Source organism: Cyprinodon tularosa, unplaced genomic scaffold (genome assembly GCF_016077235.1).
Source record: "Cyprinodon tularosa strain WSP-4 unplaced genomic scaffold, ASM1607723v1 ctg35, whole genome shotgun sequence".
Lineage (NCBI taxonomy): Eukaryota > Metazoa > Chordata > Actinopteri > Cyprinodontiformes > Cyprinodontidae > Cyprinodon > Cyprinodon tularosa.
Genome location: NW_024039063.1, coordinates 1,771,456 through 1,843,544, shown reverse-complemented (window position 1 = coordinate 1,843,544; position 72,089 = coordinate 1,771,456). Strand labels below are relative to the sequence as shown.

General features: G+C 36.5%; 3 protein-coding genes across 7 annotated transcripts in view; 1 reads left to right on the top strand and 2 right to left on the bottom strand.

Annotated features, from left to right (window-relative positions):
• Positions 1-13,471, top strand: part of LOC119789897 (transmembrane protein 125) — a 22,674-nt gene extending 9,203 nt beyond the window's left edge. Inside the window, exons 2-4 of one of the 3 annotated variants that reach the window (XM_038295089.1) lie at positions 3,216-3,293; positions 4,226-4,409; positions 8,872-13,471. In XM_038295089.1, coding sequence (XP_038151017.1) covers positions 9,258-9,956 — 699 coding nt within the window. In that variant the 5' untranslated portion in view covers positions 3,216-3,293; positions 4,226-4,409; positions 8,872-9,257 and the 3' untranslated portion in view covers positions 9,957-13,471. Of the gene's footprint in view, positions 1-3,215; positions 3,294-4,128; positions 4,410-8,871 lie in introns of those variants that run through there. The other 2 variants (XM_038295092.1, XM_038295091.1) reach the window with 2 other exon arrangements.
• Positions 13,472-21,922: 8,451 nt separating this feature from the next.
• Positions 21,923-60,890, bottom strand: ap1m3 (adaptor related protein complex 1 subunit mu 3). The gene is made up of 12 exons (XM_038295087.1): positions 60,696-60,890; positions 51,820-51,976; positions 51,130-51,197; positions 50,637-50,767; positions 36,014-36,161; positions 34,809-34,935; positions 31,189-31,331; positions 30,162-30,233; positions 28,940-29,098; positions 27,441-27,566; positions 26,486-26,561; positions 21,923-23,372 (listed from the first exon to the last, which is right to left on the bottom strand). The coding sequence occupies exons 1-12, from the start codon at positions 60,735-60,737 to the stop codon at positions 23,350-23,352; spliced, it is 1,272 nt and encodes a 423-aa protein (XP_038151015.1). The 5' UTR covers positions 60,738-60,890; the 3' UTR covers positions 21,923-23,349.
• Positions 60,891-70,028: 9,138 nt separating this feature from the next.
• Positions 70,029-72,089, bottom strand: part of cunh1orf210 (chromosome unknown C1orf210 homolog) — a 26,836-nt gene continuing 24,775 nt past the window's right edge. For all 3 annotated transcript variants that reach the window (XM_038295016.1, XM_038295019.1, XM_038295018.1), the window contains one exon: positions 70,029-71,706. In XM_038295016.1, the coding sequence (XP_038150944.1) occupies positions 71,507-71,706 (200 nt within the window). In that variant the 3' untranslated portion in view covers positions 70,029-71,506. The remainder of the gene's footprint in view (positions 71,707-72,089) is intronic.

The following is a 72,089-nucleotide window of genomic DNA, read 5'->3' as shown; positions in this document are numbered from 1 at the left end:
GGAAGACGTACAATCGCTTTTTGTCCAATTTTAATGCTTATTCTTTTTATCTCTTCATTTTTTTTTCCTACTAGCTTTTAGGTCATGTGACTGAATGCCACGATTATGTAAAATCATTACACACTGGACAGATTATGAACACTTTTTAAAATCCAGCTGCATTGTATTTACTATTTTTATAAAGTTTTATGATGACAAGTATTATGATTTTTTTTCATTATCTATTAAATGGAAAAAAAAAGTTCAACCTTCAAAGTTACATTTATACAATGATCATTTTTATCCTTTTTTTTCACACCTAAAAAACAAGAAGATCTATTAAAGGCAAGAAGTGTAGTACCCTGGTTATTAAATCTGCACACCCTTCAGCTAGTACTCTTCTGAACTAAATTTTGATTACATTTCAGCATTTAGTCCTCTGTCTTGAGGATACAGTGAACCATTTTGGCTTTACTGACTGTATCTTAGCAAACGCTTCCAAATCTATCAGTGTGAGGATCTATATCTCACAGTCATCTTTAATTGATTTCACAGATTTTGTGTCAGATGTAGTTCTAAATTCTGCCTTGTTGAGAGCAATCTTCTGAGGCCTCTCTTGGTTTAGCCATTCAGATTGGACTTAAATGCTGAAAGATCAAATCAACCATCATGTTAAAACTGCTAGAACACACTTGAAAGGTTATGGGTTAAAAAAAACCACTCAGACATGGAACTAGTCATAATTTTATTTAACTTGACAGAGGCACCAGTACCATGTAAAGAAAAACAATCCCAAATCATAATGTTGTCTCTACCTTTAATCACTTTGAGACACATTTGTCTTTTGGAATTATGGTCACAGTTTCCTGTTTTGTTCCATCTGTACAGCCCCTTTTTTTATACATGAATTTTTCATACAATTATACAACTATACTGACTCACAATTAGTGGGTAAGTTAATTTAACTGTTGTATGTATCCTTTTTTAAATCACAATATCCTACATTTATCTGCCTATTTACATACAAGAAGTGGATACACACAAGCTCAAATGGCTTCAATTATTTTATCTGGTTCTACAACAACTTCCCTGGATTCAGAACTGTGGGAAAAGCAAGGAAGCTGAGAATACCAATAAGCAGTGGTGAAACTAATCATAACGTGAAAGTTAGGGATTCCATTAGAACAACAGCAAAACAATAAGCTACAATTGCCAGGATATCAAGAAAAACCCACAAATGTAAGATCAATTAACTAAAAGCAATGACAAAAAACATTCAGAACCAAGATATTTGGAATTTAAAAAATCTTGACTATCTATGACCACACTATCTATGACCACAACTGTAAATGCAACATTTAGATTGGAGTTAAAAAAGCTTATGATGTCAAGTAAGCAGCCACTGAAATCAAAATTGATCACTGGTTTTATGGGGATATATATGCTACACAGGCAAAGGGAAAGTCGTTCAAATTAAAAGGAATTACTTAACAGCCTAAAAACTGTGTATAAGATGTATCTGGACATTGCAACATAAAAATGTTCCAGAAGACCGGGACAGTCCACCAGTCATTGCCTGGTGAAGGGAAAAGTGAAGGTTCTGGTTGGTTGCCTCAGTCTCATTACATGAATATGATGTACTTTAGCCACTTTACGAAGATCTCAAATTTACTATTCATGTAATACAGCATGAGAATTTACAGGAACTGCAGGGTTTCTTGACAAGAGGAACGGCAGCAATAGCATGTGAGAAAATAAAACTCAAAACCACTGCATGACACAATTCACAATACATGTCAAGGCACTTTACAATTCAACCATATCATACAGTCAAATTGATTCAGATTTTTCTATCTTGGGAAAACCAGCTGATTGTATCGACTCATTGACTCGAAGGCAATCCATCACACCAAGCATGCTTGTAGCGACAGTGGAAAGGAAAAACTCCCTTTTAACAGGAATAAACCACCAGCAAAATCAGCTCTTCTGAAGGTTTCTTGGGGGTTCAAGGAGAAAGAAGCAGATATACAGATAGAAGCAGAGATACAAAAGGCAACTGTCAACCAGCTCCACAGGTTGCCCCATCCAGGAAACACACAGCCAGGCAGACAAGCGTTGAGTAGCTCCCATGTCAGAGGATGAAGAGAGCACATCCACTCAGTCACTGTCAGAGAAACAAGAATACACTGAAAAACAGGACGATCTCCTACATCTATAAACAAAGGTGTTGAAGGCAGCTGCACAGCTGATATTTCTCTCCAGGATGGTGTCACAGCCACACAGGAACAGACTAGATGAAGCTACTATGAGAAAAAGCAGAGAGAGCATAGCATTAGAGATTGAACTATCAAATCTGCACATTGGGAGAATAGAGATAGAATGAAACAGAATGATGAAAAGGAGTCCCTATGTCCTCCAGCAGTCTAAGTCTATAGCAGCATAGCTACAGAGATAGCTCAGGATAACCTGATCAACTCTGACTATAAGCTTTATCAAAAAAGTTTTTAAGCCTACCCTTAAAAGTAGACAGGGTGTGTTTCCACGGACTAAAACTGGTAGTTCGTTCCAGAGGAGAGGAGCCTGATAACTAAAAGATTTGCCTCCCATTCTGCTTTTAGAAATTGATAGGAAAAAATAGTGCTACATGCTGACCCACCATGTACCCCAGATTTAAGAATTTGATGATTTAAACATTAGATAAAGTTCATTTTGGTAGGTTATTCTGCCATTCTAAATTTTAACAAAGTAAATTCTTTTTTTTCTTTTTTTAATAAAATAATTCACTCTTTAAACTGTTGCTTTAGCTAAATAATGCTAATATGAACAACATTCTCCTAGGGCAGTTACATTTCATTCACAGTTAGTTCTCTCCAACTTATGTAGTTTCTTGCCATTGTTTGTCAGCGTACCTGTTTTGGGGTCTAGAATCTCATGCAATCAGGTTTTGATTTTTTTCTTTGCTCTCAGCAGTTAAATTTTTTTAATAGAAGCATAATACATGGTAAATGTCAAATGTTAGACACTCCCTCATGCTAATCAGAGAACCAGGGTTTTATTCATAACCTTAAGATCTGAAATGATTTACACTCAGTTACTGAAGCGTGAAGTGTTTTCTGTAGGGTGTGTACACATTTTATACCCACTTTAGAATAGATGTTAGGGAGCCCCAGAGGCAAAGTCACAGAGCAGAATAGGCTTTTTCAGTGAACTTATTTCTGTCTTTTTGTCTCTCTTAGGTTTTCCTTTGTGATTACTGGCAGGGAGAGAGAACTAACACTGACTCGGCCATTGGCTCTTCACTGTTTCTGGACAGAGTGAGGCTCCTTAAGCTTTTTTCCTGTCCATTGTGTTTGGAAGTAAAAAAAGAAAAGAAAAATCAAGCTTGTCTCCATAAAGACCTATTCAGAATCACCTTTCTTGGCCAGCGGCAATAGAATCATCCAAGAAGTGCAGTATCCCTCGCTCCAAGCTATTCCTTTATCCTCAGTCCCTTCTTTTCAAAACGCTTTACACCTATACATCCCCCTCAGCCTCTTTCCACTTTCCAGTCTTTTCTCCTATTTGAAGTCCCACATGACAGCCCAGAAACATCCGTTACCCTCCCTGCTCTCCTCTCTCTCCAGCCCCTGCGGTGCTTGGCACCAGTGCCCATCACATAGACAGATGGAGCCAACCCTGACCCCTCTCCTCGCCCATGGGGAAGCCAAGAGATTCAACGCCTGACTTGATGAGAGGGGTGGGGGTTGGACTGAGTGTAAGACTGTGCGTGAAGAAAAGTAACAGGAAGAGCAGAAGGAGAGCATCATATTGTCACCACGGCAACACATCACACCAAATCCTGTGGACTCCCTGTTAGACGTAGCCAAGGTTCTTAGATGAAATCACGCATAGCTGGAAAAACGGATTGGAAAGGACCTGATGTTTTCCCCTCAGCAACTTTTAACTTTTGGTGTTTAAATAATCTTGCATTAGTTTTTTCTCTATACAAGGTGTCATCAAAACACTCGATCAGTAGACTGAACATTAAACCAATCCTGGATTAAATTAAGCACTACATTTGGAAGCCAATTTAAAAATTGAGTGAAGAGGTGAGACAGTATGGTTTTTCAAGAGTTAATATCACCCAAGGAAACAAGAAGAAAGACATCTTATGGGCTTTCACACAACAATTGGAAATTAACTCCGCAGCAGCATCTGTTTAATTTTCCTGATGTCTGATTTTTTTTCTTGTTTCTTTTTCCATCAGTTTTGTTTTGCTGTTTTTCAACTTTCTCTGCTGATTATCGGGACCCTGATTACCATATAAAACCAGGCAACCAATTTTAAAAGAACTACGCATCACCAATAAAATGAGTCACTAATAGCCTGTGAAATGAATCCAGCTGGTCAACATAACAGAGGGGGGAATACAGGCATCCCAAAGCTCCCAGGTAATTGGAGTGCAGTATACAATGTTTTACTTTGAGGCACAGCTCCTCTGATGACCTTGCAGGCTGAAAACATTGAGCCAGCAGTTGCAGCAAAAAGAATGGTGGTTCTCTGTGACCAGGGTTTATAGTTGCAGTGTCTTTCTGGACTTTTCATCTTCACTATGTAAATTTGTCTCACTACAATGTCTAGCTTATTTTCATTTCATTTTACACTGCTGGTCTGAGCATCTGAACACACTTATTATTCCTTTCAGCGACATATAGATATTTAGAGACATATATAGATATACATATAACAGTGTCATATTTCTAAATTAAATAAGCTTTCATAATTATCTCGTGCAGGTTTGTACTCGTTTTAGAAGGTACTTTACAAAGTGAAACAAATTGACATTATCAGCAATTTGGGATAGTGTGTGATGCTAAATGAAATTGACCTTAAACCAAGAACTTCAATTGCCAGCAGTGTGACAATTTTACAACTTCCAAGCTTATGAAACAACATGGTTATCAAGTGCATGTTAGATCTTAGTGCATGTTAGATCTTAGGTGACGTGGGAAAAACATAAATTAAATTTGAGCAGAGGAAATTGAGCATAAACCCAAAAGCTTCCCAAAAGCTTTTAGATGATGAACAAAACACTGAACTCAAGCATCAATGCATAACATATAAGAGGGTAGTGATATATAAGTCCACAGCTCTAAAATGTTTAAATGGTGGTTTGTTAAGTGGAAGGAAGAAAATCAAGAGAAATGTTGTCTGAGATCAAGTTAAACAGATGTTGTAACTTTTACTCTCTTTCTGGCTAACATTACTTTATGTAGACAAATGCATTGCAATTGGTATCTGCTGTCTCTTCTGTGGTAAAATATATTTTATTCTCATTTGGTTATTTCTTTCTTTGTGCTCTTGAAGCCTGAATTCTACAGATTTTATGTAAGGCTGTCTCAGTGTTATCCAACTATTGTCTCAAGGTAAAGCAGGTTTCAAAAAGACTCTTTGAAGGTTTAGGAGAAAATTCTTCTCTTTACTTTCATAAAACTCAAAGTTGAAGTGCTCACTGTATCTCTTTTGTATTTCCAGTAAGTGGCCACACAGCCTTTCAACATATATTCTTTAGAAACCTTTTGTCTGCAAGGAAAACAGCTTATTTTTCTTTTTCAACTATTAGTAGACCTCTCTGGTCCAAACATGATGGTGTTTCTCTGTCTTAGAGAGGTAGCTTATGCAGTAGCTTAAAAAAGTATTTGAAAGAGTTTTAATCTTATTTGAAAACCCCTTAAAAGGTATTGTGTAATCAGTTAATTGAGATTTTTTTTTACATTTAAAATGTAATGTACCCTTCTTTAAAAAAAAAATTTGAATTACATTTTAGATTTTTTTTCTTTAGTCTTTTCCTTGCCCTGTTTTAAGCTTTTAACTAATCCTCGAGCAGATGTTTCACATAGTTGTGTGCCCAATTCCGAAACTAGAATGAGGTAAACAATGAACATCTAAGGACTGTAGAATTGCTCACATGAGCATAAGCACAGTGATGTTTTGAAATCTTAGTCCAAAGTTTATGAACAATTTTTCTTCATAGCTTTCTGTTTTTAAAAGGAGGCCCATAAACAGTAAAACCATGAGTCACTGCTTTGTTTGTACTGTTATTTATGACAACAATCTGATAAAACTGATATGAAAGAGTTTAGAGGTCACATAATGGATAAACCTAGAGAGGCAGACACAGCTCAATGGTCGAGCCTCTGTGTGTGTTTGAGGAGAAGAGACTGTGGCAAACACCGCAAGTAAGATATAGTTGTGTCATTAAGGCTTCGATTTTATCTTTGTTATGGTCTTTGTTGCATGCCGATGCTTCTGGTTCAATCTTTGGGTGGGTTCCTTATTTTATGTTCCTCTGGGCTGTTAAAAGAAATAAAAACAATATTTCTAAAAGAAAAGGGTAGCATGGATAAAGGCCTTAGTAAAAGTTAGCTTCAGTATAAAAGATTGTTCTCAGCTTCATACTTTGGATGGATCAACCCTTCAGACAGCATAACACACATTCACTCACAGTGTTTTTAATACAAAGTGAGGACCTGGCATTTACTCCAAGCCTAACCATGGCACTTACTGTACCATAAACCTAACCATCACTGGTGTCACTACACGATCCGTCCCGCCGGATCCTTTCTGCACATGGGCGAACAGAATTCCTTCTGGGTAGGCAATGCTTAGTTTTTCTTACTTTTTTATTCTTTTGTCTTTTTCTGCATATTCTAAAAACGAAAAAAGTGATACACTTAAATAGCCTTTCGAACTTTACTGTGACTGCTCTGAGCATGTCAGATGATGATGTCACGTAATACAATGGAGAGAATATAAAACGTATCCATTTCTTCCAGAAAAGTCTTCAATGTTTTCTATACAAGTAGTTTAACATTCTTTAATGTTTTAAGTATATAAAGAAGTTATTTCAGTACCATTATTATGTACGTTTTTGGCGATCCAGATCTTATTATTCTGTTTGCGCATGCGCAGGACGGATCGTGCTTCCAGGATGGATCGGATAGTGACAATTGGTACATTCCTCACCCTAACCTTACCCCTGAATTACACTCCTAAACCAAAGACTACAGTAGTAAAAGGGACTTGCCTTATATTTAAGTCCTCACTTTACCTGTAAAATACGCCAAATATATCCCCTCCTTGCTGCAAGTACAAGTACACACCCTTGCACACCCATACAACTCAATTATGGTGCTATTTCTGTGGCCTTACCTGTCACTGACACTGAGCTGAAACCTGTCGGGATTAATTAGCGGCTCACAAACACACACAAACAGGCCTTACTCTACCAGTGTATCTTTATTTGTGTCTTTGACAAACACGGCACAGTTACGCCATTAAAGTGATAAAAAGCACACAAAATGTTCATATGGCCACCTTTTACTATTCATTTATAAATTATGGTGTTGAAAAGAAACACATGCAGTATATGTGTGTGTGTGTTTTTCAGCCTAATTATTCATCAGACAGAATGCAGAGAGCTTCCAGGACAGCTTGTTGCCAATAAACACCTCCCACCCCCCTGCTCTGCTGTAATTACCTCACTCTTCATTTCACACCTTGGTTATGCACCCTATATCTCCTCGTGTCAGGGTGCTAGTGCTCTGTGTCAGCATAATGCAACACCTGTCAACTCCAACGTTTAGATACCTTGTTTTTTAAGACTTTTTTAAAAATATTTTAATAATGAAAAAGAAATCCGGAATAAATGTTTGTGGTTCCGATATAGGTAAACAAACAAAGCGCTAATCATAAAACTGAATGCAATATCATGTTTTGTTTACTTAGACTGTCATAGTTTGTTGTTTACCGGAGCGATATTTGTGTTTGGGAGATCAACGTCTGGTGAGGACAAGCTGTAACTCCTGTCAGCTTATGTTGGCATGCACAGGCCCATACTGTGCACTGCTGACTTTGATGGAAATAGAGCTGCTGACAGTTTTTTAAAGGCAAGCTGTTGACTGCCATAACCTTGTAGATGTTTAGTATCTGTGTGTAGTATATGTGTTAACATGATTTTTAAGAGGCTAGGAAATGTTATAAATAGCATTGCTGATGCAGAAATGCTGAGAGTCAGGGAAATGTGCCATCCATAACGATGATAATCTACATTATACATAAAACATAATAGCATCTTGCATGGGTGTTTGAAAGGAATTGTAAAAACATAAATGGAAAAAAAGTACTTTGTGTGTTTGCTCCTGAAGGTTGTTTCTGTCTTTACACCCAAATTGTTTATTCTATAGAAAGCTGATCCTTCTTTTTAGCAAGCCACTGTGGTGGCAGCTCATTACCATAGTGATAATGAAAAATAGAAAAGGTTGCTGGAGTCAGCAGGTTTTTTTTTTTCCACAGCAGGATGTTTTAGCGTACAGAAAAACAGCATCAGTTTGCGTAAAATAAGAGGTGGAACTCAACTAAATTGTGGCTAAAAACTTGCAACTTGATGCTAAAAAGAAAAAATACAGTTTCAGATGTTTTAAAATCTGTTTTATAAATGTGTTAGATTAAAAAATACACAATTTGAACTCTATATTTTTTTAAATCAGGTTGAAATTCTTTCCTTTATTCAACATAAAAGGTTAGATTCTTTATCTTGTGCTGAACAGACAACTTTACTAAGTGTTGTTTATTCAGTGAGTCTTTAATCATTTAGATCTAAACAGATTTAAGTTTTTGTGCACATTTAGGCAGTTTAGCCAAGTCTGTGTGGGTTTTTGTGGGGAAGAAATATCGAGGAGTACGAGATCTATTTCTGTGCAGTGATTTATTGTCTGGTTAGGAACAGAATAAATGTACCCAGTCAGTCATTGCAGTGTGCTTTCCACCGATCTAAGAATCAGTGGCAGAGAGGGCACCCATGAGAAAATACACCCCACACACCACTGAATATATGTCTGTCTTATCTTCCAGGTGACTGCCGCCGTGGAGGAACAAGCTAAAAATTCTGCTGCTGCTGCTTGGATTCTTTGCTTTGAATATTGATGCAGTAAAGGACAATTTGTATCCACTGGCAGTGAGCTTGAAAGATTTTCATTCACACAAAGGCAACAGACCTAAGCTGACTTTCTGGGACCTTCCTGTACACACTGGTGCACACCAGGCTTAGTCAAGTCTCATCAACTTCTGTCACATTTTAGATTTCCATTTAGAATTAGTTAGAGTGTTTTACGTTAAAAGTCTGCAATCTTCTTTTATCCTTTTCATCAAGAAATCCAGTATGGGCCAAGGTTATTGGTGGATTCCGCTTTTTTTTTAAGGGGCTCATCAATACTAATCAGGCTGGGACTAGCAGCAGGATGTCAGAGTTGGACAGCTTTCCACCTTTGAATGAAGACAGAGGCCCAGATCTAGGCCTGAATGGTCCAGCGGACCCAGTCCAAATTCAGCACAGCATCCTTGAGGAGCAGGTAGAGCTGTGGTGGTTCAGAGATCCCAGAAAGTCAGTACTTTGCTACTGCGTCGCTGTGCTGCTAATCCTGGGCTGCGGACTCGGAGGCGTCACCCTTCTTTCCACCACCACCAGTGTATCGAGTGAATGGAGGCTTGGTACTGGCACAGCCATGTGCCTTCTGGCTCTGGGGGTTCTTCTCAAACAACTACTCAGCTCAGCTGTACAGGACATGAACTGCGTTCGGAGCCGACGACAGATAGACATGTTAAAGAGTGGCGGCTTGTCGGACATTTTGGTTGTGTTAATCACAGGACTTTCACTGCTAATTTGTGGAGGAGTTCTTCTAAATTTGGCCCTGGTTTACGATATGCCAAAGCCAGGACAAGCCCTGAACGACATGTACATCTCTGGAGTGGTTTTGCTAGCAGGAGGAGGAGCGGCCGTGGTGGGCGTAGGAATATACACCGCGGTGGCTGTCCTACTTGAGAGGACAAGGCATGGACGAAGACTTGTAGACCGAGTTCTGAATGTGTTTACTGTGTCAGGACACATGGACCGCCATGCTCGCAGAGAGACTGCCTCAAGCTTGGCCAACCTAATATGAGACCCAACTGCAATAAAGCTGTGTGAACAGATTCCTCTCTCACCTTAATTAGAGCAAAATGTAACTTCAAAAGATTTTCCTGATGAAAAGAAAAGATGGACACCTCACCTGATTAAAATATGCATGACGGAAAATGAATGCATTTGTAACAAAGACATGATGGGTGTGTGATATGATCAGACACAGAGCAAAGGTAAAGTGAAGCACAACAAATGACAATGATAAGAAATAAAATATACACAATGTATATATATATATATATATATACACACACACTATAAAAAGACATTTTTATCTCCAAATCTTCCTTATACCAGTCGACCAAGAAGACTAACATTTTTTTTTCTTCAAAGTCAAAGCTACATAAAATAATATGCCTACCTATAAACAAGTTGAGAAAGCCCAGCTGACAATTTAGTGGCTTTGTAAGTGTCACAATATTTGAGTTAAAATGGGCACATCTGGTTGTATTTTAAGACAACATCTTCAACCTTGGACACTTGGGTATATTTTCAAAATGCTTGAAAGTTCAACATATATCTCTTTAAATAATTATATGCAAATATAATCAACATTAGAATGTACAATCACCATTCAGTTTGTGAAGTAAAATTTAATATTGCATTTTTGGTCATATTGATAAGAAGACAAGCTCAACTATGATGTATGGTTTACTTGAGCACTTCAGGAAGTAGATAGTGTCATTAGGAATGAATATTATCAGCCAAATGTCCAAAGAATGGACATAATTTGGTCTTTTAAAAGTATAATGATCGGTATCATAGCTCTAAAGTCATTATAAAGTTACTTATGGACCGACAAGTCAATATTTGGAGTGCCTATCTCAAAGCCTTGATCTCAACTCCATGGAAACTTCAGAGAGAACTGAAAACGTTTATTTAGGGTTATAAATTATTGTGTGGATGTGTGGGTGCAAGTTGTCAAAAAACAAAAATGATTTGGTTACCTAAGCACTGTCAGGAATAATGGGCCAAAATTCAAGCAAACTATCATGAGAAGCTGGTAGGCAAAAACTTAGACCCAAGTTATTTATTATTAAATAGAGTTCTGCCAAATATTAAGGAAATGTATGTTCACTGCTGAATCAAAGATAAAAAAAAAGAAAAAAAAAAGTACTTAAAATGAGAATTAGCAAAATAAAATAACTTTACTGATCTTACCCAACTAGAAAATATTGGGATACTTAATGCCAGAGAGTGATAAATAAATATGTATTATTTTATTTAAAAAATGGATACCTAACTGGTTAGAACTGTGTATGCATAAATTTGTGTAATAATGTAAAAAAAAAAGACCAAAATTGTATGAAAGCTGGCATAGAATTGTTAATTTATATAGAATTTCTGCCAAAAATTGAACAATTGATGAGAGGCTATTTTTGTTGAAAATTACATTAACTTAAAGTATTAATGGAATGATGAATATCAGTTTAAGTGAATCTGAATGTTCAGAGAAAACATACGTACATCTTTATCAGTTTAACACTGGAAGCAGCGGTTACTTTGTTGTTTAGTGGTTAAACACTTCTTAGTTAATGTCTTAAAATAAAATCTTGTTCTTTAAAGAGTTCATATTAATTTAAAAGTGGTAAATTATACAAATGAGAAAATACAGTATGAAAATATTTATTAATTTAAGTAATCTTTAGATTTTTTTTCCCAAGCTCTCCATATTAACAGCTATGAATCTATTCAGCTAGTGTAGGATTTTATAAACACCAGAACTTAATTGTTGCCAACTTTATTTTTTTCCTTGGTTTCTAAAAGTAATTTATTACACACTTTTTATTGGGAAACTAGCCATTAAAAGACTGCAGAATGCGTGGAGATTTTTTTATTTATTTATTTCGGCATTATTTGATTTGCTTAGAACAGTTATATATGTTTTCGATATCCCTACTCTTTCAGATTCTGATGTATCACCTAAAATGATCACTATAAATGTGACATGTGAGAAAATAGATGAACAAATATTGTTTACATCATTTCCTACATGGTGTTGGGTCCTTTTCATCTTTCAAATATATTTTAGCATCAAAGGTTGATTAAAGTTACAGAGTCACATAATTGGAGCTTGAGAAAAGAATTATATGAGATTGTTTTTTAAATGCAATACAAAGAAAAGCATTGCTGTTTGTACTGTGTCTACTATATTTTAATATAGGTGCAGTACTCATTGAGATGGTAATATTTTTTATCAATGCAACTCTTGGCATTCCAAAAATTTTAAGCCATCTTTTGGGAGGGATTGGAAGAACTAACTGTGTCCTAGCGGTTAATTTAAGGTGAAGTTAAAACATTATGAGGTAGTCCTCCCTTTGTATATCGTCCCAGTAAGTGTATTGTATGAGTACCACTGACAATAAAACAGGCTCTCAAATGAATGCAATCAACCCCACATTTGACTATTGCTGAAGGTCTCTTCCTTTCAAAAGTCTTACTGTGGAGACTGGCCAAAGAGACTCTCCCTCCTGTCTAAGTACATAACAGTTTAGTTGAATATTTTTTCTTTTTATTGTGTATCAACATCCCAACAACTTTGAAAGGATTTAGTTGCTTGGATAATAAAGTCACAGTGGAAATGGAACATTGAAAGTTCCCAAATAATATTATGTGGTTGTTAAAATTAAACAGAATTAAAAACATGTTAATGACCTGTGTGCTCCTTAACAGAAGATCTGTCTAGTCGAATTTTAGAACTTATAATGAGGCTATACACTGCCTCATGCAGAGGAGCTCAAATACCTAGGGGTATCTTTCATGTGTAAGGTGAGAACGATGGATACATGGATATAAAACCTTATCTACAGTTCTACAGGAATTGCTCCAGTCTGCTGAGATAATGAGGGAGGGTTGCCAAAAAGCAGTTACTTTAATAAATATAAAGCCTTTACTATTTGCAAAATTATTCATTTACTTTTCTATCAAACAATGCAAATTCTTCAATGATTATATTAATTCTTGTTATGATTCGCAAAACTTATTTCTTGTATATCACTACCTCATAACTTGACTTTGAAAAAAAATTTTAAGTTACATATGTTGATGTGACATTTGCTTTTTCAACAGCTTGGATTAAACTGGATATTCATCTTTGAAGTAATCATAACAGAAAATAAAGCCTAAATTAAACTAAATGCTTGTGTTAAGTTTTACCACCCAGAACTGAAATGGAAATGGACACAAATGTATATGATGTATTGGATAATTACTAAATTTTTCAACTGAAAGGTAGACACTGCTGCTTTGTTATAGTTATTCTGACCTGTTATTTTCGGGCATACACACAAGCACTCATCATGTTGCCTCAAGACAAAAAAGGGTAAGACAGTTACCCATTGTTGGTGAGATGAGGGATGCCGACTGAAAGCACAATGCACAAGTCAATGCTCTTTAGGGGCTGGTATAGGCTAGTACCACTTTCTTTCTCTGGACACAGAAAGAACAAAATCGTTCTCTGATGTTGTATATTTACAATAAAGGGCTCTGTTATAATTGTTTGTATAAGAACTGTGTTTTTGACCTGTGTTTACTGTAGAGTGAAAACTCCAGAAAAGGCAGTCAGTATTTGTATATTTTAAAGATAGCCCTTTGAGATGCGTTGTCTCATTTACAAGGGGGTACTTGCAGAACACATTGCTTCCCCAATACCAGCCTGCTTGTATATCAGAATACACTTTTTCATATACATTAATAACTACTACTGTATGTAGTACATACATACAGTATAGTAAACATGTATTCACTGTGCTTCATAAAACAAAGCAAAGACATGTAAATACAAGGTAAGAGATCATAAATTATCTGGGGAGTAAGATGAGAATAAATGACTCAAATAGAGAAAATAAGAAATTAAAAGCACGACCTGGGTGACTGACAATATGAAATGAGGCGATAGAACTGGGTTTTTCCAATCTAATGAAGCTGTAAACTGAAAAGCACAACTATTTTGTTCCTAATTTCTGGAGATGGAGAGAAATAGATGAGTGGTAATCCTTATGCAACAATGAGAGCTGATTGGAATTACATGTAGACTCTTTTTAACCCTTTCATGCATAGTGGTCACTACAGTGGACAGTTATTAAATGGTTGTTTTCTCTTAAATGAGCATGTTTTAATGTCACATTTGCACATATGTTACTACAGTGGACGCTAATGTATCATCCTGCCACTTGTCAAACTGCCACCTACTCGTCAGCCTTTGCAAGTGACTTTTTTTTTTCCCACAAAAAAACAAAATGGCCGACAGAGGAGCAAATGGGTTGTGAGGGAGAGGAATATCTGCTCATTCCTTCTATTCTAGGCGATCCTTGCAGGTAAAAAAAATATGGGGACATCAAGTATCAAGTATAAATTCCAAGAATTGATTCTGTGTTATTAAAAATTTGTAAGTAATGTGTCCACTAAGTTGGACATTATGCAACTCCCTAAAGAAAGCATATTTTTTTTTTAAATTGATGAAAATGTTTTTTTCATTCATAAAGAGTAATAAAAACACTTGGTAAAAAAATCATAACATATACTATCATAATTCATGCATGAAAGGGTTAAGTAGTTAGGCAAATTTATAAGCTGGCATAAACCAGATGGATATTGTGTAGAATTAAAATTAAACTGCACATATCCATCTCGAAAGCCTTGCAAAAGGGACATTCAGTACAATTCTTCAAGCTGATTTGGCTAATCTGGTGGCACGTACCTCCCATGTCAAGCATTTAGCCAATCACAGCAGCGGTGCCAGTTGTGCCGAATCATATTCTTGATTTGTTTCACAACTAGCAGAGTTAACTGATAAATCAAACTCCTACCAAATATGGTGTGGAGGAACACACAAACATCTTTCCTATCCACAAACGCAAAAATTGTGTCCTTTTGCTCCTTTTTCTTCTAAAAAGGAAATAGAGGGTATTCCAGCTAAAACAGCCATTTTTGTTTGGCTTCATTTTTCCACCTCAGGATGACGCGTTGACATTATACGTGTCATTACATTTCACTGGTCTGAAACATTTCTGTATTGGGGCTAGTTTGTGAATGTGGAAATCTTGCAACAATTCATCTTGTTGCAAGCAAATTTAAATAGACAAATCTGAAAGTAAATAACCAATGAAATTTCCTTTTGGCCGTATGAGTCAACTGATACAATGACTAAGAAAATAGCGAATCCTGTATTGAGACATCAGAAAAAAACTGACAAAGACTAATAAGAAAAACATTGAGGGGATTAGAATTTGTTTCAGGAGCACTGCAATAAATAACATCAAAATAATAAGATAAATTGTCTCTAGTAAATATATTTTCATACAATCTGGATTTATATCATTTAAATTAATCATTTTCTTTTAATGCTGTTAAATCTAAAAGATAATTACACCAACTGTTTGTATTCTTGTTAATAAAAGCTTATCTATAGATAACTATATTTGAACTAACTCATAAATTGTTGGCATTTAGTACTAAGTCTGCTGAATGTCCAAATTAGAGTAAATTACAGTGTCATCTGTATATAAATACATTTTACAGTAAGAATAGATATGTTAGAGGTAATTTAAGAAGAATGAAAATAGTATTGGACCAAGGGATGAACCTTGCAGTATCCCTTTTTCATAATTTCAACATCTAACTGGTTGACCTGAGAGAAAACACATTTACGAAGATAATAATAAAAAAAAAAGCTGTCAAAAAAAGGAGCAATTACATGTAGTTTTTCTAAAACTATTTAATGGTCGACCATGTCAAATGCTTTCGCAAGGGGGCTGAATACGTTCAAAAGGCACCGTAGGATTTGGTCATTTCAGCCATTTTAGCTCTCTGTTGGTGTTACATTCCATGCAGGGTTTTTTTCCCTCTCATGATGGCTCCTCCTTCCTTCTCTTCCATCTTCCCTCATCTGAGACATTCACCAAGTGCTGGTGTGTTCTTGGAGCTTGGATGTTTCATCTTCAACGTTGGCTCTGATGCTCACTGGGCCTCTGCCTCTTTCTTTTCTTCTATTTATTTTTATGTATAGTCTGTGGATAAGGTATTTGGGGTGGAATCCACCATACATGGTGAGCAGCTTTCATGTTTTAACAGTAATGGCCTGAATTTCCTCCAATGGCCAATTTATTACCCCAGTAGGGTATCGGATTACTGGCAAGGCATAGTTATTGGACCTTATTCTTGGCACTTAACTCACTATTGAGTAATTCCCTTATTTGTCGCAGGTATTTGGCTGTTGCTGTTTTCCTTGTAGCCTCTTCATGGTTGCCTGTGGTATTCCAAGGTACTTGTAGCTCTGTTTTGCATCTGCTATTCTCCATTATGGGAGTGCAATACCCTCTGTGTGGATAACCTTTCTTTTTGTCCCCATTTGGCCACATTTATCCAGGCCATATTCTATAAATCCTAGTGGAGTGGATCAGCAAGTCATTGTCTCACACGCTCTTAGCATACAGCTTTATGTCATCCATTTGCAGGAGATGGCTGATAGTGGCCAAAAGCGCTATTTAAGTACAGACCATTTACATTTGATGGAGATTTTCACGACTGACTTGGAATAGCCCTCAAGGGTGGTTTTCCAGAGCTCCATGAAGTTCGCAATGAAGGCTTTTAGAGGGCTGTTGACCTTGTATGGCTTCAGGCATTCCAGGATTTATATGTCTGACACTGAGTTGTAGGCTCTCTTGAAATCTCTTGAAAAATGCACAGGTTTGTTTGTGTGGTTTTGCAGTCTTGGAAAACTGTTCTGTCAACCTGCATTTGGTGTTTGGCTCCTCTGGTGTTTTTACCAATGCTTTTACGCACTACTGACTTGTTGATCCATATGCCCGGTTATCTTAGATGGTCTGATTCCTGATATGAAATGGCATGTTGTGGAGAAATAAGTTGTAGGCTAGCAGTTGGGTTATTGTTAGGTGTGTAGGAGAAGTCAGCATTTTCAGCCTGTAGGTATGGATCATGTCTAGGCCGTTTGCTGTCCACTTTTTCATAACTTAGATAGTCTCAGTTAAATGTCTGCCACTGTAATATTGACTGGACCTTCTACAGGGTGATCAGTGTGGTCTGTTCTTACATGTTTTATCCACTGTCAATCGTTGTTATTTGATACTTCTTTCTCCCAATCACTTTCCAGTACTGTTCCTTCACCAGACATGATGGGTTGGCTTGTGTGTTATTACCCTGTCACTTCGAGTACACCTTAGCTGCTTCAGTGGAGAACAGCCTGTTTATGCGCCTGGTTTCCATCTCTTTTTTATACCTATTCAGTCGAGCAGCCATGGCTGGGGAAGGCAAGTCTTTCTTTGGAAGTTTCCAGGGCCTCGTGGTCCTTATAGAGTTCTGAGTTGGCTTAATTTTATCCATGTTGCCTTGATTTTGGCTTTGAACCTCCTCCTCCATGGTGGACAATGTCCACTGTGGACGCTCTATTGTTATCTTGGCCAGGTATCTAAAGGACAGCTAATGCTATACTATATTAGGTCATAGGTTTCTGTGATCGTCACAGTGGTGATGTAACTTTTTGCTCTGTTAACATCATCCAGGAATCCAGCAGCTCTTAATTAAGACATGATCTTGTCTCTTAGGTCAGTGGTTCTCCATATTGATTCTTGCATAATTGGGGCAGGTCAGAAATACTGTTTTGGATAAGTTTAAAGCGGGATTTAGTTACCGGTACAAAAAAAATTTTAAGCTTTTAACATCCCAAAGAGCACTGTGCAAGTGATAATACTGTAACAAGAGTATTGCAAATCACAAAGACCCAACCATCTCTCTAAACTTTCAGCTAAAACTTGAAGAACACTGGTCAGAGATGTGGCCAATAGGCCCATGATCATTCTGGATGAAATGCAGAGATCTACAGCTGAGTTGGGAGACTCTGTCCATAGGACAACTATCAGTCGTAAAGTGCACAAATCTAGCCTTTATAAAAGAAAGCCATTTCTTAAAGATATCCATAAAAAGTCTTGTTTAAAGTTTGCCAGAAGCCACCTCAGAGACACATATACATACACACACACATTTTATATATATATATATATATATATATATATATATATATATATATATATATATATATATATATATATATATACAGGTGCTGGTCATAAAATTAGAATATCCTGAAAAAGTAGATTGATTTCAGTAATTCCATTTAAAAAGTGAAACTTGTATATTATATTCATACATTACATACAAACTCATATATTTCAGATGTTTATTTTGTTTAATTTTGATGATTACAAATGACAACAAATGAAAATCTCAAATTCATCATATCAGAAAATTAGAATATTACTGAAGACCAATAAAAACAAAGGATTTATAGAAATGTTGGCCAACTGAAAAGTATGAACATGAAAAGTATGAGCATGTACAGCACTCAGCATTTAGTTGGGCCTCCTTTGGCCTGTATTACTGCAGCAATGCGGCGTGGCATGGAGTCGATCAGTCTGTGGCACTGCTCAGGTGTTATGATAGCCCAGGTTGCTCTAATAGTGGCTTTTAGCTCTTCTGAATTGTTGGGTCTGGTGTATTGCATCTTCTTCTTCACAATACCCCATAGATTTTCTATGGGGTTAAGGTCAGGAGAGTTTGCTGGCCAATTAAGAACAGGGATACCATGGTCCTTCAACCAGGTACTGGTAGCTTTGGCACTGTGTGCAGGTGCCAAGTCCTGTTGGAAAATGAAATCTGCATCTCCAAAAAGTTGGTCAGCTGCAGGAAGCATGAAGTGCTCTAAAACTTCCTGGTATGTGGCTGCGTTGACCCTGGACCTCAGAAAACACAATGGACCAACACCAGCAGATGACATGGCACCCCAAACCATCACTGACTGTGGAAACTTTACACTGGACTTCAAGCAACGTGGATGAAGTGCCTCTCTTCTTTTCCTCCAGACTCTGGGACTTTGATTTCCAAAGGAAATGCAAAATTTACTTTCATCAGAGAACATGACTTTGGACCACTCACCAGCAGTCCAGTCCTGTTTCTCTTTAGCCCAGGCAAGACGCTTCTGACGCTGTCTGTGGTTCAAGAGTGGCTTGACACAAGGAATGCGACAGCAGAAACCCATGTCTTTCATACGTCTGTGTGTGGTGGTTCTTGAAGCACTCACTCCAGCTGCAGTCCACTCTTTGTGAATCTCCCCCACATTTTTGAATGGGTTTTGTTTCACAATCCTCTCCAGGGTGCGGTTATCTCTCTTGCTTGTACACTTTTTTCGACCACATCTTTTCCTTCCCTTCGCCTCTCTATTAATGTGCTTGGACACTGAGCTCTGTGAACAGCCAGCCTCTTTAGCGATGACCTTTTGTGTCTTGCCCTCCTTGTGCAAGGTGTCGATGGTCGTCTTTTGGACAACTGTCAAGTCAGCAGTCTTCCCCATGATTGTGTAGCCTATAGAACTAGACTGAAAGACCATTTAAAGGCTTTTGCAGGTGGTTTGAGTTAATTAGCTGATTAGAGTGTGGCACCAGGGGCCATCAATTTTGAACCTTTTCACAATATTCTAATTTTCTGATATGATGAATTTGAGATTTTCATTTGTTGTCATTTGTAATCATCAAAATTAAACAAAATAAACATCTGAAATATATGAGTTTGTATGTAATGTATGAATATAATATACAAGTTTCACTTTTTAAATGGAATTACTGAAATCAATCTACTTTTTCATGATATTCTAATTTTATGACCAGCACCTGTATATATAAGCTATTGAGCACAGTGTGACAGAATTGCAGTGTCTAATGTGAAGGTCAGCTGCCTCTTATTTAAATCAGCTGTGTTAAAACAATATACTTCTTTTACTGGTACTGCAGTAGTCAGACATGCAGTGTGCGCTTATACAGAAGAAGGCAACATAAGGAGACAGACAATAGCATAAGAGTAAGAGGTGTGCTGTCTGCACAGTCTCCAACACCCCACTTACAAACCAATTTATATCTGTGACTGTCTCAGTTAGCAACTCAGACAGCCTTGTGCTATTAATATACTGACGATCAAATGCGCAAAGGTACATTCCATCTGCTTTAAATGCTTAGAGGAGGTTTCTAAAAGCATGCAGAACAACTGTTGAAAACATTATGACCTAATTCAATTTATTATTTGAAGCACAGTACATAGAAACTTAGGATGCACTGAAGAAATTTGCACATTTCACATTTCTTACTTTACTGTTATATTAACCACATTTTAGTTCCATTTCACTTGGCAATACTCAAGTCCGGTTATTAACTCTGCTAAAATGTCTCAAAAACCAGCACATCCATCCCAGATCTAAAGTAATGTAGAATGAATTAGAAATTAATTAACTGATAGCCAATTCTAAGGTCAACAGATGCCCTGCACCTTCCTCTAATTCATAGAACTAAGAATTGTTCTCACCTGTCAGGGATTCCTGACTTTCATGTTGCTCATTTAAACTTCCGCATATAGATCTTGCAAAAAGCCATTGAACTTAAACATAATAGCTTGTCCACATGAGGATGGTCAAAAAAGAACATTAAAATTATTATGCCACTTATGTTCAAACTCTCAGGTTTGGTGAGACAAATCAGAGTGGCTGATAAAGCTTCATGAAGGAAGTTTGTTAAAGGCGGGGCCTTAGGAAGCAAGTATGTTCAGATCATGCTTTCTCTAGATAATTTTTTACAGATTCCTTGCCTGTAATAAAAATCAATAAAAATATCTAAAGTATTTTGTAACTGCTGCATGTTTTGCTTAACATAATCCATACGCATTGATGCAAATATTATTGGACTTCTGTTATACCATTAAAACTCAGGATGTACTGTTTATCCTTTTTCTTAATACAATGTATGTGATTGATGAGTAGACATGCTTCAAATATTAACACTTGAAGACAGTAAATTCACTATTTAATCCTGAAAATGAATGCACTAAAACCTACTCCACGGTGAGGTAAAAGACTCATCTGCAGTTTTGCTCAAAATGACCAGTTGTTGAAATTTGAGAAAAGCATTTTTCACAAAGAGTGAAGTAGTGTTGTACAGCTATTTTTCTTTAATAAAAGAAATGATCAGAAAACAGTGTTGTGTATTTAGTTATATTATTTGTTATATTGAAGTTAGTTTAACCTTTTAAGCATAGAGAGGTGAGACAAAATAAAAATATCTAGTTGTTCAAATCTGATAATCATGCCCCAAAATACCTCTCTTGAGAAGAGGAGCTTGTATTAAATGTTGACCTAGGGAAGTAAAAACCAATGCATGCCACACTTAACCAATTTGTCAAAATCTGTGAAAGAAACCCAGAATAATTTCCTTCCACTTTCCAGGCTACCTTGACTTTGTAACAGTCTGTTATAAAAATTTGCACCAAAATTAATTTGTGGCTGCAGTATGTCACTACATTGTGTCTTTCAGTCACAAGCATAAGGTAGATTTGCTCTTTGCATTTATTTAATGTTGTCATCTCTCCCAAAACCCAACTCAGAGACTGAGATATCATTTTTTTTTTCATTCAGCAAAAACAAAGTCATTAAGCAAGAATGCAAATGGGCACATTTCCCCAAAATCTCACTTTTTTAATATTTGTAGAGAAGTTTGTCCACCAGTGGCAGCCGCGGCTTTCAATCGTGATAATTAAATTCAAACATCATGTATTGGATAAACAAATATTGAAATGCACATTAATACAACTGGTGAAAATAGCTGTTCTGAAGAACTCTGAAATAAACTCCAGAAACTACGGCAAGAGTTCAGCACAAGATGACTGCTCTGACTGAATGATCCTTAATCTCTTGTTACTCTTGTTATGTATGCCAATCAGCAGTTTAATGACTACATTTATGAAGTTTGGCAATTCATATTTTACCATTAATTTACCAAAATTTATAGTTGAGGTTTAGCTTCCCTAGTATTCAATGAGAAATCACAGATGGAATGCATGCAATTGTTAACACAATTAAAAGTTCGTCCAGTAAAAATTAAGACATTTTCCAAAACAGGTTACAAAAAATGTTTATTTCAAATATATCCCTTTGTTTCCTATGGACAAGCAGTCGATAAATAAATTTGACACAATAGCAAAAAATCCCCACCTATTTTTGTGCAGATGACTAATACAGGCCTTTATAAAACACATCCTAAAAACTACTATTTTGAACAATTCATCTGATATAATGTGATTCAAAATAACACGGCGAGTCATGAGTTGATAGAATGATCTCAAAAAATGACAATTTATAAAATCAAAACTTTGCAAAGAAAAGTTGTTGTTTTTTATATCTCTGCTGTGACACTGTTAAAACTTCATTAATCCTATTTGTTCTTTGATTCTTGAATCCAAAGTGGACTGAAACTTGCAGTATAAACAAGATATAACATTAAGAATTTTTTCCCCCTATGCTTCTTCCTGGAGAGTCCCAAAGCCGTAAAGCTGATTTAAACAACAGGGACACAGTTACAACCCCAGTAAGTCTTCGGTTTTATCTTACAGTCAATGCCTCTGACAATATTGTGCCTTATTAATCATTGAACTGGTGGCTGGTGTTGGGTTCATTGCACAGAGGATTATGTTCACAGTGCCTTTTGTGATGGCAGTCATTTCCAGGGACCTAAACTTGTATTGCGGTTCAGGTAGAATACATATATACAAGATAAAATTGTATCAGAGCAAAGTTTTATGGTGATACAAGTGTTAATGACAAATATAAAGGGAGATGAGGGTCATGGCAGTGTAAGTCAACCAATTTAAAGCTGTGTTTATGATCCTACATAAAAGAACACATTATTTTCTCCACTAAAGAATTAAGACTAAGAATAAGATTGTTTCCAATTTTATCACATCACCAATCTTCATTATTCGTGTCCCGTTTGGAAATAAAAACGTGTCTTAGAACTGAGCTACTCTTGCACCATGTAATCACGTAAATTACATGCTACAAACAAGAGAAAATAAATCACATTGCAGTTTGATTATATAATAAAGATGATATCTTGTGCAACACTTAAAGCTCTTTTATATTTTTACTGAAGCTATGCCCTTAATCAAGTTAGCGGAATGGGACGTTAAAAATCCTGTTAATTTGTGAAATATTTATGAAATGAATTAAACTTAAATGTAGGGCACTGGGAGCAAAAGTCTGACTTTACAATTTATTATTATTGTGATGAAAATGTTTCAGTAAAGTCTTGAACAACCAGTAGATGAATTCTAGGTCAAAGGTGAAACAACACTTCTTCCATCTTTGAGTTGCAGATGACCTGACTTCTAGTTTCCATTTACAGTGGAGAAAATGTTCAGACGTCCTCCTGTTCTTGCCCTCAGCTGTCATCTGCTGACTCCAAACTGGAGAAATGGAGACAGACAAGATGGAGACAGGCAGAAGGAGAAACTACATATTCGTCTAGCAGCAGCTGCTGTGCCCTTTAGTTCGTCCGGAGCTGGTAATCTGCCAAGAAAGGTAACAGTGGAGTATTAACGGTGTTCCTTCAGCACCCCTGAAAGTCGCATTACTTCCATCAGAAGTGCCATTAAATCCACAAACAAGATTTGCACCACTTCAAGGAGCAGGTGCACCTCAATAAATCATCTGATAAATTCTAAATGAAGCGTTGTGAAGGTTGTCTCCCAGATAAAATTTAAATATCACTTTGAGTCACATTTATGATTAAACATCAGATCTTCTATACCTCAAGTAAATCATATTTTCTGCCTCAGCACTGCAGTGAATAAATTCACTCATCGAATTTTCAATAAGACAAATGAGCTTAGCTTTTGTTTTCAGGGGGATAAAGCTCAACTTCATTTGACAAATCTATTAGGTTTATTTCAGCATCATCCACAATATACATTGCCCCCCCCCACCATATAAAAGGAACCACAGGTAAATGTGAAAAAAATCAAAATGAAATCACAGATTTAGTTTCAATGTGACAAAGTTGACACTATGAACTACTGTTTGCTGCACATAAGTGATTCCAAATCAAGAATCAAATCCATTGCATTCAAAACATACACAACAAAATGAGAAGCTTCCAGGTATAAATAGTAATCAAACACAATTGGAAGCACACAAATTTTTGCTTTGCTGCAGCTTCTTGGCAGAGGAGAAAAAAAAAATAGAAACAACAATATTATTTCTATATTTTAAAACCGTTTTTACACCAAGAAAGAAGCAATCAAACCACTGGCATAGCTTCTGTCGACTGTTACTGTCACATGCGCAAAGAAACTGCACACATCCAAGTTATTTTTAAATCACTACTGAAACACATTAAAGCATTTCCAAAACCTAAAAAAAAACATCCATTAATAGTAGCTCAGTTTTACATATCGGGCCGATATTAATGGCAAAATATTGTGCATCCCTTGTTTCCCACAACAATGTCTCTTAAAGTAAATGTCTGGTACAAGAGTATTGCATTACACTTCCCTGGAATATATTTTAAAATTTACACTTCTAAAATTATGCATAGTTTATTTAAGTATCACTGCCAACAGATGCTCCAATAAAACTGGCTTTATTTATCACCGGTTTTATGTACAAGCAGTGTTGTTCGAATTCTCATAATCTCTTCCGTTAGCACATTTATTGACATTAACTGTGATGAAAAAGCAGTGTGATGCAACAATCGCAGCAGGATCAAACAAAAATCGTCCGACAATATTAAAAGACAATATTGACAAATTGAATCAGACATTAAGTTCAGGGGTTCAGCAGTAAATATTGACTATATATATATTGAAATACATTGATGTAATTATGCCTCATGACAGCTGAGCTGTTGTCATTTCTGTTCTATAGTTTTTACTGTTGTTTTGTCTGTGATTGGGTTTTTGAATCACAAAGCTAAATAAAGATTTAAAAATGTAAATTAAGGTAACTCCTACTCCCTATAGTGCTAGGCCAGAGACATATAGTACATTCAAGCATGGTTGTACTTAGATTTTAAGGAAATGCATCTACAGCATGGATGCAATGTAGGTTCTTTGCAAAGACCTCCAGTCTACAAAAAGCCTGAACACTATATAAAGTTTCCTGGGACTTAACCTGAACCTACTTCTGCAGGAGAGTGTGCTGTATTATTTACTAACCTTCGCTGTGGTATAAGAAATGTAATTAATTTAATTTTCCAGGTACCCTCTAAAAAATATTTATTCTAAAATTGACCTGTAATTTACTCTAGAAAATAATTAACAAATTCTTAAAGCATCAACATTAATACCTACCATTAATGTATAATTGTGCTCCATACTGGCTTATTGCTGTAGAGTACAAGTGAATGTCTGCTCAGACTTTAATAAGTCAGCACCTTCAGTCTACAGCATCAGGGCATTATTTAATCAGCATGAAAGTAGTGGTGAGTGAAATTAGATCTTGTCCCTCTCCCTCTCTGTGCTGTTGAAACAACAGAGATAGGTGATAGCATTGTCTTCAGTCACCATAACTCCCATCACTTTTCCTGCTTTTTTCTTTACTCTCGTCCTCCTTTTTGCCCCATTCTACTTGTTCTTCTACCTCCTTGCTGAAGTTGCAGCAGGAAGAGAGAGGGGCAAAGGCGTTTGCAAAGCCACCCTGGGAGCCCTTTGGCATCATTCAACCTCTTCAGTTCCTGACACACAGCTGACAAAGCTAGGTAATGAATATGACTGATGCAATGGAGATGGTTTTTATCCCTCTGGATAGCAGGTTTGAAATTTAAGTATTTCTGGCTGCTTTCCAGCATGAGATTTGTCCTCCATCTTCATATTATTTCTGTTTGTGCCCTTTGTGAACCCAGTGGGGTGGGACAGAGGATTATGCTGAAGAATATTACTTTATTGTGGCCCTAATCCTATCCTATGAACTGCTTTGTAATATTCTCAAAAATCCAACATGTTTGGAGAAAAGATTTGATGACATGTTAAATGTACTGTCAGGTTTCTGGACACATAGGTCTCAGAGCTGACAGATGTTAGATTATCTTGTCCTGGGTTCATTCCTCAAGTTTGAGAGATGACAGTTTATTTAAGGGGTTGGTCTTATTAGATCCCTTTTCGGGTATAAGCCTTGTTCAGAAAAACAAAAGTGGAGAATTTCATGTCTAACAGAGGACAGTTTGTAACATTTCCTGCCTTTTTTTAAAGCTCTTAACTTTTCTAAGCCCTGGATGGCTTGGCCTGTCAGAGCACAGTAGAGCAAGAACCAGGTAACAGATATGATGGAAGTTATCCAGCTCAGTCAACTCTGAGGTCTTGCTTTGAATATTAATGCTGGGGCAAATTCTTATTCTAATGTTTAATTGCTTTTGAATTCTTCCTTACAAAATTCAATTTATTGATAGATTCACACAAGCAGATTTCTATGTCAATCTTGGATTCACTAAAACAGGTATGGACTGATGGAAGCAAAAATGGATACATGTGGAACAATTTGACGAGGGTTGGATATACTACTGGGAATTCACATGTCATTCCTCTATATAAAAAATAAATAAATAAAAAATGTACTCATGAATCCAGGTCAATCAAAGTGTGTGTGTTTGTTTTTCATGGCATGTTTACTTGTGTTTATTCCCTTACCTCCACTTTGTGTGATGTAGCGCACCCATGGCAAAGCCTGGTAACCACTCTTCTCTATGATCTTTAGGTAGCGCACCTAGGGAACAAAGGCATGTTAGTTATAATTATTTCACTGATCTACACACATGCAAATGCATTGTTTGTTAGAAATAGTCTGGATTTAAGTCTCATTTACCTGTAGTGTGGAGTCATTTTTTTTTCTAATGAAGTAAGAATATTAAATTATATACCAGAATTCTTAAAAGTAAGATTTAAGAATAAAGAATAACTTTGGCATAGAAGAATAAATAAATCAGTGTGTTCATTCTTTATTCCCAGTAACAGACTCAATGCTTTCTTAGTTACAGTTATTTAAAGGTATAGTGGAGGATTTTCCCAAATTTTTGAAAAGACCTGAGAGCATGCATGAGCCCGTTTCTCCTTATGCATGCTCTATTTAAAAGTTGCTGTTTGCATCGCTCTTACAAACTTACTTTCCAAAAGATTTAAAAATGTTCCACTATGTCAAACTCAACACCGGTAAGTGAAAATTTATACAAGTAGGACAGCCTTGTGTAAACAAATCCCTAGATTGATTGGCAATTAGGAGGACCACTTATTTTGATGATCCACCCAGAAAAAGAACATCCTCCACTATAACTTTAAACTGTTGCAGCAGCAACCACTACCTCCCAGACACTATAAAGAGAGATGAACTGTTTTACCATAGAGAATGGTTACTACTTCTGCCACAAGCCCATTCATCTGGTCTCTTATCTCAGCATATAATAACTTCTGAAAATTTTGTCAGCTGATGTTTCTTGTGGTGACCAGGTATAGCCTTCCTCATCTCAGGGCAACAAAAGAAAAAATTGTACTTTTTGACTTTTTGACTCTGTGTAGGTTGCAGTTCTATATGTCAGTTGAGGCGAATGGGTTCCTTAAGTAGAAATCGAGTGTTATTGAAGAGCTCTACCTGAATCCCAGAGACGGTGAAATAAGGGATCTCAAAATCGACAGTGATCGGTCTCTTTGCTTCCAACTCATCGGCCTCTACACTTGGCAGCCCAAAGTGTGCCCGCATCACGTACTCTTTCCCACCCTACAAACAGAAAAAAGAAAGGGCCACTGATTAATTATTAAAATTAAGAACAAGCCCTAGAGTTACCACAACAAATAATTAAAAAAAATGTATTAAAGGTAACAACAGACAACTCCCTCAGTCATAACAAGGGAAATTATTTTATAGAACTTAAGAGTCTAGCAAATAAAGCTCTGAAAGAGACACAAACAAAAAAAAGGTTAATCATTGTTCAGAACACAGACTTTATCATTTTGTACTTTGGTTTTATTACCAGGATATCAGTTATTGCCACTTCTGACTTTGAAGCCTTTCAAAAATCAAGTACTTCTCTATGTACTTTTTAATATTCACCCCACGTACAGAAGGAAAAATGACTTTAAATCTGGCGGGACAATAGTACAGCCATGCAGTTTTCCAAGTGTCACAGCAGACTGATAAATAGTTAGATGATAGGTCTGCTGATTTTCTAAAAAGCTTCTGCTTTAACCCAAGCGATGAAGAATAAAGTCACCTATGATTAATGAAAAAGGTATTCAAACTATGCATGCATGTATTCAGAAATAGGTCTTTGTTTTTTGTAAAATAGCATTGCAAAGCAGGATTTAACAGGATTTTAATATTTACTGGCCTTTATTTTTCCTTCTATTTCATTCTTTAATTCATGTAAAGCACTTTGGATTGTCTTTGTACCGAATTGTTCTATATAAATAAACGTGCTTTGTATTGCCATACTTGGAAGCAAACAAAGCTGACGGTTTGTGATTTCAACCAGCAACTGCATTGTTTGTTTACTCAACCTACTTCATTAATTTCTTGTTAACTGTGGTTGTCTGGGAGAATGTACAATTTTATAGAGTTCAAAGGTGAATAATAGCATGGAAAAATCTTTGAGTCACACATGAGCTGGATAACAGAATGACATCAGTAATTCCTAACTTCTCCTGACAGGCCGAAGGTGCAATGAATTACAGAAGAGATATCAGAACTTGACAGATTAAAGGAGCCTTGGCTGAATTAATGCGCTTCAAGTTTTTTTTATCAAAGTCTGTGAGAAATTCATTAAAACAGTCTTTAAAGCAGAGAATCCCAGGGAAATTTAAATGAACAGCAGAGAGGAAATTGATGAAAATTTGTGTGAAGAGGTCAGAAAATCCATCCTGTCGAAGGTTTATCTGAGCACAGCTTAATTTTGTCAATAGCATTGATGTGTTAATGTGCATACATATGTTTCTTAAGCAGTGTATTAAAACCTTACAGATCACATAGAGATAAACAAAACAACCACATACAAACAAAAGCAGTACTTGCACCACCTGCAGTTGGAATTGTGGAAATGGATTTAGATATATTCACATTTAAAGGTTTAAGAAAAATAGAAAGGTCACACTAACAGGGAAAGTCCTGATGTTCCACTGCACAGCACTCTTCTCAGGCACCCACTTGGCACTGCCAGTGCTGGTCTTGAACTTGGGTGAGTCAGCATCACTGGGCACCGGCACCATAATGGACACATTGTTGGCAGAGGAGCGGCTCTTAAACTGACTACGAGCCTGTAGACAGGGGACAGGGTTAAAAGGTCATCCAAAGGTCATCCAAGTGATTTTTAAATGAATTACATTCTAAAATTGTGCAGATTTTAACTTTGAATAAATATAGCCCTCAAACCATCTGGGAAATGCAAATCCATTGGAAATGTATGTCTTATTAATAAAGTAACATAATTCTGCACAACTGTAAAGCAAAAGGAAAGGAATACTTAATTTCTAAACAGGAAAAATTTGGATATATATACATTCTGTCAAGAACCGCGTTTCAGTGGTACAAAACTGTAAATGTTTTGGATAATATATAACCTTTAATAACTCTGCCTTTGCAAATGTTTTTTTGTTTTTTTTCCTCAATAGCTCCAAATCAGTCTGATGCAGAGTGTTTTTTAAGGCAAATCATCTCACACCAGAGATTTTCAGTTAGAATTAGGACTGGACTTTGGCTGAGTTATTCCATCAGTAAAAGTTGTATGTTAATGATTGTTTTCCTGGTGAAAAGTGTACCTCTCCCCATTCTGAGATGTTTTTCAGTCCAGCATGAACATCTTGAAGATTGGCTTGCATTTAGCCCAATCTTCAACTGTTACTTTCGAGATATGCTGTGTAAATGGTGTAAGTTGGTCTGGCTTGCCAGGCCAGTGTTTAGGAAGATGTGTGTTCTTTGTTAGCCTGCAATACCTGATACTGGTCTATGCCTCAGAAAGGGAGGCAGTTCGGGCAAATTTTTAGCCTGGCTGAACAGGCGAGATGTTCTGTTCCCCTGATTTATGCTCTTCTTCTGCATCAGTTCAAGTAGAGACATTTTATTTTGTATTTAATGATTGAATGGTCTTTTCTGTAAGACTTTTAAAGATTGGAATGTTGCTTTCAGCCTAACATTAATTACTTTAAAATGGTATCCCTTTGTTTTATGTGTGTGTGTTTGTGGTTGGATGCTGTTTGAAAAAATAATTTTTCCTACAGAAAATCCAATTTTAGATTGAGTTTCAAACAGTTTCAACCCCCGGCATATAAATACGGGCATATAAATGCGGGGCACTGTAATTAGGGTATCACTTGTCCTTACCTTTACTTTGATCTCCACACGGCTGTGAGAAAACTTTTCAATAACGCTCTCGATCCATATAAGAGGCTTCATCTGTCAAGAGACACGGTGAACAAGGTCAGAAGTCGATTACAATACGTCGTAAATAAAGCTGACAAAAGGGAAAAAAAACATGCTGTGTTTCTGAAAAAGAATAAACAACTTAAAACAGACATTTTATGCTGGATTTTAGGACTAGAGAGGTTTTAACGAAATTTTTGAAAGAAAATGAACCAAGGTCAGTACACACAAGCTTTTAAAACTTATTTTTCCTCATTAACAATGGCAGCTCAAAAAAAAAAGAAGCAATTTAAGAACAGTCTTAAATAGAAAAAGAGAACAAACAAGAAAGGAAACATATACCTGCTGTCTTAACTTTTAGCAGGAAGGTTTTGGTTCTTTTTGAGCAGAATAATTTAAGTAGCCAGAGGGAATAGTGCTCAAAGAATCCGAAATCTGGTTCTCCATGATGGTAGAGAGCTGATCCCATAAGACATAGTTAAACTTGTATTTGTTTTACAGATATTATCATCACTCTATAATAATACATACACAACTATATCCAACAAAATTCAACAACTTCTTGCTAATAGTGGAAGAAAGTGAGACATTTCACCAATGGAGCAAGACAATTTACATTGAAAATAAGAAAAAACAATTGCATTGTCATATTTCAAGTGCATATTATCTAATTATCTTATTACAAGAGTAAAAATACTCATTCCAATGGCAAACTATCTCGTTTATCTACTCAAATTAAGGGTAAATACACCTAATTTAAAAAATCTTTACTTATTTCTAGATCATTTTTCCAGCATATACACGTGTAAACGGATAAAACAGGTGTGTGCAATATGGAAATGGTTTTGGATGAACATAAGAGCATCAATTGTAAAGGTGTGTGAAGCTGAATGCTGCATGATAGGAATAATTGATGTGTTCTTGACTCTGGTCATCTACAGTATCAGTATGTCTGCTCTTTACAAATCTGTTCGCATGTCCCACTCACTGTTGTATTGAGGCGGTACGACATGAGCTCGCTCTCGCCATCAGGGGGAATGAAAGAAATGGTACGGTCATTCTCGAAGCGCGACAGACGGACGCACTGATGAAACTTTACGTCTTCCAACTCCACCGTCTTGCTCTTCTCTCCTACCAAACACAAATGAAAATATTTGAGGCAGTCCTAGGGAACGTCAAGGTCAAGGCAATGAGAGACAAACAAGCTCTTCATCTCAAACACACCATGAGCATTAGACTTCAACATCCATTTACCTTTCTCCCTCACAATACAAATAGTCTGAAGTCACACAAAAACATGCAAACAGTTTATCCTCAGAACCTCCAGCAATCATCTACTCATCTCACAGGAAAATTCAGATTCTTTGAAATATAAAATAAATGTGATTTTATACAAATACTTTTTTATTACTTAATTAATTATGATATAACATTTAAAAAAAGCCTGATGTTTGTTTATATACAAACACATTTAATCTTGTATCAGTTATATTGAACAGTTGTTAGCAGCTGATGAGTTATCTTCCAAGTTTCATTATTAATTTCAAAATATCTAACATGGAGAATCCAGTGTTCTTCTTAAATATCTACAAAATATTGTTCTCACAAGCAAGGGGAGAGTCCAAGCCCGCAGAATGTAAAAGCGGACCTCTTTAAGTCAGTACCTATAGTCTGATGCAAAAAGCTCACCGTTTCCCTCCACCGTGGATAATAGAGGGTGCTGAGTGGTGAAAAACGGCTGTAATGACTGTGGGCCTCTGGGCCCTTGGCTAAATCCTCCTATTTAACAGTCAGACAAAACTTGCCTTACGTTCTCTAAATGCAACGCTGGAACATCACTAAGGGCTTTTGGAGAGAAAAACGTGGAAGAATGAGTGCATATTTACGTATGCAGCTACCTTCTTCAATGTTCTATTGAGTGTGTGAACGTGCAAAGGTTTATGCATCTCCTGTCTGTGTGGATGTGAGAAACCCGCCTGTTTCACTATTGATTTTGGTTCCTGTTTGCTCCCTTGTATGTATATGTGTGACATTCAAAGTCTGGACTGGATGAGGTCAGGTCTAAACTGAACACAGCTCTTTTAGTTAGGCAATGTAGAAAAGTCCTTTGAAGATGCTTCTGGTTGTTTCTTTAGTTAGCAACACAGCCATGCCATGCCTTGCATGCAGCATCATCAGCACAAGAGAGAAAGGAAAGGTCAGATGGAATGGTTGTCTTTGCTTTACGTTGCTCAAACCGTAGAGGCTAGTGGAAAAGACAAATGCTTGTTTTCATGTCAGCGGGGGATTCATGATGCAGGCAAATCCCTTGTGTGTTTCCATGCTCTTTGTCTACAGAAGTAGACGGACAGAACCTTATCAGGTCTGCCTTTATCAAGAAACATGTTTTCATCTGACATTTGGTAGATCTTCAGTTCATCTTGCACTTGTCTGGGCTTGTGACAATTTACGCAACTAGAATGTCAATTTTCTTTTGCAGGATGGTCTTTTTGTTTATAAACAACCTCTTGGTATATTTTTTCATTATTTAAACCCCAAGTGTAGGTAATTTTTTAAAGTAACCCCTTGTCACATAAAATAGAACTGGAACCCTCCTGTTTAGAATCCTCCTGTAACCATAAGCAGGTTCTGCAACAGTAAGGATGGGACAGCTCATTGGTTTTGGCCATCAGCACATGTGTCTTGTGAGACACCATGGTAATGAGACATTTTTATAGCCCATCAGTTGAGACTCTACCAGAGGACCTTAATTTATTCTAAATGGCATTACCTTTCAATTACTGAGGGATTTTAGATGAGGCCAGAATGTTTCAAGCCTTTTTGCACTTTGTTTCTACTTTTACTTAATACTTTCTACTCTTATTTTATTCTATTGGATCATTTACGGACATGAAATATGTATAAACGTTGATGAGATTTTGCTCTCAATTGCACCTCGTGAAATATATTTACCTGCGAGTCTGGTGTTTTTTTTTTCAGTATTTAATTAAATTGCTGTAAGTCTCTGTGCTGTAAACGAAATATAATGAAACAGAATGCCTGTTTACGGTCCTTAGATCCTCCAGACACAGCCTGGCATGGAGCTTTGAGATTCCACACAAAATTTAAAATCCACCTGCCTTAGCACATATTCTACTCCTACATCAGATGGTCCAATGATGAGTAAAATAATCAATCTGCTGAAATGTGCACATTTGACAGTATTCCACTTTAATGGAAAGATAATATTTCTCAGTTGTGTTGTGGCAGTTCCAACCTTGGGCCAGTAGAGGGCAGCAACAAATGATTTTTACCCCTACTCCCATGTGTAACCATCTGGAAGGAGTACAGACGGATGCAGGAGGATATTTACACATGGCTAAACAGATTATAGTAAAGAAAAAAAAAAGCATGAATACCAAAGATAAGAGAGGCTGTGATTTTTTTAGATTAATATTCATTGCAAGTTTGCTTCCATTTCTGCCCGTGTGTTTGATCATTATCCCTGATCAGCATTGCTGAAGGGAAATGTTATTTCCACATTGCAACACACAGCAGGGGGGCCTTGGGCTACAGACACTGGATAGCCACAGACCCTCACCTTTCATCTGCGGGGCTGCTGCCCGAGGTGAGGATTAACTCTGAGGCAAAGAGGCTAGACAGAGATGGAGCCTTTCCTCCTCAGTGAGGAAAATAATGGCATGCTGAAGAAATGTAGGCTAAGGAGAGGAGAAAGAGGAGGATGCTCAGGGAATAGGGATAGAAAGACGCAGCTGTGGGAAACAATGAAGGTAGAAATTTCCTCGGCAGACGAGAGGGGTGATTGAGAGAAGAAAAGCGACGCATGGGATTAAGACAGAAAAAGGAGGTTAGGAGTGAAGGTGGGTTCAAGGTGAGTGCAAGAAGGGTTCTGAGATTATCAACGTTCATATATTTGGTATGCACACATTTAAAAGCACGACTACATATTTACACTAAATATTGGTTCATTAAAATTTTCTCTCACCACTAACACAGTCTAGCAGTGTTTGTTCAGTGTTTCAAGTCTGTTATTATTTTATGTTTTTTTTTTAAGTAGAAAAAAAACAGCATTATATAACTCTGATGTTTAATGTACAATTCTTGCCGACCACTGCATATTGTTTTAAATAACCATATCTCAAGCATTTATGGACTAAAATTATTTGACAACAAACGGTAGGTTTGCATTTGCTGAAGTTCTCCTTAGAGCACATGGAGTCCTCTTCTTTATGTTCATGATTTGATTCATTGTTCATTTGGCTGCAACCATTCTAGCAGCAATGCCTTTGGCTCTGCACCCTTTTTGCAAAGTGATGAAAGCACCAGTTTTCTATGGAGGTAACTGTAGTTGACGTAAAAAGATCACCTTCAACTAGTACAAGTGAAACAGATAAGTATGTGGAAAAGTATGATTTTATAAGTTTAAATACCATTTGGCATGACAGCAGGGCTTCTTGAAAAGCATTTACAAGTGTCCAAACGCTAAAAGTCCCTGCTTTCATTTTGACTGAAGTTAAAAATATGCCATTTTACCATTGGCTGTAACACTGTTACAAATGTTTGTAGGGACAAAAATGGCTCTGAGCACAGAATCTTAATGCAACTTACTGCCGGTGAGCTCAAACAACACTTTGTCATTGAGGCCCAGTCTGAGTTCTGGCATTCCTGATAGGACGACTTTGAGCTTTATGCTGCCCACTATTTCACTGCGCAGGACACTGCCGTTGGCATTCACCTATAAAATAGCACACAGAATCATTTCATGTTAGTAAACCTTACTTTTATCCAAATAGCACATGCTTAGAATAAATTCTTTTTAAGATCTGAAGAAAGATCTTACAAATAATCTGAAAATCAGCTTGAATTTGACATGTTGGTTCATAATAACTTCAACCGTCTTTACACTGTAGAAGTGCATACTTTATTCTAACATAGAAGTATATATGAACAGTATCAATGGTTAAAATGTTTCTCACACATTTATGTCTTCTTGTACACACCAGCTTTTGTCCAGTTAGCTGACATTTAAAACACATTTTGTTTAAAAATCTGATCCATTTCATTAATGAATATTTTAATCAATTGGGGAAACTAACTACCCCTCTGTTACATCTGCTGTGTGGCCCAGTAATACTAGATTTTAGTCACATTTAACTGCAGAGGAGATGAAGCCTAAACACCGGAAGAAAACAAACTGGAATGCATAATCCAAAATCTGCTTCTATTAAATCACAATTTAATGTTAAAGTGTCAGTTTCTAATCCGAACAATATCTAATTATGTGATGTATATTCCATTGACTTTATCATTAAAAAGGTAGCTACATTTAAAAGAAGATTGATTAAAAAAAAATGTAAAGCAATCTGATATTTTAATATGCAGGAACACCTTTTTTGATGGTGGAGTCTCTTTATCTTTGTCCATTTACTGAACTTTGAAATGCAGTCAATGACAAAGAAAGAATGCTACAATGAAATATGACTAATAGGTGACTGACATTTCCTTAGCAATTATTTAAAAATAAGAAGTAAACTTTTCAGGAGTCATAACAAGACAGGACCATAATGTCCTTTCAGCTGTGTGATAAAACCTTGATCTTTATAAGTAGACACAAATACAGTATGAGGTGCTCAGAGAATGAATAGAAGAAATATGAAACCCAAATAAATACATAAAACATGCTACCTTTTGATAACCTCTATTTGGTTTTCTACCTTTTGCACTTTGAAAGGATACAAGAATTTATATAAATATTTCTGTGAAAAATTCTTCAGATAAAGGATTTTTTTTATCAAAGTAAGCAAAGATCTTACCAGGAGATTTACGGATTCTATAACATCCATAAAAACTTCATTCTTCCTGTACTTGATGCCCTCTGACCGCCAGGAAACAGCGTTGGTGACGGTGGCAGGTGGCCGAGGTGCCCCTACCTCCAGCTTATGCCCCTGCTGGGTGATGTATCTGATAGAGGGAAGGGAAAAAAGAGACAAGATATTAAAAACAGCTCCTGCTGTGTCCAATGTCACTCAGCAACCCTGCAGAGCAAGACACCTGAAAATATTTAAGAGACAATTCTTTACATTAGAGCCAAAAATAAGGATTCAACTCCTTTAACAAGAGGCTAAAAAAATTAAAACACCATTCATGCAGTAATTAATTGTTATTGATAAAAAATAATGAAAATAAAAATAAGTCTAGGGCTTAAATGGCAGAAGCTTAGGCCTATGAGGACGGCTTTTACTAGTAAGTTAAACGAGTTACTCTGGAGCAAACAAATTAAAAGAGCTTTGTATTCATTTAGTAGGAACCTTATTCATGCTCATAATTGGAAAATAGAGATTTGCATAAATCCATATTAATCGAATGCATGTATTTGTTGGACTATATAGTACTGCCAAAGTAAAGGAGCAGAACTACAGACTTCAAAAGAGAACTAAGCATATAATATTTGTATAAACAACTACTACATCAAGAGTATTGAAGCCTTAACTATTAAAAAGATCATACATTTATTTTAGAAAATCGGAAGGAATGGAGGCAGACCTGAGAACAGAGCTGTGATGTGACTTTGATCCTAAATAACTGTCAGGCCTATCCAAATATTTTCCGTTACCAAGCCATTCCTCACTTCTAAGACAGAAAAACAAATATTCAACACTAGCAACTTTCTGGTGTTCATCAGTAAGACATGTCCAGCGTGTCAAATACAGATAAATGTTATTTTCCAAATACATCCAAACTTAACATGAATCTAATAATTCTGTTGCACAGTGCTGCAATTGTTAGAGCTGTTGACTTAAAGCAGAAAGGTTCTTTTTCCAGATCCCCACCCATGGTTTTTCTGCATGGAATTTGGATGCGATCTATGAGCATGTATGGACTCTAAATGTGTACTCTGATCTCCTCCTACAACCATGATTATTGAGTAAATTTGGTGTTTCTTTCTGGCCTTAGAAGTGATAGTATTTGGATCTTGGTCCCGATTGTCAATGTGCTTTACTATAGTAGACTTTAAAACAGCTCTACTTGTGTACAAGTCTTCTCATGATTTAGCACCAAAGTACATATCTGACATGTTAGAGCTGTATGAACCACCTCGGGCTTTAAGATCCTTAGGGAGAGGTCTCCTGGTGGTCCCTAGAGTCATCACTGAACATGGTGAAGCTGCATTAGGTTTCATGAAGCCAAGGTCCTGAACAGCCTCAGTGAAGACATAAAACAAGCCTAAATCCTGATTATTATTAAGTCCAGGTTGCCTATGTAGTGTTGCCATTGGTGATTGTGTTTTAACTACTTTTATAAATTTTTATTGCTTGAATTAGTTTTATTGTGTTTTTTGGATTGTGTTTGTATTGTTAGTGTTGCTGTGAGGCACATTGACTGTCTGGTGCATAATAAAATGAAAGTTTCCTTCCCTTGCCTAGACTAGCAACCTGACCAGGATGTAGTCTACATCTTGTCCAGTGATTGGTAAAGATGTACGTTAATGTGTCCCATTCCATAATTTGTTTATATTTTTTAGCAGTAGAAACATCCCTGTTCCATGCTGGAAAGCCAAACATGAAAGCTTAATTGAGTTCAAAATTTAAATAGTAAAGGAGATGAGGGAAAAAAGAAATGACATCATCTCTTACCTTAAGATCCAATATGGCTGACACATGTATAAAATGACGTAAGAACTTAACACAGGGTACTAGGGATGGGAATCGAAAACCGGTTCCTTTTAAGAACCGGTTCCGTATTTTCCGATTCCATGGCATCGTTTGGCAGCTCACTGAACGATTCTTTTTTCGATTCCCGCAGCACCAGAGCCTAGAGCGCCGGCTCTGGGGAGCACGACTTACGTCACGTTTTTTACGTAAGTTACGTAAGTTACGCAAGTTACGCAAGTTACGCAAGTTGGAAGAACTATTCGAGGAGGAAGACAACGAGCTGCGGTCACTTTGTGAATCAAAGCCCCGTCTTTCCTTAGCCCAGAGGGTAGATCAGGAAATCCAGCTCTATAAAAGCTTGCCCTCCGTCCCCTGCAGGGATAGCGCCACACTGTGGTGGTGGAACAAGCAAGATGTGCTGCCCTTGCTATCTGACTGGCTGAAAACTACCTCTGTGTGCAGGCTTCCTCCACCCCATCTGAGAGGGTGTTCTCCACGGCTGGAGACACCATAAGCCCTGAAAGATCCTGTATCCTTCCAGAAAAAGCAGATATGCTCATCTTTCTGCAAAATAACTGTTAATTTTCCCTACTACTGTTTTATAATTAGTATTTTTTGTTATTTAAAATAGGTTATTATCCCATCATTTGTTATTAGACATTGTTGGTTATTAAGTTTGTTCTTGTATATTTATTTTTCATTTAAACACAGATGTTACTCCAGTTTCACATTTCCTGTGGACATCTTGATCTTGTTGAGTTTGTAAGAATGTGCAATAGTTAAGTAAACAAAGTTGATTCTGATAATCAAACTGTTTGTTCTCCTTTTTCCCCCAAATTGGAATCGAAAAAAGAATCGATAAAGAATCGAATCGTTTCATAGAATCGAAAAGGGAATTGGAATCGTGAAAATCTTTTCAATTCCCAACCCTACAGGGTACTATACAATCTATTTTAGTGAACACATTTATCATCTGAATAAAACTGTAAGACTGTTTCTGTATTGGAATATACTGCCAATAGTGTTTATCTTGTCATTAGCACAGCAATCAGAAATAGTCTTAAAGGAATAGTACACCCAAAACATGATTAGCCTTCATTTTCTACTCACCCCCATGCTGAACAACACCCTGGAGTACTTTTTTGATATCTCAAATGCATCTGGAGATCTGGGAGGCTTCTTGCTGTCTGCTGACATTCAAATAATGGAGGTCCATGGCGCCCGAGACAGAAAGGTCCATAAAAGTCCACAAAAACGTGTCAATATTCCTCCATACTGCTCGTCCAATGTAATCCAAGTGTCCTGAGTGGGTAGCATCCAGAATTTACTCGAAACGAAGTCATTTAGAATGTTTTTAGAGCATAAACAGTAGTGTATAGGATTTCCTAATAGCGCCCCCATGCGCGCTCACGACGCTACGGAAGCCGGCAGACCAAACCGGAAGAAAGTGCGCATTCAGCGTCTGGTCTGCCGATAATGCAAGCGTAGAAGAAGAAATGTGCTGTTTACCTGTGCAAAGAAAGAAACAACGAAAGAAAAATGTCTGAGGACTTCAGTGTTGAGGAAGAGCATGAGTTCTTTGCCGAGCTGAATGCGCTGGTTTGGTCTGCCGGCTTCCGTAGAATCGCGAGCGCGCATGGGGGCGCTATTAGGAAATCCTATACACTACTGTTTATGCTCTAAAAACATTCTAAATGACTTCGTTTCGAGTAAATTCTGGATGCTACCCACTCAGGACACTTGGATTACATTGGACGAGCAGTATGGAGGAATATTGACATGTTTTTGTGGACTTTTATGGACCTTTCTGTCTCGGGCGCCATGGACCTCCATTATTTGAATGTCAGCAGACAGCAAGAAGCCTCCCAGATCTCCAGATGCATTTGAGATATCAAAAAAGTACTCCAGAGTGTTGTTCAGCATGGAGGTGAGTAGAAAATGAAGGCTAATCATGTTTTGGGTGTACTATTCCTTTAAGATGAGCAAGAGAAATCGTGGTTTAATTGGATTTAAGACCATTATCAGACCTATGTGACAACTTCAGAGGTAAGTACTGTAGCCATCAGCGTCTGCCCTCCCCCTCGGTCATTTAGAACAATAGTTCATGATTTGGCATATTCAAAATCTTTGTGAACAGCTCACTAAGAGTTTATTACTTTCTGATAAGTGAATTCACTGCAATAAAAAATGATGCACAATTACTAAAAAGTATACCGATTTATACAGGATCCAGTTATCTTTCAAAGAACTGCACAAAAGGGATTACCTCATCCCCAAGCGAGTCTATTAGTTTTAGAAGCCTTTCATTTCTCCAGAGAAATAATCACATGTCATGAGAATAAAAAAGGGAGCTCTAGTAAGATAAACAACATGTGACCAGGCCTGCTGCAACAAAACCACCTGATCACTACAGTTTACTTATTATAAGCCTAATTTACTCTGCAGAGCAATCTGAGGTTTATGTCATATTGTATTCCTGGAATCTGCATGATAAGAAAACACAAAATGACAACATTTGGACATTACATGGCAACCCTAATTGAGGTGCATATAACTAACCATTATGACCAACCTAATTACCAAAATGTATTTGCAGACATGGTTTATTGACTATAGATAATTATAACATCAGAACACCTTAATTGTTTGACAATCTATAAGATGTAATCCCCCAATAAAAGCAGATCTAAGAGAAAAATACAACAGACTATTAAAACATTCTATGGGCAAGAACACATTCCTATATTATTTGAAAGTTAGATTATAGGTTCAATGATTCAGATTCTTAAATTAGAAGAAAAAAAATAATGCAAAATAAGTCTTAGCAACACTCCAGAAGGTTTTTGTACAGAATTTAAATGGGTAATATAACACTGTTTGCCAAGAGGAATCCAAAGCAAATAGATTAAGTTAAGTATCAAATATTAACAACACATAAAAAACAAATATTTAACAGGGTCTGACCAGGAGAAGGTTGTTAGTATATAAGAATCACTATCAGATATTGGTAGAGCTTCTATCGTGTCCCTGACTGTGTCATATATGACCACATACTTTTATGTATGTGGGGGCTTTTTGTATTTTTTTACTTCATAGAAATGTTCTTTGTTTGTTAGATAATTAGCCCAATAAGAAACAACTGTTCAGTTTGATCCGTTGTCTCTGTGTTTTATTGTCATTGTTAAATCTGTTACAACATGGGCTACAGACATCATGAAAGCCTCCTGCATTGTTTTTAAAAACTAATTAAATATTAAGTATGAGAAGAAAAAAAATCTCTACAATGGAGAATAATTTTAACATATTGACACCCACAAAATGGGGTTTGGGGCATCAATCATTGTACTTAATTTTAACAGCATGTATAACTCTAGCTTGGAAGACCATTCCATTAAACAAACAGTAGTTCAGTTCCTCATTAGAACGGTCCTGAACCAGTGCAGCTGACCTGTACTTGAACCTACAGAGAGAACTTGGATAATATTTAGAAAAGGATTAGATTCAGATGCTTTGCAGCTTCTCGCTTTTTATCTCCTTTAAATAAACTCAATTTATTTCAACTACTGATACTAACACCACAAAGGCAGAAAGTGATTTAAAAAGCCACGGTTGCAGCGGTCTTCTCTCCTCTGCTCCCTCTGTGATCAAACTAAGGATTTCTCTACAAAGCAAGATTAGAGGCTTAGAGAGGCATCTTCAAGTTCAACTCTAGCTTTTAATGTCACCAAAAAGGTTCACTTATTTCTGATGTGTATCACCATAGTAACTTGGTGAAAAACTTGAATTGCTTCAAGAGCAGGTTAGGTTAAAGAAAATAACCCTCTAAAATAAAGATAGTTATAAACAACAATTTTTGTTGTTGTTGATGCACAAATTGGAAAAGATATCAGCTAAACATGCAAAGTCAGCGAGCATTTTGTTTTAGAATCAGGATACTTCTCTATAATGCTGTGCACATTAAAGACACTCCTTACATAGAGTCGTATATTGTCTTTACAAAATCTACAGTTAAATATAGCAGTGTAATCTGACATCAGGGGAAAATAAAAAAAAATATTTTATTAAAAATAGTTATTTTGAAAAACCAAATACAGAAAATCAATGCAAAGCAGACCTGTATATTTTAAAAAACAAAAACATAACTCTTAACCACTAGCCTGGCAGAGTATTCAAATTTCCTCTGCACTCTGTACATAACATTGCATGGACTCTACTATAACACTGGTAACCACAGAATTAGAACAGAAACACCTATTGCCAAATCAGCACATACTGCATATAGCAAATACGTGAGGATCAACCTTCCATGCTCCCGTCTTCAGATCTAAACCCCACAGAAAGCTGTGTACTGAGCTGCAGGTAAAAGTAAACAAGAGAGGAGCCAGAATGAAACAGTTCATGCAAAAAAGTAGTAGTAAAACAACCACAGACCAATCATGACCAGGATGACTGAGAATTTACACAGGCATGAGTAGTCGAGTAGTCAAATGACCTTTCTTTGCTCCGATCCTGCAAAACTAAATATATATATATATATATATATATTAGTGCTGTCAATGTATTAAATTTTTTTAATCGCGATTAATCGCATCAATGCCTGAGTTAACTAGCGATTAATCGCATTTTAATCGCAAATTTTTTTTCTGATTGAAAATCATTTAAATACTCTCGATGACATACAAAAAATACATACAGGCTAGGTTTGTGCCAATGTTCTTTTTTTAAAATGAAAACAGGTCACAGACACTGATTTATGCCATAGAAACATATGGCAAGAAGATGGCATGTAGCAAAAAATAACAAATATGTAGCCAAATAAAAGGCCCTGAAAACAGGCTGATGTAAAAGACAGTCTTTACAGTTAATACAGTCTTTTGAACAAAGACAAGCATTTTACCCTACTGCTATAAAATGTAGTACAGTTAACATTAGATGTTAATTAACCAAGATAATAATGAACAATTTTCAATCAATACATCAAAATCAATAGACCGACATCACTAGATGGAGGTAGTCTATGCTCTAGAAAGTTACTTTTCAGCCTCTTAACAAAAATGAGAACACACACACACACCCACACACAGACACACCCACACACAGACACACACACACACGATACCGACCTGTGGCGTACACAGACAGCAATAGTGCCGTAGCAGATTCCATTTCACCTCAGTAATCTGTTTTCTCAGCGTATTTCAGGTTGCTACTAGTTACCAGACACTCAACTTGTTTGTTGGGGGTGGGGCTTAAAGAAAAGGCACTAGCGTCACCCAGTGTATGAGCGTCTTTTTCCCTTGAGGAGCTCTCCGCTCTCGAAGCCTATGAGAAATTCATACACTGGGGGGAAATAGCCCCGCCTTCCCGCAGGCTGCAGCGGGATGTACTTGGAAAATTGTACCATAAAACCACATAGCGTTAATCTCACGTTAAAAAAATTATCGCCGTTAAAATGGCCTCGCGTTAACGCGATAATAACGCGATAATTTTGACAGCACTAATATATATATATATATATATATATATATATATATATTTAGTTTTCTCTTTTTATTGTGAGACTTACTTAGCTACTGCAGTTCAGAAATTGTTATCTTCAGGCTTTTCACTTTTCTGTTTTTTTCCCCAGTGGTTAAACAAATTGTGAAGAACACCTATGGATGTCAATTTCATTAGAATTACCAGATACTCACTTATCAACTGAGAGGTTTTCACTTTTACTCTCTGGAGATGACATTAAAAAACCGTTAAAAAAATTTAAGATACAAGTTAGAATATCTTATTTAGCATTTGTCACAATATATCTTGCCAAACTGAATATTGAATAAGCTTCTGCTTGATATCTTTGATTTAAAACCATAATACTCTATGTGGGGTTTTTTTTTTTATCCATCTAGCAGAATTAAAGCCATATTGTGAATTTTCCTTTTAAATCATAAACACTTTAGCTAGTTGGAAAATATTACATTACAAATTTTATTTTAAACAAATGTTCCACCGACTTCAACTATGGAAACATTTTTACTATTATTTTGAGTTGCTAAATATAAAAAGTTGAAACTTAAAGTGTGTAAATTAAATTTAACAAATACTTCAATTAAATTCTGCAGTTAAATTACTAATCCTCCCTAATGAGTCATAAAGGGGAAGACCAAAAAAAGGCACCTTTTTAGTTTTATTTTCAGTTATATAACCAATCTAAGTTTCAGAGCAGTGTTCATGTCCGAAGGAAACACCTGTTTGGCTAGGCCGTTAGTCGACACAATACTGCTCTGAGCAGCAACAAAATAATAAAGCTACAGCCAGACAGGCAAAACAATAGGCTGCAGTCAACTGAAGAGACATGTGAAGTCAAAGTAAAAAACACATTTTTTGTAATTGCTCTGTGCTGCCTTCTGTACAGCAGTTCTAATAATTTTATCAACTGCTGTACTGAACAGACAAACCATTTCAGCATGCTATTAGAGTTATGTACAATGACAGCAAACAGATTGTGCTCATTAAAGAGGAAATGCAAATGCTAACTAAAAGGTCTTGTTTTCACTTCAAACATGCAGCTCTTTTTAAATGTCAGCAGTAAAAATGACTAAACAAACAAGTTCAGGATTGATTGACAGATTAAAGCAAGAGAATTTCCCTCGTTTTCTGTCCCAATTCCTCCCACCTACAGGGTCTTGATACGCCTGCTGATACAGAGGGAAGTCTACTAGAATTGACAGAAAGCTGTAGACACTTTCGGGGTTGAGGTTGGATCGTTTTGCCCTGATTCGCCTCAGCAATGCTAATGAAGGGATACAGCAGCAGCTCTCACAAGAAACTGACAGATTAACATAAGTAGAGAAGAAACAGGTAAACAGTGTCAGCTTTTTACTGCATTAATGTGGATGTTTGACCTTCAAGGCAAAAGGGGCATGAGATGATTTGGGATTTACTGATAAACACTGAGATTTCTTTAACCGTGTCTCATAAAATCATTCATATCCATTGAGCTTTTTCCCATTAGTACCACAAATCTGAACAGATTTGTGTGGAATTTTTATAAAACTGTCCATAAATATCCAAAAAGTCGCTTCACTCTGATACACCTAAATACAGCGAAATACAACCAAAGGCTTTTAGAAGTCACTTAATTAGTTAATAAAATAACCTAATATGTAATTCATTCTAATTAATACACACCTAACACTTGGATGAATGTACTCTGGTTTTCTCACACTAAAACTGAACTTTGTGGCCCAGATGTACATGGGTCAAATGCACACATGAAGCCTCTGTAAAATAACCCAATGAAGGCATCATTCTTTATATTTTTCTTCAGAAAGAACATGGAAAGTGAGTTGATAAAAATCTAAACTGAGGTAAATGCAGGTCAATCTAAACAGAAAAAACTCTTGGATAATGTAAAAGCCTGGGGCAAAGGTTCACCTTGCAGCAGTAAAGGGAACATAATCATACAGAAAGGAAATGGTTGATCAAAAGAAGAAGATTGGCAAGGTTATTATAAAATATATCCCATAAAGCTACAGCTGCGGGTCCTAAGAAAGGTAGTTCCTCAAATAGAATCAGCAATGCCATCGCAATTATCAGATTTGATTTGCCAAACTTTAAAAAAACATCTCATTGATTATTTTCTCCATTTCACAATTATGTAAAATTCTGTTTGGCTCTTTCAACCACCTGCAATAAAATAAAAAATAACCTAATGACTGCAAAAATACCAAATATGAGGAAAGTATTATGAATAAACCCTTTTAAATTCATTCATTCTGTGCATATGCAACCTTGTAGGACTTTTATTTCCCACCCACATACACAGCATTTACACTCTGACACTGTATAAAGTGATTTTTAAGTTTGCCTCGGGGTCATAAAAAGGTTAAAGAACAGGAGTAAACCCAAGAGACAGACTCAGTCGGTGTATATGTGTGTCTACAGTCTGCAGCACTGAGAGAGTGTCTGTGTCTCCTTGGAGGGTAGAGCAGTGAAGCATTTCTTTCTGAGAGTCTTAACTGTGTTCAGCTGACAGTGTCATAGTGTTTAAGCAACAATCAGATGCTGGTGATTATCATCACCATTCAGACAAAACACAGACCACACACATGGACACAAATAGTAAAAAAAAAAATAAAATAAAATCTAGTTACATAGAAAACTTATTATATATAAACATCAATTATACAAATATATACTTTAATAAAAATCAAAAAGGGTCACACTGAGGCCATGTCGGATAGTTACCGTATGTTATAAAATGTAAACTGTGTCTTATTTTGCAGTGTGTCTTAAGCCTTAGGGCACAGTAGAATAGTTAACGACAGAGCATGATGTGTTCATCTCAGACAAAAAGAAAAACTCCGCAGGAACAAAGCTCTCCTCGCCTCACTTGCTGGGTAACTTCTGCATTTCGTTATAACCACTGTTGTTGTATGGTATATGAAAAAGAATGGGCGGTAGCTCTCAAAATCTACTCATACACTGCAGAACGTTCTGGAAATTAGTAAAAATGTTGTAAAACAAGCGTTTTTATATAAAATTTGAGTAGGAAAATAAAATTAACTGCCAATGGAATGAGCATTTTTACCCTTAAAATAAGTATAATTGGATATTATGCACTTGAAATTAAGAGACTTTTTTCTTATTTCAAATATAAATCATCTTATTCCATTGGCAAAGTGTCTCAGCTGCACAATTCAGGAAGAAATGCACTATTTTTAAGAAAAATTTACTTACTTGGATTTACATTTTTTGCAGTTTAAAGTGCTTTAATTTAATTTCAACTGCTTACTTAATCTATAACACAGTAAGCTGTCATCCAAACAGCTCTTTCATCCTGATGGAAAGTGAAAGTATCCCTTGAACACATGTAGTTAGACTGGAAATTAGAACCAAGTGTTGCAGTTACTGCTTTCAGGGCATTTAAAATGTAACCATATTCACCCATCAGCCTAATTAATTTACTTTAATTTAAGTTCAAATGGTAAATGGTAAATGGCATGTACTTATATAGCGCCTCTATTCAAGTCAGGAGACTTGACCAAGGCGCTTTACACTACATTCATTCACCCATTCATGCACACACTCACACGCTGATGGTGGCAAGCTACATTGTAGCCACAGCTGCCCTGGGGCTCACTGACTGAAGCGGGGCTGCCGTACACTGGCGCCACCGGGCCGTCTGACCAGCTTCAGTAGACAATGCAGGTGAAGTGTCTTGCCCAAGGACACAACGACAATGAAAGTCGGAACCGGTGCTTGAACCGTCAATCCTTCGATCCTTCGATTTCAGGGCAAACTGCTACATCCAACGCCACTGTCGCCCCGACAAATCTAAGGACACTATGATAATGTAGAAGTTTATACATAAAATGATTCTCCAATGCGAAGTGGTCACCTAGAGGTTACAGAGCAGAGTGCTTGCATCTTGGAGAGGCTGCAGGATCCTCAGTTTAAAACAAACTACCACTCTGGGTCCAGGTAGGCCTGGATTGTTCCACTGCAAAAAGCGGCTCATTGATCCCTAACCATGGTGGAGAAATTTACCTGGAATTTACAAATACAATGACAAACTATTAGGTTGACATCCAACTAGAAAACCACTCCAATTTCAGCAAAATAAAAATAAAGAAAATGCATGGCTTCAGGATGTTGTAATCACACTTTGAAGGTGAACCAAATTATAGTAAAGTAGGAACAGCACAGACAGAACTACAAAACATCAATTGTTGTTTTAGGGAAGTATAACAACTTTGTGCATGTCTGAATGGTTCTCTTCTAAATGAAGCCTGTTGCATATGAGGATATGATCCAATTTTACTGATTTTGTGCTGATATAAAAACGGTGTTTCATTTTAATTTTCACAATCAAGCACATTTAATACTAACTAAGTTGTTTTCTACAAATGGACATCTGTAACTGATCTGAGATTTAAAAAAAAAAGATTGACCTATTGTGATCTCAAATTAATTAATAAAGTACTACAATCTATAGTGGTTCTCAAAATTCCCCTCTTTGTTTTACGCTCTGCATGCAACAATCCTTTTCTCATTCATAGGTTGCTTAAGGCAAAGACACTTGCAGAGATACATTATTCAAAATGCAGATATTTGATAATTTTACCATTAACGCTCATTTTGTAGCCAAAACGTACTGAACTGAATCTTAGCAGATCAGTATTAGGCCCCAGGCTCCCTGTTTGTGGTGTACGTCATGTAGCCTAGGTATGTGCTGCGGCTCTTTCTGTTTCCAAGTTGCCTGTGCCAGGAATGTCAGTCAGTGACAAACACTGACTGCATATATTGCAATACCAGGAATGTGTTCAAATCTCATATCACCATTAGTTAGTAAAATAAAATCACCATATATATTGATAGTGAGTTATGAGCTGAAATTAAGGCCCCTTTTAACTTGATGTCAGCCTCCAGTCTTCCTCAATACATGTCTATCATCATGCCACATGTTAAAAATCATCCTTGACAAACTTTGGTAAATCTGGTTAGTCATTAGAACATGGCTTGTTTAGATAATTCCAGTGAAACCATGGTTTATCCCTCTTTATCTGCTACTACTAAAGAGACCTCTGATGAGTTTTGGTCAAAAATGAACTTTGGCTTCAGTCCTTGATGATTTTTAAAGTTGCATTGCCTCCTCAGCAGGCAGTCAAGTTCCACAGAGTCCTGCTAATAACCTAATTTGTTGATTCAGGTGTTTCTATGGTAGCATAACCCAGCCCTTAAAGGAATAGTACACCCAAAACATGATTAGCCTTCATTTTCTACTCACCTCCATGCTGAACAACACTCTGGAGTACTTTTTTGATATCTCAAATGCATCTGGAGATCTGGGAGACTTCTTGCTGTCTGCTGACATTCAAATAATGGAGGTCTATGGCGCCCGAGACAGAAAGGTCCACAAAAGTCCACAAAAACTTGTCAATATTCCTCCATAATGCTCGTCCAATGTAATCCAAGTGTCCTGAGTGGGTAGCATCCAGAATTTACTCGAAACGAAGTCATTTAGAACGTTTTAGAGCCTAAACAGTAGTGTATAGGATTTCCTAATAGCGCCCCCATGCGCGCTCACGATTCTACGGAAGCCGGCAGACCAAACCAGCGCATTCAGCTCGGCAAAGAACTCATGCTCTTCCTCAACACTGAAGTCCTCAGACATTTTTCTTTCGTTGTTTCTTTCTTTGCACAGGTAAACAGCACATTTCTTCTTCTACGCTTGCATTATCGGCAGACCAGACGCTGAATGCGCACTTCCTTCCGGTTTGGTCTGCCGGCTTCCGTAGAATCGTGAGCGCGCATGGGGGCGCTATTAGGAAATCCTATACACTACTGTTTATGCTCTAAAAACATTCTAAATGACTTCGTTTCGAGTAAATTCTGGATGCTACCCACTCAGGACACTTGGAATACATTGGACGAGCAGTATGGAGGAATATTGACACGTTTTTGTGGACTTTTATGGACCTTTCTGTCTCGGGCGCCATGGACCTCCATTATTTGAATGTCAGCAGACAGCAAGAAGCCTCCCAGATCTCCAGATGCATTTGAGATATCAAAAAAGTACTCCAGAGTGTTGTTCAGCATGGAGGTGAGTAGAAAATGAAGGCTAATCATGTTTTGGGTGTACTATTCCTTTAAGGACTGGAATTGGACACCAGTGAGCTAAAATATACAAATGAGCAAACACCAGGAAAAACCTTCTAGAACAGCTAATTGTACAAAAGATACCAGCTGATAATACAAGGACTGAATGTCACAGCTGTATCTAAAGTATTTGGAAATGACAAATCGAGTCATTCTAGGGCTACACCTATTGATTATTTTAGTAACCTATTAATGTATCGATTATTTTATTAATAAATTGATTGATCGAAAAAGAGAAATTTTCCAAGAGCTCTAAGTAAACTAAGATTTGGAACTTTTCTTGCTATTTTAATGATCTGCAAATGGCAAAAAAAAAAAAAAGAAATAAGTACATAAACAATTATTTATATACACATTTTATAGGTCAACAACCTGTTCTTTATTAAAAAAAAAGTATATCTATGTTTATACTTTTAGAGTTTTGTCTTAATTACAGACCATAAGTAATTTAATTTTTTCAGCAAATGGAAGGTTTTAGAGTCCGTGGACTAATGCTCTAGCTGACGTTTCAATTACCAACTTAGCTGATGATTCATTATATATTAATTACAATTAATTATATTATTTGTTTCAAACCAATTTTTTTTCTTTAGTTTAAATGTAGAAATTTTAAACCCACAATACTTAATCATGTAATACTAATCAATAAATGTATCATTTATATGAACTTAAAAAAGCAGCCACTTGAGGAAGGGTTGGTAGATTTTTGAGTTACACTTAATGCTAAGCAAATACAAAGCAAAGCTAGTGATCCTGTAAACAAACCATTAAAGGAAGCAAAGGAGAGATTTTGTGGAGATACATAATCGATTGTTCAGGTTTTCAAAACATTAATTTTCCTCTTCTTTGCAAGATTAAAAAAAAAAGAATCAGTATGCATAAACACACACACAATGCAGACAACTGGCAAGACATGCTTGACAAGTGGAAATTTACCATTTCTTATCTATTTTAACTCACTTAAATCATTGGCAGGTAGATAAAATAAATACAACCTGCAATGTGTCTATAGCACCAAAACAGATTAGTTTAGCTAAAACAAAATAGAATTCCACCATGGTTGAAGGAAAACCTACACAGACTAGTCCATTGTACTCTAATGGTCTCACAGGTTGTGTGTGACTTTTCTTACTCTTGAAGGATCTTGCTCTCAGTTGTCTGGGGAAATCCAAAGTCCATCACTTCATCCATTAGTTCATAAACTGTCACAAAGTTGTCACGAATGCTTTCCTCCTCCAGTTCCTTAAAATACTCCTTAAATACCTACAAGAAGAAAATTAAAATTGATTTTTTTTTATGCACCTTGTCCTGCCACTTTAAACAGTGGTAGTGGAGCCTGTTTCATTACAGTCTGTGCAGATTTGATCTATAGTGTGAAATGATTGATTTAAAAATAAGTTGCAGTGTTTGTGTGATAGGCAGCGAGTAGAAAGGATGAATGCGTATAAGCTTCATACAAATCTATGCATACATGCATTAATGTGTGGACATAAGCTGTATAAAATTTAAATGTTGAGGTGACTGCTAAGAATTAAGAAAATGCTGGGCCCAAAAGCAGCAGCTTAAATCCTGCAGATCAATGATATCATAGCCAAAATAAAAGAGACTCAAAAAGAATGACTCACCTGAACTATTCTATACAGAAAGGAGTACACAAGAGCAGCGTTGGCATTCTTCTTTGTCATTGCCACCACTTAAGGGACAGTTAAGAAAAAAGATATATAGATATATTCCTCCCGCAAGCTGCAACAAGAGGTTTTGCCAAGAAGAAAATTAAACACAGTTGCAGACTTATATGCTGCAAAATGGAACAACTTGGATATCTCATTTAATATTATAAAGTTACCAGAATACATGAGATTCAAAACCAATTAGAAGCATAATTCTGGGATAAGAGACAGCTAAGATGTAAGTCAATGCTCTGGAAATAGTAGTTACTCCCAAATGTAGTATGGTAATGAATTAATAATGTGCTAGGAAGCCTAAGTGTATAATCTCACAGTATAAAAGGGGAGCCGATTCTGTACAGTAAACAGGACATGGCTTACTCTGATTATGATGAGCAAAAACAGACACTGAAATACTCGGGAGCTGCTGGCTACACAAACCAGGAGCATTGGACCTCCTGTGGATTCCTTCCAGGAAAGATAAAATTATACACACATTATAAATAAAAATGACTGACAGGGAGGGGCTGACACTTTGAGGAAGGATTGTCAATCTTTTTGAGAAACTTAACCCATTGGTGAAACGAATGCTACTTTTAGAAAATAATAATAAAAAGAATCACTCAGGAATAAACTTGCATTGGATACAGTAAAGGTTGCTGTGTTTGATCCAGAGGAAATGGGATGAGCCATGGCTGACCAGTGGTGTCATTTCAGCATCCTCCTCCCTCTTCATCAGCATGGGCATGAAGTGGTCGATTTCATTCATGTCCATGTTGCCCATGTAGTTACGGCATATCAAAACCTGGACGGATAACACAAGAGATCAGAGGGAGAGGAACTATTATGGAGCAAACGTCATTAAAGATTCATAGCTTTGCCTGAGATAGTAAACCTGCACTCTAGTCTAAAGCTGCTTCGGGAACCTTTGGCCGAAATTTGAAAGAAAAAAAAAACTCCTCTCAGTTTCTCTCATGAAAATGTACAAACAGTGTCTCATGCCTGAGTGTTTTCCTTCAAGCTTTAATAGACTGATGGATATCTTAGCATGAATGATGAATATCTCCCTGGAAAGAAGAATCAGAGCAGACTGCAGAGAAGTTCACAAGATGATCAGGGTCAAAACTCTAAGAAACCACCCTGCTCCAATTTCTACAAAAAATTGGAGGGTAAAAGTACAGGCACGCTCCAACCCAGTATACCCATAGTTGTGTTGCATACAGTAACATCTTCTTTAAATATCACCAATGGTTTTGGATCATCCAGTCAGATCAACAACAAAAAAAACAAAACAACAACAGATATATTTCAACTTTGCTTCAATTTAGCTGATGTTTTGATTTGCTAGAATGCAGGACTTGATTAGTCCTGCATTCTAGCAAATGTCAAAAGTCAGTTTGCTTATGGTGGTATGTGTGGTAATGTATGGCAGTTTCACTTCTGTCAGTCTGACCCAGGGATGCTGTAGCTGTAATGTAGCTCAACACCATCAGTATGAGTAGGAGAATAACTTAAAGTAGTATGAAGCACTTTGGGGTCGTTGGACTTCTTAATCAAACAGCTACAGGCCATTTACAATTACAAAGTATTTCTCAAAAAAAAAAAAAAAGAAGATTCTCAATATCTAAATTTCAACACAGCTGGATTAGGGCAGCTCTACATGTAGCCTCCTGGCTTAAATTGTTCGGTGATACGTGATGACTTTAAGTACTGGAACATCCACCTATCATTCTTAAAGGAGACTGTGTTTCCATCCAAATTCGTTTTTTAAGCAAGCAATACAAGTTGTAGCAACTTGCCACGGACCAATGATCATTTATAGAGGGAGGTTTTGCTGCAATCAGGCAGGCTGTATTGTAACGTGCCAGCTAGTGTTAGCGATGATGCATGCCGTCCGCAGTCATAGAGAGAAATGTAATTGTAATGCTTTTGCATTCTGGACACCAGCAGTGAACACAGTGAGTGTGATGTAATGTTCCCAATCACAGAACTTTTCAACAATCTTAAACAGATTTAAGTTTTGTTTAAATAGCCAAAAAACATATACATAAAAAAAAGGAATATTTTTTTGCTAAATTTAGCTATTTCCATCAAGCTCTCCTAATGTGATACTATAAAATGCACATAAAACCATGGATAGAAATAAAAACATCTATTGTTTCCCCACTAACATAGTGTTAATACTATAGTTGACAAGAGACGAGTGGCATATCTATAAAGGAGTAGAAGATGAGATTCAAAACCGAGCTCAGCAGACCTCAGAGTGGCTACAAGAGCAGGAATCCTGACTAACCGACTAATTATTATTTATTTTTCCACTACTTTATGAAGAACAAACCATCAAAATAGTAAGACTATATGGTATATGGCTTCAACACGCAGACACACATCTCCCCTCCGTCTTTGATAGAGGCTTCTGTTGTGTAGGGGGGTCACACTTGGGCAGATACAAAGGATGGAGGAAATGAGATATAGAGAAAAAAATTCCAACAAAGTAATCTGAGGATGGGGATAGGCCAATGGTCAGGCACTATGAAGAAAGAAACCACAGACTGAGCGGTTTAAAGGTCACTGGATAAAGAGAATACGATTGTTCCCTCAAAACAAATAAATAAATAAAGCTGCAAAACTGAATGGTTTCACAATCAAAGGCTTGTGGAGATTTGCTTCGTAGTTCATAGATCAAACTAATAGAAAATCATAACCTTCAAAACACATTTTATTTCTAAAAAATCTCAAGCAACAGGCTTTACTGTGCATTACTGGCAAGCATTACTGCGAGTAGTGATTCAGCAGAAGAGTTTAAAGTTTCTATTTATTACATGAAGTAAAAAAGAACCGAACAAAAGTGAACATCATTTATTGATGTAATTCACCAATTTTTTGTACTTGCACTTAATATGTATTCCCATTAGGAAGCAATCGCTTGTATCTGGGATTGGTTCTTTTGGTCATGATCCAGGTTTCATGACCATATGCCATGGTAGGAATGTAGACAAGAGCAGAAAATCAAGGGCTGTGTCCTGTCAGTCAGCTCTCTTTTGACCACAACAGCCCGTTGCAGTTATCTACAATTTTTAAAGATACTTGTACTGCTGATACTTAAACAGTATGCTTATGGTAAATGGAAAAAAAGGATAATATTATACCTGCAATGCTTAGATAATATTGTAATTCCTAATGAAATGATATATATATATATATATATATATATATATATATATATATATATATATTTATTTATTTATTATTATTTTTTTTTTTTGTGTGCCAAATAACAGCTTTTAAAATTCATAGTTCTATTTTTTGATTATCCATCTTATCTCCCATATGTGGTTAGATTTTCATTGGATTTGTATCTTGCATTTGGATTTAGTTATAAAGATATACAAATATAGATGTGATATCTTCTGTATAACTGATAAAAAGACATTTTACCAGCCTAATAATGGGGCAAAACGAGAACAGTCTTGCATCTTGACTGCTATTTCACCAATAGCAAATCCTTTTACAGACGCGTTTTTCCTCTGAGGCAATCCCTGTCTCATTTTCTCTTTTAGGACATTGGCTTCCTCTTTTTGCTTCAATCAGCCCTGACAAACTTTGATTCAAGATTGAGATAATTAGAAGCCCATAGGGTTAGCTCTTGTTTTTAAGGGTTGTTAAGACTGCTGTAAAGCTGCACTCTGGGTCACATGACTTATTCAGTGATAAAATTTACCCTGTAGTTACTTGATGGAGATTTTGAGAAGCACAGCCACAATAGAGCATCAATACACACCACGTGCTGGAAACTGACCTAAATCCAGGCTAATACGTGGGTAAAAACGGACACGTTGCTTCTTTAAGGAATCACATATCTCTTTTCTCTTACTTTTTTTTGTTTTGTTTTTAACAAGGATAGTTTGCAAATCTATGTGTAATATGTTTCCATATTTGACCATCTCCATAGTGATTACTAGATGGTACAGAACTGCCTTCCATGCAGGCACAGAGCAATGGGTTTCTTTTAATGCTTGTGTGTCTTAGATCTGTAATGAATTATAGGCAAGATTTTAAAGCCAACTTAGTCATAGGTGTTTTCCCAAAGATGCATCCTGAAATGCCACTTCCTACTTCTCCATCCCCTGAAAGCTAGATATAAATACTACCTCAGAATAATTATTTGGACAGTGCTTCCTTAAGTTTCTTTTCTTTTTCTCTGAAGTTATGAAGACTTCTCCTCAATTTTGCAATCACCCCATTCTGGTGTTTTAATCTGGAACTGACCCGAAGCTTGGATTTTCCATCCAAAATGAGATGCAACCATTGTAACATAAACAAAAGCAATCAAATGAAACCGATGTGGGTATTTCAGTCATGGTCAAATCTTGCACAGTAATTATCTTGATTATTGGTAAAGGTCCAAATCCTACAGGAAGCATACCGCAAAAGCAATTGCTTTTCAATTTATTAAATTGTGTTGTCTAAGATGTGTCGTGCAATTGATCAAGTGTAGTCAGATTAATCTATATATGTATTCTTAAAATCAAACATTCCGCTGTAGTTTTTACAAATTGCTGCACATACAATGACCAAATAAAGCATATTTTATATATGTATATTTTTTACTAATAATATTATGCAAAGTTGAAATATTTTTCAATGCAAGCAACGATTCCTTTTAATATTTTGAATTTAACATCTGACAAAATTTTTCTGCTAAATACATCATACACATAATGACCCTAAACTGCAGCTCAAGTAAACTCTGTTATCAGAAATATTGTTGGGGCGCTCTGGAAACAAATGATGACATGCTGATTTTAATAGCTTGACATTTTGGTACATCAGTGGGTCCCTGAAGCCGCCCATATAAAGGCTGCTGCCCAAGAGGTATGATGGAAAGGGGGTCGAGCTCATAGTGGAGGGATAAAGGGCAGATGTAGAAATAGGATTTTGCATTCTTGTATGTTTTTAAGATTTCGTTGATAGCTGAAATGGTCTGTTTGTGAATAACTGATCTTCGGTAACTATGTACATCCTGCTTTTTTTTTCTTTTAATTTATCAAATCAATGGCATGCCTTCAATATGTTAAACAAACTCTGCGTTTGAATCAATTATAACTATAATTATAGTAAAATGCATATTTCATCTAATTTTTATCATAATACAGGAACTTGTCTGATCAGGGTATTGCCTGAGGCCCAGTGAGGATGGAAGGTGAAATGCTGCTAAGTAGCCTAAGGGTAGAGAAAAGTAGACAGCAAGAGGGAGCAAAAGAAAAACCTTTAATCTGTACAATCAGGAACCCTGGCTTTGAAGGATGGATCATTCTCCCTGATGGCTATCGTTGTCAAGTAGAAAAGACTATTCAGCAATTCCTTTTCTTGCCCTTCTAGTTAGTCCAGGAGCGTTTATTAATCAATCAATTTGACACACAGGTCTGTTAATGTCAAATGCATCAGCATCCTAAAGGTAACTTTTACATTATTATTATGAATATTCATAGTAGTAATAGTAGTTCTAGTACATCTAATTATTACCTTATCTAAACAGCAAAAACTCAATGAGATTTAGAATCCCTTTTTTAGGTGAACCTTAAAAAATATATAAAATAAGAGGAAAATATTGCTCAGATTTTGGTCAAAATATAGGCTTTAAATACAGCCAAGGTATCAATCTTTATGCGTTGCTTTTAAAAACGGTGTATTAGACAGACCTGACCACAGAAGTTTGTTATATGGGTAATTAATTATATAAAGTAAGTTTGAGATTTAATTCAGTGGTTTTAAAGGGAGCATCAAGTATACAAAAGGAAACCCATTCCATATTCCATCATGTTCATATTTGTTAAATATTGAAGCCAAAACTCAATATTTCCATAATCAGGGAAAATAACATACTATCACTAAAAGAGGCCCAAAAAATCCAGATTTTCTCCAGGGAAAAATCTTAACATTCATCTTAGTGTTTTGCTAATGTACATAATATTTACTGCGTTTGAAGTTTAAGTAAAGATATAAATTCTAATCAAAATTTTTCTAGGTTATGACATGTGTTTGAGTCAGCTTTCCGGTAATATGCATCAACAGGAAGGGAGGGGGCAAATTTGTGATACTTAGTAAAACTTTAGTCCTGGAGAAACTATCAGGACACTTTCACATCTGTCCCTGCTCCAGCCCACCTGAAATAAATGGCTAAATGACATCCTTAGTTTGTCAGCAAGTTCTGAATTTAATTCAGAGATATTAAGGCAGTGACATCTAAAACTTGCAGGACACCACTTAATGAGGACTGCATTTTGAAATCTGTACTCAAGGAGTAGGGCTGGGTACAAAAAAAATTGATTTTGAATGGATTCCTTTACATTTTTGCAAAATCGATGTCTAGGGAATGAGATCGATTCATTTTATAGTGACGCGCATGACGTTCACATTTAAATGAGCAGGAAAGATGCACTCAAGATTACTTCAAGCCAGACAGCTGCTAATATAACCAATAGGTTGACTGAAGACATTAAGAAATGGGGGCTGACCAGCAAACACCCTGTAGCTGATACAGACAACGCTGCAAATATGGTTTGTGCAGTGGAGATAATGCAGCTCATGCATGTCTGCTGTGTCACGTCTGCTGTGTGAGGCTTCATTTTTTTTACAAAACAAGTTTGCACTTTTGAGACAGTTTTTCTCACATCTCATGTTTAAACTGTCTGATTTACAAGTTTGCACTTTGTGTTTAATGTGACAGGAAAAAACAAAATACATGAGTATTTTGAAACACAGCTGAACCACTTTCATTATTGTAAATCAGATCGAAACGATCGAAACGAAATTAATCGATTTAGAAGTGTATGAATCAAAATCGAATCAGTTTAGGACTTTGGCGAAAATACCCAGCCCTACTCAAGAGCACCTGTAAACAGAAATAAAAAATTACGCTTTCCCACAACCTGCTTGGATAGATTTCTGGTGAAAGATCTATTCTATACTACAGATGCACCAATCCATTTTTTTACGATCCGATCTTATACCGATACCTGGGCTGATATCCAATACTGATCTGATTCAACTGTTCAATGAATTAACCATATCTCCTGTCATGCGAGTAAAGGGTTTAGTCTAGACAAAAACATTATTTAAATAAAAGGAACAAATAAACACAGATATAAATGCTTTATACATTGACTTTATATTACTTACTAACAAATAAGCAACAAAAAGAAAAAAATAACAGCTCCATGTCAAGTGCATTGGATTGGATATCTGATATCAATTCACCGATACCTGATCCAGCTTTGTCAATATCAGAGCCAATATCAGACCCAGGTATTGGATCTGTGCATCTCCATTTTTATACTTTAGTTAATACTATGGTGAAGTGAAACTGATAATATTATTCATATAATAACTCCATAATTTTAATAAATTATAATAAAAAATAGAGGTTAAGCTAATCATCTGATTAAGACTTGATGAAATAGCAATAATTCTACAGGCTACACACTAATTTAAACCCTCAATAACCCAAATGATGCTGTGAAATTATGTCAGACCTATGAGTGTGTGGCACAATGACAGATGCATACATGCATTGGCCAGAAAAAGAATTGGGCATGCATATAACACTGTATGACGCCATTGTTGCTGTCATTTTCAAAGTGTGGAGAATGCGTGTTTGGCTAAAACAGGGGTCTCAAACTCAAATCCTCAAGTGTCCTGTGTCCTGCTACTTTTAGAGGTTTCCTGTGCCCTAAACAACTTAATCAAAATAGCTAAACCACCAAAGTCAAGTTTGTTGAATCAGAGACACGTGTAAAAGTTGAAGGATGTTGGCGCTAAAACATTTGGGTTTGAGACCTCTGGTCAACAGGCAGGCCGATGATGCAAGCGTCTCAGAAGGATGACAAACAAAACCACATCAGGAAGTAGAAGGATGATGGGGAGGCTTTTTAGTGAGCTATCACATGGGCACACTTATTGACTGATGAAACTGGATGTGTTTCTTATCTAATGGACACATTGCAAATGTATACTTTTTTTTTATTGGCCTTTTTTGATAACAACATTTGCAGAGTATAGACAGTTTTGTGCACATTTTTTAAAGAAAATGCAGAACTGACTTAATATGGATATATTTTTTAACATAATCTGTGTCCTCATCCCAACCAAAAGTTCTGCCAGCTTTGGAGCAGGTTATTATAAACAACCTTTAAAAGATATATTAAAAAAGTGGTCTCTCAGTCGATTCCTCCAGAGCTGCTGTCCTGCAACTTTTAGCTCTCCCCCCTGCCATACACAGCTGAATCTGCAGTCAAGCTCTGCTAATGAGCTCATATGGGATCAGGTCAGGTGTGTTACAGGAGAAAAGTGTCTTAAAGTGGCAGGAGACCAGTCCTAGAAAGCATAAGTATGAAATACAATCTTAGACCAAAAGAAGGAGGAGTTCATCAATGTGTTCAAAAATCCACACCCAAAACATTTCTCAAGTCACAACTACAGAGGCGTAGACAGAACATTTTTAGAAGGGTGGCCAAATAACCAATGTACACTGAGGAGTGGCCAAAAGAGGATAGGCACCAGAACCTCACAGTCAATCTACGCTGTTCCAACAGGAAAATTAAGAAGCAAAACATCCGTATTTTCTAAATAAAGACATATACTTTCTTACAATATAACATATATGCGCATATATTTCAACATCCGTAATTTCTAGCATGAAAGGTATAGTGTATAAAACTCTTTCAGTTTTGAGTTTTGGGCATAAATCTTTTCCATTGTCATTACTTACCTAATTGTATCAATAAACATTCTGTATAAAATTTATATCCAAAGGCACTAATATCTACATAAATTGTTTATTTGATAATTTTTTATTAAAATTTTTATTTATCTGGGCATGCAGTGGTTAGGGCCAACCCGGGTTCGAATCCGACCTGTGGTCCTTTGCTGCATGTCTCTCCCCCTCTCTCATACCCCCTTTCCTGTCAGCCTACTGTAAAAAAAAAACGAGCCACTACTACCGCAAAAACTCAACAAAAAAAACAAAATGTATCTATGATTCCACTGAAAACTCCTAGATGACTTGCAGAGACAAATCATTTTCTCTTTACCTCAATTGCGTTAGACCGAAAATGTTGCATTGTAATCAAATTTATAACAACGTTCAAAGAAAACTGGAAAATACAACAAACACGGTCAGAGGGAGAAGTTCCAAACTTTGAAATAGGACACATCACAAACAATAAGGGCTGCGTCGCTGCACAAGAACAAGCCTTCAGTGTACAAACGAGTTTGGCGAGTTGGCGTTCTCTTCCTGTCTGTTTTATGTCACAGTTTATAGTTTAAATTCACTACTTTAGCTACTCATATGACAAACAACAGTAAATGTGATGTCGATAAACAGCAGGAAGAAACAGAGCAAGAAAAAAGAATAACACTTGAGCAGACACTGTTTCTGCAGTTAAATAGCATTTCTCGTGCTGCAGGTGCCCCATCACGCTGGTAATGTCAACTTCCCCACCAACAAGTCGCCACAAACTTACCTTTCCCTTCAGGTCCAGGATGAATATCGCTGAAGCGGACATCTTGATGAAGAAAAAAATAAATAAAGCACAAGAACCAGAGGGTGTGATGTGTGGGTCTACTGTAGGATATGGATATAAATGGGAGAAGAAGTCGCTCCCATCCTCCTCCTCCTCCGCTGGTCTCTCAGCAGCGCGCTGTTCTGTCTGCGCGTTTCTCTGCTGCGCTGCTTTTCCGGAGCGTCAAACTCACTGTGTTTACGGAAGTAGGATTTCCGGCTGTGAAATAGCCTCAATCGATCTCGGTTCATCATCGGCATGAATTTTTTTTTATTTATTTACTTATTTTACTTTAAAAAAGGTTGGAGAGTATTTAAGTCCGTTTTAACTGAATGTTGTGTTGATTAAAAAGGTACAAACCTGGTTACCTTCTGGTGCGCCTCAGATTTAGGCAGAAATGCATTTAACACTCACAGGACAAGCAGTGAATTAATAGAAAATTATAAAAATAATAAAAATAATACAAATAAAAAGGTAAATATTTTTTGGGAAATTACTTGGAAATATGAGTGGGATTTTAGGATTGAAGCAATAAGTAAAATCAAAGTCAAAATGCAACAAAGGAGATTTGATCGTGATAGAGGCTGGGCCAAAAGTCTTATCTAGAACCTTTTTCCTTTAAGAAATAAAATAAACTGAATTATCTTAAAATATTTAAGAGGATAAGTTTTCATTTCAATATTATTTATGCTTTTAATTCTTTTATGGGCACATGTTTCTTTATATAAATTATTTATCTACTGTGTAAGGAAATGCTTGGACCAGGCTCATGATCCTCATTACAATGAATGATCTAGCCCAGGGGTCTTCAACGTTTCCCAGGCCAAGGACCCCCAAACTGATTGTGAGATGGAGTGGGGACCCCCTAATTATATATATTGTATGAAATTGTGTTATATCAAACTGGTCCTAGAGTCACTCTATTACAGATGCTGTCATATAACGAAAGTAATTTCTCCCTTGGATTATTAAAGTGTTTCTAATTCTGATTCCTTGCTGATGGGACAGGTGTTGTGAATGAAACTTAGCCAAGTATCAAAGAGCTCCTGTGTGTCTCTAAATGAGTGCATTGATGACTCCATTTCTCTCTTTACTACAGTGTGTTGAATTCATATTAATGTGCATTTAAAGACTTTCAATTAGGTCAAAAATATTGCAGGGGGGAATTAAATAAAAACAGTCTAATCAACCAAAACTTTCACGACCCCCATGCAGTACCTCTGCGGACCTCTTAGGGGTCGCGGACCCCCTGATGAAAACCTATGATCTAGCCTATAGACAAAAAGACATTTAAGTTTGATTTAATAAAATATATCTTTAAATTACAGACTGTGTTCTTGTTTCTGCTCCCTAAAAATTTTTCTTAAAAAATTAGCAAATATTGTGCTATAATATTATTGTATGGAATATCTATCTATTTTCTGCTTGGATTCCGTAGACCTAATGAAAAAGGCGTGACCTGCCAGAGAGAAACATTTATGATCTTGTTTAGAAGACATGAATGTTCTGCTTCCGGTTTCGGTGTGAACTTGACCTGCTTCCGGATGCAGCCTCGCCTGACAGCTCCACGCAGACCTGTCAGGCTGCTCTCATCAGCCGTGTGGCCTCACAGGATCAGAAACGCTGAAGGGCTCGACCCAGCGCGCAGTGCCAAGCTTAATTAATGTTGTTTATGTCAGAGTCGTGGACTTTTAAGGAGAAGGTGAATGTAACTGGAGTTGGTCTTTGATGTATCAAATAAATCCAAAATATATCTCCTACAATTCAAACCCGACTGGATCTGCATATAAGATTGTCTCGTAGTTTTTTATATATATATTTCGTGAAATTTTACTGAAGTTGCCCAGATACAGAATTTTTGCTAATTATCACAATAAGCCTTAAGCTCTTATTTAATAATAAATAAAAAGCTATTATAGTGAATTCAGTGACCAATTAAAATACTTTAAATGGGTCCATGAAACAAACTGAGTATATAACATTTCTTAATTTAAGAAAAAAAAGGTGAAATATACAGTATAACGAGTTTTTATCACAATATCTTTGTCCAATGTATTCCCTCGCTGCTAGATATTTTGGCTGGTAGCTAAAATTATGTTTCTTGCAAAGTGTCTGTTGGATCAAAGCCATGTTTTTGATACAGAAATGCCAGGTTATGGTTAATTCTTTAAGTCTTTAATTCTTAATATTTTAAAAATTAATTAAATTGATTTATAGAAAATATTTGGGCTTTTTTGTTGTTGTTTTTGTTTTTGTTTTTTACATATAAAAGAAAAAGATTAATGTAAGTACATTATGCAAAAAATGCTTTCATCCCATGCAGGTTTACTGAAAATGGCTAGAATCTAAAAGTTGCAGGACTAAAAATACAATGAGAATTAAAATGGTGTTAAGCAATATGTTAAATATATATATATTTATATATATTTAAACAAAAGTATATAATGTTAAACTAAACTAACCTTTGGGGGATTGTTTTATTCAAATTTATATATCTATTTACACACAGTACACACTTATTTTGTGCGTAAAAAAAAAAAAAATCTAATTTATTTTATAAGTTCAGGAGGTCCCAAGCTATACAATTTGATCTAGTGTAACTACATATTTGATGTAACAAATAGATCTTTTCACCTGAAAGGGATGACATATGCTCAGTAGAAGTAAAGGGTTATAGAAATATGTTAAAACTCTCACCCTTAATGCCTGCTTAAAGGAAAGAAGAAACATGGATTGGCCACAGCTTTCACCAGGTAAGCATTACTGATAAACTGAGCGGATACTAAGTTGTCCCCCTCTTTAAGATTTATAATTTTTCATAACGCCATCAACTTCTCCAGTTAAGATTCCCTCTCTCTATTACAGTGACAGACGTCAATGTGAGACTAGATCATCATAATCTTCATTTAAAAACCACATTATTCACCTGCTCAAAACCGATTTCTTCCACTTTATACCTTTCCCCAAAATCCATCCTCTCTTAACCTCAATGACCCTTAAACCATTGCTTCTTGCCATTCTACTCCAGTCTTAATTATTGCAATGCCCTCACTCCTGTAAAGGATATGAAAGAGCTGCAAGACATCCAGAAGTGTGCTGCAAGAATTCTTGTGAAAGTTCACAGAATGGAACATTTCGCCTCAATTCTCCAAAAACATCACTAGCTCCCCATTCCCTGCGGGATTCATTATAGAACTGCCCCTTAACACCGACCACAGTATTCATAGCAATGCTCTTGAATACTTGAAGGCCCTACTCACACGCCACTTGTCTATTCATTCCCTCTGCTCACACAATAACAACCTCCTCCAAAATTGTACTTGTTTGCAGCCAGTGAGTGACTTGGCCTACTCTTCATCAGGCCTTCGCCTTTGAAACACTCCCCAACCACCTGAGAGGTCCACTTTTCCTCGTTATTACTGATTTTTTTATTTCTTTTTTGCTTTTTTTAATCTTTATCTTGAAGCTCTTTAAGAATGGTCAAATACAGTGTTTTTTATGAAGTTTGACAAAAAATGCAGGGATCCAATGAGAATTTCAAAATTAAAGCTAAAAAAAGTGTTGTACCATGTGCCATAATCATGGTTTTGGACATTGAGAAGCAGTGTCCATGTTTCATCTAGATATGATGACCAGAGAAGCGGTAGCTTTGGCTCATAAACAGCTGACAAACAGCAGACAAACAGCAGATCCCCCCTTTCAGCCAACTGCCTCCACAGAAACTCCCACAGAGGTGTGAATTTCCACCCCCCTCTTCTTAAGGACAATGAAAACCACACAACACACAGGATTTCACTCTTTTTCTCATGAGGCTGCCTGAGGGTCCACATCGGAAGAGACAACCGCCATGTAGATCTAGCCAAAAGGCCTAGATCTCCAGAATGATCAAGGATAAGTCATGAAGGTTGACTTTTCAAAACCAAACTGCTGCAAAACAGACTTTTTGCAACACATTTCTCTTGAGTTTTAGAACCTACAGGGCCAGACTGGATGAGAAAATCTCCTAAGGATCCTTTGGTGTGGGTCACATAGACAAGATAATCCCCACCTTGCTGTGAGCCTGCCTGCTAAGCTGCTGCTGAATGAAAACTCAAGCTTTCCAAATAGATATGGACAAAAGGTTTGCAGGTCTGGCACAATTAGGAACAGAACAAAAAATATGTCTTTTTATCATTTTGACCATTTCATGTGTTTACTGATGGGTAAAGACAAAGCTAACAGGATGGACTGCATGCAATACTATGCTACAGTAATATGTTTTGAGCTGTTGTTGAAGCTTGGACAAGCTTTATTTCACTAAGAGTTTAAAGACTGATACAACATTAGTGTTCATGTGTTCCTCGTATGCTCATTACATTAGATTACCAAGAATGACCAAGAGTCATTTAATGGAATCCTCATGTCTATTCGTTGCTAGCTATTTCAAAGAGGGTAAATAATCATTTCGCTAAAGGTTACTGGTTCCTGATTAGGCAAATCATTTAATAAAACATTATTTGGCCAAATAATGTTTATTCACCTCATGGATTTGCATTGTGAATTGGTCTGAAAACATTCCAATTGCTCTAAATTAGTGAAAAGCTAATTGGATCATATCCCAAATTCTTGCAGATAAACACAAATCCATCTTAAACTGTAATATGGTTTCCAACCATGTTTCCTCTTCCTCTTTGTACATAGTAGTTTAATTTAGTTGATTTTCACAAGTTTTAGTTATGAGTTATAAACTGAAATATGTTTGACTTGGAGCTGATTGCGTTTTGTTAATAAACTCTTATATTTTTAATAGAAGTTGTGGTGAATTTATTCCACGTATGTGCAGAATTAACTGTTTGACAATGATTAGTGCTCAAATCACTCTTTCATTTAGTGTAGTAACACACAGCTTGCAGGGCGTGTGTTCATAAACAATATATAAGAGCCTGAATAATATCTGATTAAAAAATATATATTTACCACCCCTACCATGGAGGGCAATGAACATCTTAAAGTATCAGAAAATATGAATTCCCAGCTGGCTGAAATTGAATTTAACAGTTATTTACAACATAAATATGGCATCCAACCTGGATGGGCTTGAATATAAATTCACAAAAAAAAGCAACACCTTAACCCAGCTAGTAAAATGTTTAAATTCACCAAATCACAGAGCACCTCCGATCATACCAAGCAGACAGAACGATCCTAAAAGACGACATATTACACTGCATGAAAAGTGAGATTTTCGTCCCCGTAAACCCCCGTAAACTCCCGCAGATCTGCCTGATTTTCGTCAGTTTCCGACAATTTGCAACCCGTGCTTGTCCGCGTTTGTCGTGCCACAAATTGTTGGAAACGTACCGTGACGTATGTGGAGAGCGATCAGCTGTACTAATGGCCCTAATTAGCATATGAATGCAGCAAACCCGCGCGGCTGGCCAGGTCTGGCTTGAATAACCTTCTCAGTATTGGCTGAAACCACTATTCTCAAACAAATGAAATCGCTCGTGATTGGCAGCAAAACCACACGTGGCCACGCCAGGCTTTAATTTTCTTACTGAGTATTGGACGGAACCGCTTCTTTTTAAACAAGTAAAGTCGCTCGTGATTGGTTGGCATATATATATATTTACATATATATATTTATTCATATATATATATATTTATTTATTCATTCATATATTTATTCATTCATATATTTATTCATTCATATGGTGTGTATTTATGTTATCCTACACTACTACACAATTATTATGCTACCATCAAGGACATGAATGAATTTATACAGGAAATGAACATTTGCCAGGAAGCTGTTTATGCAAAGAAAGAGCTTTATTAAAACACACACAACTATATACAACGCGTATCCAAACACATGCGTTTCTAAAAATTAAAAGTCCGTGAACGGTCCGTTTGCTTCCTCGGGGTTGGAGGTAACGGGCAGCATTCCCTCCGAGGCAGGTCCGATGTGCAGACGCCTACTGTGCGTGGCTCTGTACTTCGGCATCGCTTCTAACCGGGACTGCAGCTTAACACAGAGTTCAGTGAGATCCGGCCTACGAAATGGCGACGACCGTACAATCCATCCAGAGACACCGCTGACGACGGCGGACTTCCAGAGTTCCACTTCCTCATCTGCTAGCACACTCTGCCTTGCTTTCAGCAGCTGAAAAAAAAAAACAATGAATCAGCGCACTGCGTATGGACACAACACATCTATTAATGCACCTGAAAAATAGTCACCAAATAAAGTCTTACCCTCTTTCTTCTGGCCCGACTCCGAGCAGATAGCCTCCGCACGCAGCGTGTTGGCTGGCAGCGTATATCTGAAGCTCCTGCGTACCGTCTGAAAATACGTCTTACAGGCAGCTGGAAAACAATTAAATGAGAGTGGTATAAATAAAAAATCAAACGCAAGTCACAGTAACAAGGAAGGAGAAAACATTAAAACAAGTCACTTACACACAATGTCGTCTTTATCATCATCGTGCAAATCTGGACTTGCTGATTATGGCTCCGAGCAAAAAGGAGGTCTGTGAAAACAAAATGTAAAGCTATGATCGGTATCCATTACCTTTTACCGCAGAATGAAAGCATATTCTTTAAATCTTACCCTTGCTCCGGTTCATAGCGCCTGCAATTAGTCTCCGAGTTGTTAAGACGGCGTACTGCTTCCTGTAAATCACAAAAAATGCACTTTAATAAAGCTTGTTCTTGCAAGGCTAGGCTAGATAGGCTAATAGCTAGGCTGCTATTAGCCATAGCTCAGGCTAGGCCGCTTTTAGCTTAGCAGGCAGTAATCGAACATATATTTACCGCTAGCATCTCTTCTTTGAGTTCGTCTTGTTCGATGCAGAGTCGCCATCGCGTCCAAGAAGAGTTTTACCCCGAAATCCCACATACTCCGTCTGCGCTCCGCTCCGCTCCGCCCCGCTGCGCTCCAGACCGCCTGCACAAAGCAAAGCCTACAGCCGCCGCTGTGGCTCCGTCCCCTCCTCTCTGAGTTCCTTGGAGATCGTAGAGGGCATGCGCCAGATGAACCAGGGTTTCCGCGGATCATTAAAAATAATTACAATTCATAATTCTTTTTTTAATCAAGGCCTTAATTGGCACTAAAATTAATTAAATATGTTTATCGTTGCATTTATGATTCTTTAATAAAAATGCTTCTAAAAACAATTTCGTCAGATATTATATCGCTATTAATTTGCGTGGAACTGTTTATAAAGCCGTATGTTCGGAAAGGAAGCTCGAGGCGGAGAAAAAGCTAGAGAATATATATATACGTATATATGTGTGTGTGTGTGTGTGTGTGTGTGTTTACATACATACAGGAGTCATGGAACTCTGCTTGCAGCTCCTTCATATTTCATGTACACTAATAACTTGTGTACATGGTTCTTGTTGATGGCATTAAAATAATTTCTAATAGCATTAAAATAGCATTAAATTAGAGTCACTCATTCCTGTATGAACCCTGTGAGCGCTTAATTTAATATGACATATTAAAAAAATCCCACCATCATCCAGCATATGTTCAGTTTCTGCCCAAATATATATATATATATTTTTGTAGATTTTTGTAACAGAGATAAGGATAATTCAAAACTGCTTTTTTTTTTTATGAACTTGTTCTCTACAACTTAGCATCTCTTTTCATTCCTGTAATAAGAAGTTTCTTTTAACTGGATTTGATTAAACTTTAAGTCCCTCGGTATAAAATAAATATTTTAATGGAGATGAGAAATCTGCTTCCTGGTTGGTGAATAACCAATAGTTTGGATCCAATCATTTAAATAAACGGTGTTAGTTTTTTTTTTTTTTTTTTTAGATATTTATAAGAATTGTGCTATAATTTCTAGTCACCAATCTGTTGCTGCTATATTTTAATTTGACGAACCGGAATTTGTCGATGTTCTTTTTCCTGTTTGGTGCAATTGCAATTGCGGATCTTGACCTGGCCAGACCGTATGACCACAGTGTACCAATCTTCTGATGGCTACTTCCAACAGGATAATGCGCCATGTTATAAAGTGAATCATCTCAGACTCATTTCTTGAAACTTTTCCACTTAAGTAATTGTGAATTGAGCATATTGACAGACAATATTTTATTTTTTATCTTAAATGCAAATTTTTAAAAAAATAATTACTGCTCTAAATGTATTGCTCTGTCAGCTAAAGATCTGTTTTGGTCTATATACTTTAATTAAATAAATCAATTCAAGCTAAAATGTGAGAGGCTATACTAAGCCTGATCTCTTTGTATCAGAGATTTTCTTCCTCAGAAAGATGTCACTTGGGGTAAAACCCCCCCTGCAACCCTGGTTTGCATTTGTATAGCTCACAGCATGTTCATTTACATGTTAAAGCCTCCCCTAGAATTCCATGGGGGGGAGGCATGGGGGGAACACTGCCTAAGAAATTCCACGTCAATTTCTGACAATTTACGGGAGTTTTCGACGAAGCCTGCAAATTGCCGTAAACTGCCGCTAACCTGAAGTTCCACGACAATCTACAGTGCCGTATATTGACGAAAATCCCACTTTTCATGCAGTGTTATGTCCTAATTTTAAAAAAAAATTGACAATGAATGATTGATAAAGTTGGTGATGTCTGTCATTCTGGAGAGGATCGCTAAGTTTGGTAGGGGTATATTCAAGAAGATTTATGATCAATGCCTTTATACGAACAGCAGAAAACATACAGTGTTAAACCTCAGCAGGAAATAAAGAAAAAAAATCTATTTTCATTATTTATTCAAAAAAAAGAAACAGGCAGAGCAACTGATGCATTAATAGGACAGTTCTATTATTCCTTATTTTATTATCCTAAAGACTTTTGAGAAAACATTTTGTCTTCTGATGAGGCAAAATGGTTAGTTGTTAAAAGGTATTCCAATTTGCCATAAAACCTACAAAGCACATTGCAAAATGGCAAAAAAAAAATCCTGAAGGAGCAAACAAATGATGTGTGTTGGGTTGTGTGTTATGCATTAATACATGATCCAAAGCATAATTATTGTTTTTTGTGACCTTCACAAGAATGTCACTGTTTACAAATCCTATAATTGGACTGAATTAAAGCAGTTCTGTAAGAAAGAGTTTGGCAAAATTGCTTTAGACAAATATGAAGGAGTCATTAGTAGTTATTGCATCTTTGATGCTATTGTATGTTTGATGCCCATTGTGGCTTCCAAAGATGCTTCAAGAAATTATAAGATTGAGTAGAGTGTTTAATACTAGAAGGCCTGTAAAAACTTTTACTCTAAGCACATTTTTCACTTTTAATAAAAACAAATAACAAAAACTGCTTCTTAAATTCAACCAGGCTATCCTTGTTTATTATAAAAATTGATTTTATGAAACTAAACATGTAAGCATGTCCACAGAAGCAGAATTGGACAAATGCACAGGGGAAAAAATCAGATAAAAACTTATATAACTACAACTTTTCTTTAGGTGTTTCTGAAACCTTTGAACTGATATTTACCCTGCCGTTCATCACAAAATATAGAAACTTTTTATCTAAAGAAATAATGTTTTACTCTTGAAATAAAGATAATTAACTTTCAGCATATTATTATAGAATATATTTCAAATAAAATTTAGTCTAAAACAGAAACAATGTATGAGATACTAAGATACAGAGGCAAAATATATAACAGGTGTAAATATAAAGTCGAACCAAACAAATAACAAAAGAGATCATTCGTGGTTGTGGGTAGGTAATTGTATAGAGTTTTCGTTCTTCAGTAACACAAAAGAAGCAAAATGATTTACTTAAAAAACCTCACATTTAAATCCCAATGAAATATTTTATAAGAGTTAAGGAAGCAACCAAAACATGAACAATTTGAACCATTTTCAGAAAACCATTTGTAACAAACTGAATAGGCTTAAAGAACAGTAGATATTTGTAAATAATTTAATATGGACCTGTGACATCTAGAATGTTCTGATATCAGCTAAGAAATAAATTAATGGAAAAAAAAACTTTTTCATTTACTGCTGCATAACTCACTTTTACTGCCGCATAAATGTCAGAAAACCAGGAGACTTTTCTGGTTATTGGTTTTAATGGACATGGCTACATACTATTAGCTATACAAACTAATAACATTCAATACATTCAGATTCACAAATAGTTCACAAATACATAATAACCAGTACTGTATGTGCTGCTGATTTAATGAGAAGGAAAGTATTTAAAGCACATATAATCAGTTCTTTTACTGCATGTTTAACTGGATGGTATCCATAATGGATTTAAAGATCAAGGTTTGTCAAAAACAGCATACTTTTAAGGAAGTAATTTTGACTTTGTGCTAGCATCAATGGATTTTACCAACTTGTTATATTTAAATCTGACTCCTGAGTGCAAATAAAATGGAGCCCAGTTCTTGTGCATCACTTAGAAAACTAAACAGCCTTGTGGATGTGTTGACCTTATATTAGAAATATTGCATCAGTGGATAAGTATTTTCTTTTTTAATCTTTCAAGATAAGCACTTCTTTCTTGCTAGTTTTGACTTTTACACAATAAAATGATCTTTAAAACTAAATAAAACTGTCAGCTGTAAAAAATTTAGTGGGCCCTCAGAGCTCAGATTTAGAACTTCCCTAACTATGAGGATGGTGTAATTATTAATTCTAATGTGATGCCATTAAACAAAGTATGTATCTTCTTTGAAAAACTTTAAATCAGACCCACTCATAAAACAACTGAAAATGGAGCAGCGATGGATGCTGGGAGTTCTGGTCCAACCACCAAACTGCAAGTGTCCAGAGACTCTTAAGTGATGCTAAATTCAATCTCGTCCAGCTCTTCTTCTGTATCTTCCTCCATATCCTCAGCTGCCCTCTCGGCCCGGGCTCTCTCACTAGCTGGGATGTAGTTGTCTTCAATAAAGCCGTCGTCATCCTCCTCCCTCACAGGAGGGAGGCAGTGAGGGTCTATTCGTCCCCTGCGCATATCAAACTCCACCTCTAGGCCTGAAGAGAGAAATAAAGCAAGCAGCAATTAGTTAATGGACTGAAGGTTCACTAAATCACACCCTCATTAACCACACTGGTCATGTTGATATAAAACATTAAGGTTTTTCCGAGCTTATTGGGGATATAGTCCAATTAACAGTTGGAATACTGGTCAGTAATTATTTAGTGATCATTACAGGTCCCTCGGATGGTCTTTACATTTTTTGCTATAGGTAACCTTTAAAAGACCTCATTTTTTATTCTATAGAACCCAGATGTGTCTGTTTACACTATAGAATACTTCCAGGAAGCAGATGACTCAGAAAATGCAATGACATTGCATATGCTGAAGTATAATAATCTTTTATTAGCCAGAATCAGGCAGGAAAAATAATTAGCAG

Coding starts and splice junctions, on each gene's coding strand:
- ap1m3 (XM_038295087.1), bottom strand. CDS start 60,737: ATGTCCGCTTCAGCGATATTCATCCTGGACCTGAAGGGAAAG. Junction 51,198..51,819: donor CAAACACAGCAACCTTTACT/GTATCCAATGCA, acceptor CTGTCCCTTAAG/TGGTGGCAATGACAAAGAAG. Junction 23,373..26,485: donor CTACATCACACAAAGTGGAG/GTAAGGGAATAA, acceptor CTTTCTTGGCAG/ATTACCAGCTCCGGACGAAC.